We start from the raw sequence: 72,089 nt of genomic DNA, 5'->3' as shown, positions 1-72,089 counted from the left end.
CACTGTGGGATCCCTTCCCGCCTTCGTTTGGATGAAGAGGACCAGGCCACTATAAATATTAGCTTAGCCACCACCGCAGGAGGGGATCCGAGAGGGACCTCACTAGCTCACACCCACACTAGAACAAACCTTGTGAGGTTATTCTTCCCTCGTACTAGTTCATCCTCAGCCCCTCGGGAGGCTAATCCACCACAAAGCAGGAGTAGGGTCTTACACCGCAAGGTTGCCCGAACCTGGGTAAACTACTGTGTCCCTTTTCTTTATTGTTCGTCGAGCTAGGCCATGGGGGTGACGAACTGGTTGGCTGGAGAGGTTGAGTTCTTCACACATGCCCCAGAGCTCGAACCTTTCTTGGGTCTGCGAAGCCCTGAATCTGACATTTGGCGCGCCAGGTAGGGGCGTGTCGAAGGTCTGCCTCTCTATCGGCCGCGCTTCACCCCCGCCGCTCGATTTCCATGGTAGGCATCACCCCTCCCACCGGTCCGCCGGGCACGGTTCAAGGCATCGCAGGCCTCCGAGCTTTCTCCCCCGCCCTGTGACAGGTGCAGTGGCCGCCGAAGTTCAGGCCGGAGTTGCCACCACGGTACGACAGCGCGACGGACCCTAAGGAGTTCCTCCGGGTGTACACGAAGGCCATCTGGGCAGCGGGCGACGACGACAAGGTGATGCCAAACTGGCTCCCTATGGCCCTCACAGGCGTGCCTCGTTCCTGGCTGCTCAACCTGCCATAGTCTTCGGTGGCCTCCTAGGAGGAGCTGCGCAATTTGTTTGTCGCGCACTTCATGGCTCCGGCGCCCCACGCCGTCGCGGCCATCCTTGGCGGGTTGCAGGCACTCATTTCAAGTCACCACATCAAGCAGCTCTTCCGGCAGGTGGGAACCGCCCAGTTGCGGCGGGGGACTCCCCAGGTTGGGCGGCGCCCGAGGCCAACCTTGTCTTCGACTCTAGGGACCACCCCAAGACCACGGTCGACGCCGGTGCACTCCCCATGCTCTGCACCCCCACCATCTATAACGTTGCGGTTACCAGGACCCTCAAGAACGTCGGAGCTGGTCTTGACGTCCTCTCCGTCGAAGCCTTCGGTCTGCTCCATGTGCCTTACGACCGGCTCCTCCCCCCAAGCTCTTCTCGGGGGTGGCCGACGGCTCCACCTTTCCTCTGGGGTAGATCCGCCTCCCCATCACCTTTGGTACACGCAAAAACTACTGAACCGAGCTCATCGACTTCAACATCGCCTGCATCGGCCTCCCGTATAATACCATGCTCGGGTATCTCGCCCTCGCCAAGTTCATGGCAGGGACTCACCCAAGCTACAACGTCATGAAGATCCCCGGGAACAGCGGTGTCCTCACCGTGGTGTGGGACACCAAAGACGTGCACATGGCCCTCAAGCTCGCTTTCAAGGCCGCAGTGGCCGCGCGACCGAACACGGAGGGCGCTCCGGAGATCCTAGAGGTCGCACCGACAAAGAAGAAGCAGTTGTTCTCCAAAGACTGGGCAGAGACGAAGCAGGTGCCAGTCGACAATGATGGGGGACCAGGCCCCACCTTCACCATAGGCGCCGGCCTCCCCCTGGATCAGGAAGAGGCGCTGGTCAGCTTCCTCCATGCAAACAAGGACATGTTTGCATGGGAGGCAACGGACTTGGTCGGTATCCCGTGGGGAGTGATCGAATTATGTTACTATGTTCTATCTCGTTGCTTGAACTCTTTAGTACATAATAGTTTCCAGAGGTGGTGACGGTCAGGGGAGCACGAGGAGGGGAGTGGGCAAGGCTAGGGTTGGCACCTCCAAAGGCAAATGTCTGAGCGACTCAGGAGGGAGGAAGGGGAAAGGTTTTGAGAGAGTCACTATGATGCAACTGTCAAATGGGGTTTCTAGAGCATCTCTAGTTGCTTCATGACTGTGGTAGGATGCATGCTTGCAGTCACACTTGGTTTTAAATATTTTAATTGGCGCATGCATGCATGTCTGTCCTGGGAGACAGGGAGTGGATCCGGCAACAATTATCCGTCAGATTTTTTGCTCTAGGTTTGGTAGAGGGTGACTATTAGCATAGAAAGCCAGATCAACAACTGATTTTGAACGGCGGTAGTTTTAGGCTGGAACACTGTAGGTGTGGCGGTGAATCCTAATTCAAATGGATGCACTATAGAAGTAGAGATAGAGATTTAAAAGGCAAGGGTAGGGTAGTCTTGCCTGATCGATTTGACAGAGAGGCGAGGAGGATGACGGAGTAGCGGGCTTTGTGATTTGACAGCTCATTACTACTAGAAGGTGCGGCCTTGTGGTTTGACTGCTCGTTGTAGTCATTATTACCGCGATTCTATGACGGGGGTAAGTCTCCCCTTCCATTCCCCACTCTATATTTGGTGGATGACATGTCAACCCAGATGTTGGCGGTCCCACATGTCGGTGGAAGGAAGTATAATTGTTGCCGACAACCTGAGTTAGGAGCAAAGAACCGTGCGGTATACTCTAGTTTTCACTAGAGTAGTAGTACGACGGAGGAGTGCGAAACACGATAGCCCAATGCGATATGGCAAGAAAAAATGATCTAGTTTGCTTGTGATCCCACGACTGTACTCGTCGTTAGCATTGTTCTATTCGTGCCTCTTAGAGAACGTGACACATGCGGCTACACCCGAAAGACAATGTCAAAAGAACAAGACACAGTGAAAAAATAAGAAGACACAAGGGGCAAAAGAAGAAGGAAGATTACCCCCAAAAAGATGGAACCATAGACAACAGTCTGGGTCTATCGGCGTCCTCGGAACTAGGGTACCCAGACTTGCCTGCCTGCGGCCCATGGTGTGGCTCCATCAACGGCCTGGTATGGCCCATCTTTAGGACCTTCAAGACAAGACCCTCGCGAGGGGCCAAGCCTCGTGAGGTGGACGAAATCGAGACCTCCGGAGGGAGCCCCCCCCCCTCCAGGCTGGCTCCTGAGGAGCGGAGATTGCTATGCAGGCGCCCACCTCATGAGGTTAAGGTGACGCCAGCCATGACGACCAAGGCCAGGCGAGCTCCAGCGGGTGCAGAGTAGCTGGTTTCCTCTTTGGTGCTAAGTAGGCAAGCGCGGGCGCGGGGTCCCGAGGAATCAGCCAAAGGTTTCCATTCCCGTGCAACAAGACCAAGACCACCAGGATGGCAGGACGGATGCCATCACCGAGCCCACCGTGACGTCACGACCAGAAGCTTTGCAAGCAAAGACCACCTTTTGTTAGGATAGTATGTACTTCTTTCCCCCCTTCGAAATTGGCCACTGTGGGATCCCTTCCCGCCTTTGTTTGGATGAAGAGGACTAGGCCACTATAAATATTAGCTTAGACACCACCGTAGGAGGGGATCCGAGAGGGACCTCACTAGCTCACACCCACACTAGAACAAACCTTGTGAGGTTATTCTTCCCTCGTACTAGTTCATCCTTAGCCCCTCGCGAGGCTAATCCACCACAAAGCAGGAGTAGGGTCTTACACCGCAAGGTTGCCCAAACCTGGGTAAACTACTGTGTCCATTTTCTTTATTGTTCATCGAGCTAGGCCATGGGGGTGACGAACTGGTTCGCTGGAGAGGTTGAGTTCTTCACACACGCCCTAGAGCTCAAACCTTTCTTGGGTCTGCGAAGCCCTGAATCTGACATTTGGCGCGCCAGGTAGGGGCGTGTCGAAGGTCTGCCTCTCTATTGGCCGCGCTTCACCCCCGCCGCTTAGTTTCCATGGCAGGCATCACCCCTCCCGCCGGTCCGCCGGGCACGGTCGGAGGCATCGCGGGCCTCCGAGCTTTCTCCCCCGCCCTGTGATAGGTGCAGTGGCCGCCGAAGTTCAGGCCGGAGTTGCCACCACGGTACGACAGCGTGGCGGACCCTAAGGAGTTCCTCCGGGTGTACACGAAGGTCGTCTGGGCAGCGGGCGGCGACGACAAGGTGATGCCACACTGGCTCCCTATGGCCCTCACAGGCGTGCCTCGTTCCTGGCTGCTCAACCTGCCATAATCTTCGGTGGCCTCCTAGGAGGAGCTGCGCGATTTGTTTGTTGCGCGCTTCATGGCTCCGGCGCCCCATGCCGTCGCGGCCATCCTTGGCAGGTTGCAGGAACTTGTTTCAAGTTGCCATGTCAAGCAGCTCTTCCGGCAGGTGGGAACCGCCCAGTTGCGGTGGGGGACTCCCCAGGCTGGGCGGCGCCCGAGGCCAACCTCGTCTTCGACTCCAGGGACCACCCCAAGACCACGGTCGACGCCGGTTCACTCCCCATGCTCTGCACCCCCACCATCTATAACGTTGAAGTCACCAGGACCCTCATGAACGCCGGAGCTGGTCTCGACGTCCTCTCCGTGGAAGCCTTCGGTCTGCTCAATGTGCCTTACGACCGGCTCCTCCCCCCAAGCTCTTCTCTGGGGTGGCCGACGGCTCCACCTTTCCTCTGGGGTAGATCCGCCTCCCCATCACCTTTGGTACGTGCAAAAACTACTGAACCGAGCTCATCGACTTCGACATCGCCCGCATCGGCCTCCCGTATAATACCATGCTCGGGTATCTCGCCCTCGCCAAGTTCATGGCAGGGACTCACCCCGGCTACAACGTCATGAAGATCCCCGGGAACAGCGGTGTCCTCAGCATGGTGTGGGACACCAAAGACGCGCACATGGCCCTCAAGCTCGCTTTCAAGGCCGCAGTGGCCACGCGACCGAACACGGAGGGCGCTCCGGAGATCCTAGAGGCCGCACCGACAAAGAAGAAGCAGTTGTTCTCCAAAGACTGGGCAGAGACGAAGCAGGTGCCAGTCGACAATGATGGGGGACCAGGCCCCACCTTCACCATAGGCGCCGGCCTCCCCCTGGATCAGGAAGAGGCGCTGGTCAGCTTCCTCCATGCAAACAAGGACGTATTTTCATGGGAGGCAACAGACTTGGTCGGTATCCCGTGGGGAGTGATCGAGCACCACCTGATGGTGTGCCCCGACGCGTGCCTGGTGAAGCAGAAGGCACGGCGGCAAGCCCCGGAGAAGCAATCATTCATCGTCCAGGATTGGCTGGCCAATCCGGTCATTGTCCCAAAGAAGGGCGGGAAGGAGCGCATGTGCGTTGACTTCACGAGCCTCAACAAGGATTCCCCTTAGGACCCCTTCCCTCTTTCGCGCATCGACTAGATCATCGAATCCACTGCGAGTGCGACTTGTTATGCTTCCTGGACGCCTTCTCAAGCTATCACCAGATCAAGATGGCGGTGCAGGACGTCGAGAAGACGGCTTTCCTGACCCCGTGCGGGGTGTACTGTTACACTTGCATGCCATTCGGGATGCACAATGCCGGCGCAACCTTCCAACGATTGATCCACAATACCCTGGGCCGACAGCTCAGGAGGAACGCCGAGGCGTACGTTGATGACATAGTGGTCAAATCTCAGGAGGTGAGAACTCTTGTTGAAGATTTGGAAGAAACATTCGCCAACCTGCGCAAGGTAAACTTGTGGCTCAATACAGAGAAGTGCGTGTTCGGCATCCCGTCCGGAAAGCTGCTGGGTTTCCTGGTATTGCACAGAGGGATCGAGGCTAATCCAGAGAAGGTCAAGGCGATGGAAAAGATGAGCCCGTCGCAGAACCTCAAGGAGATGATGAAGCTCGCGGGCTGCATAACTTCGTCAGGGCGCTTCATCTCCAATCTAGGCGAGCGCGCCCTCCCGTTCTTCAAGCTGATGAAGAACAAGGCCCCATTCGAATGGACTCCAGAGGCTGAGGCAGCCTTCCAAGACCTCAAAAGGTACCTCACCAGCCCGCTGGTGATGGTGGCACCTCGCCCTCTTGAACCCCTGGTGCTTTACCTGGCCGCCACGCCCCACTCGACCAAGGCGGCACTCCTGGCATTCCAGGAAGAGCACGCAGATGCAGGTGTGCGGTGTAGTGCCCTGTGCCCGACCACGACACTGCAGCCTTGGGACGGCATTCCTGAGGCCCTGGCTACCCCACCTTATGGCAGGGCTCCCGAGGCTCCCTCGCCTCAAGAGGGGCAGGACACTATCGACGCCCCCTCCCTCGTCGAGCATCCCATCTACTTCGTCGGCACGGTGTTGCAGGATGCGCGTGCACACTACCCCATGTCACAGAAGCTCCTTATCATGCTGCTCGTCACCTCCAGAAAGCTACGCCACTACTTCCAGGGCCATCCTATTAGGGTTGTCCCCGCATACCCCCTGGAGAAGGTGCTCCGAAGCCCCAATGCCACAGGGAGGGTTGTTGAGTAGAACATCGAGCTACAGGCATTCCAGCTAGAGTTCAGCACCACCAAAGTCATCAAGGGTGCGGCCCTTGCAGACTTTGTGGCAGAATGGACCAACGCCCCAGACCGAGGGGTGGGCGAGGACCGTTCCCTCACGCCCGGAGATGAAGCACAAGATGGCTGGGTCATGTACTTCGACGGCGCGTTCGCACGTCAGGGTGTGATACATCTCCAACGTATCTATAATTTTTGATTGTTCCATGTTGTTATATTATCACTCTTGGATGTTGTATAATCATTTTATAGTCATTTTATATCATTTTTTGGTACTAACCTATTGACATAGTGCCAAGTGCCAATTGCTGTTTTTTGCATGTTTTTTCTGTCGCAGGAAATCAATACCAGACGGAGTCCAAACACATCAAAGCCTTTTGGAGATTTTTTTGGACCAGAAAACACCAATGGAGCAAAGAAGCGCCTGGGGGGGTGCTCCGAGGGGAGCACAACCCACCAGGGCGTGCCAGGTGGCCCAGACACGCCCTGGTAGGTGGTGCCCACCTCAGGTGCCCCCTGAACGGCCTCTTTGCTCTATAAATACCCCAATATTCTAGAAACCCTAGGGGAGTCAACGAAAATCAATTCCAGCCGCCGCAGGGTCCAAAACCACCAGATCCAATGTAGACACCATCATGGAGGGGTTCACCACTTCCATTGGTGCCTCTCCGATGATGCGTGAGTAGTTCTTTGCAGACCTTCGGGTCCGTAGGTAGTAGCTAGATGGCTTCCTCTCTCGTTGATTCTCAATACAATGGTCTCTTGGAGATACATATGATGTAACTCTTTTTGCGGTGTGTTTGTTGGGATCGTATGAACTCTGAGTTAATTATAAGATCTATCTTTTTATCAATGAAAGTTATTTGAATCTTCTTTGATATCTTATATGCATGATTGCTTATAGCATCGTATTTCTTCTCCGATATTTTGGTTTTGTTTGGCCAACTTCATCTATTTATCTTGCAAGGTGCTTTCTAGTGGGTTTGATCTTATGGTGCTTGATCCCAGTGACAGAAGGGGAACCGACACGTATGTATCGTTTCTACTAAAGATGACACATTGGGGTCTATCTCTACATAGATAGATTTTGTCTACATCATGTCATCGTTCTTATTGCATTACTACGTTTCCCCATGAACTCAATACACTAGATGAATGTTGGAAAGACTTGGTCTACTAATCTTTGACGTGATGCCTATATAATGATCATTGCCTGGATATCGTCATGATTATTTGAAGTTCTATCAATTGCCCAACAGTAATTTGTTTACCCACCGCTTGCTATTTTTCTCGAGAGACGTCACTAGTGAAACCTATGGCCCCCGGGTCTCTTCTTTAATATATTTGCCTTCACGGTCTATTTTATTTGCCTTTTATTTTCAGATCTATTAAACCAAAAATACAAAAATATCTTTCTGCAATTTATTCTTATTTATTTTATTTGGCGTTCGATCTATCAATCTACTACAATTTATTCACGTCCATTTTGCCAATTTCTAGCACCGTTACCCGAAAGGGATTGACAATCTCTTTAATACGTCGGGTTGCGAGTAGTTGTTATTTATGTGTAGGCGCCACTTACGTGTTGTTGGTTGGTTCTCCTACTAGCTCGATAACCTTGGTCTAATCACTGAGGGAAATACCTACCATCGCTATGTTGCATCATCCCTTCCACTTTGGGGAAATACCAACGTAGCTTCAAGCCGCATCAAAAGGAATTTCTGGCGCTGTTGCTGGGGAGGATCTTCAACATATACCAGGTTCCTAATCACAAATCTCATCTCCTCACAATTTACATTATTTTCCATTTGCCTCTCGTTTTCCTCTCCCCCACTCCACAAGAATTTGTCATTTTATTCGCACTCTTTTTCGTTCGCCTTTTCTCGTCAGATCTATCATTTTCCTGCAATCATGAGTGATTTCGGTATGGCACCAACAGATGATGGCCTAACTCCTAAGATTGGAAGTACGGGCAATCTAGATGCCAAAACATTTATCTAGGGGCAAGGGAATGTTATGGGAAAAGAACGTATCCAAGAATTTTTCAATTGTGTTGGGAATTTAAGCCTTGATGATGCTCCTATACTTAAGACTACTAGATCCTATGCGAATGCTATTTCAGCGCTAGTTCGGAAACTTGAAAGCAAATTTATCCGTACTCATCCTACTTTCCAAAGATTATTTTTTGAGATTCCAGTAATAAAGAACCCTAAAGCTAAAAAGTTGGCCACTCTCCTTCTTATGAACGAATTTGACTACATAATACGGGAAGCTAGGGAAATCTTTGACTTTTATGGTATGAATTGTGAAAAGCCCATGATAGATGAAATTATTTACAGTAGCGATTCTGCATTAAGACATTTTCTTGGGGATAATAAAATATTTAATGAGAATCTTAAAAAGGAGGTCCACATTCTAGATGTAATCCAACAAGTTTTCAATAATGTTAATCAACATTACTCTTGGATTGTTGCCGGAAATCAACGCGGTTATAATAATGGGCAACTTAATAGTGCTAAGGTTTCTATGGACAATATGTTTTATGTTGTTTTGGCAAAACCCCATGCTGAAACCACTTCTAAACAAATTAATAAGAAGGATGACAAAACTTAGATCTTTTCTTTATGCCTAGCTAAGGGCGTAAAACTATAGCGCTTGTTGGGAGGCAACCCAATGAATAAAATTTATTTTTGCTTTTTGCTTTTTGTTCTTGGGTGTTTTCACAATTATGCTACTGTTATGATTGTGTTTTTTGTTTTAATTAGCTTTTGTGCCAAGTAAAGCCTTTAGGATCTTCTTGGGTGATAGTTGTTTGATCTTGCTGAAAAACAGAATCTTTTGTGCTCACGAGAACAATTCTCATTTTTTACCAGAGAGTGATAAAATATCGATTCTTTTTGAAAAATATTAATATAAAAATTTTCCAGGACTTTCTAATATATCGGAGTTTTTGGAGTTACATAAATATTCTAAATATCCATATTGCTACAGACTGTTCTGTTTTTGATAGATTCTGTTTTCTTTGCGTTGTGTGCTTGTTTTGATGGCTCTATGGTTTTCTTTGATGAGTTTTTTCCATAGAAAAGTTGGAATACAGTAGATATATTGCAACAACAAAATATAAATTGGTTTGCTATAGTACTTATAGTAGTGATTTTCTTTCTTATACTAACGGATCTCACGAAGGTTTTGTTGGAGTTTTGTGTGATTGAAGTTTTCAAGTTTTGGGTTATCTTACGATGGATGAAGTAATAAGGAGTAAGAAGAGACTAAGCTTGGAGATGCCCCGGTATCCCAAGCTATTATCCAAAAGAGAGCAAGCAACTAAGCTTGGGGATGCCCCAAGTGGCATCCCCTCTTTCTTCAAACGACCATCGGTATTTTACTCGAATCTATATTTTTATTCATCACATACTATGTGTTTTGCTTGGAGCGTCTTGTATGATAAGAGTCTTTGCTTGTATTATTTTGTGTTTTAAGTCTTGATTCCTTGCTGGACACACCTATTTGAGAGAGCCAAAATTATGTCATGACTTGTTAGAATTTCTCTGTATGCTTCACTTAAATTTTTATGAGCTATGGATTTGCTCTAGTGATTCACTTATATCTTTTTGAGCACGGTGTGCTTCAGTAAAAAATTCAAGAAATTCTCTCTTGCTTCACTTAAATTAATTTGAGAGAAATGAAGTTTATGATCATGATATTCACTTATATTTATTTGAGATTATCAAAAGCAACATAAGAAAATTAGTTCCAAAGTGATAGTATCCAAGAAGGATATAATAAAAACTTTCATGAAGATCATTGGACAAAATAAACTTGATTCTTAGTAATAATTTTGATATATGATGATGTGATATGTGAGTCATCTTGATGAGTAATTTTGGTTTAGTAAGAATATTGGTGTTAAGGTTTGTGATTCCCTATGCAAGCATGAACGTCAATAATTATGCAATGAAATTATATCCTACTTGTGGTGCCTTATACGGTGTTAATTATGCTTAATGCTCACTTATGAGATTATTCATTTCTTGGTAGGTCACTTCTCAATCTTTTGCTAGCCTTCATTTTACACTAAGTATGATCAATACTTGTGCATCCAAAAACCTTCAGACAGTTTTGCCATATGAGTCCACTATACCTACCTATATGTGGTATTCTTTTGCCATTCTAAGCAAATTTGTATGTGCCATCACTAATATTCGAATTATTTCTCTTTTATGTGCTCGTACCACTAACAAGACGGTGAGGGGTGGCCAATATTTTCCATGCTAGATGTGTTATTCTCATGATGAGTGTTTATTCACTTGTCATTGCACGACAGTAAGGCAAAGGTATTAGGGATGCCCACTCCCGAAATGAAAAATGATTTTTCTTTATGTTGTCAAATAATAAATTCGTTGGAAAGTGTTGGTATGGAAGGCACCCGTGGATACGGTTATCCATGGAAAGTGAAAAGTATGGTGGAAAAATGAATAAACTTTAATTTCTATTTTGAAAGTGTTGGGAACTCTAAGTCATTTTCGTTGGTGAGAAAAGTGTGCCTCTCAAAATATTTTTATCTCTTAATTTTCACTGTGAGCTCTGGCACCTCTACAATTCCCTACTTCCATCTGCGAAGGGCCTTTCTTTTACTTTATGCAATTTTTATTTTAAATTTGATTCCCCATCTTCTCTTATAAAGCACCAACTAGGAGGCACTATGATCGTACTTGAGCATTGGGTGTAGTTAATATGCGAGTGTGTTTCATGAATGGATCAATGATTGAGCATAATGGGCTAGGGATAGCTTATTTTAGCATTGATATTTTGAAATACATGGTTGCTTGTTGGCATGCTTGAGTATTTAAATTATCATGTCAAAACTACACTATTGCTTGGAACAATATAAAATTACAAATGTCCATGCTATAAAGAAAAGAATATGATATGACATGTTAGGCAACATTCCACATCAAAAATTCTGTTTTTATCATTTACCTACTCGAGGACGAGCAGAAATTAAGCTTGGGGATGCTAATACGTCTCCAACGTATCTATAATTTTTGATTGTTACATGTTGTTATATTATCAATCTTGGATGTTTTATAATCATTTTATAGTCATTTTATATCATTTTTGGTACTAACCTATTGACATAGTGCCAAGTGCCAGTTGCTGTTTTTTGCATGTTTTTTACATCGTAGGAAATCAATACCAAACGAAATCCAAACGCAGCGAAACTTTTTGGAGATTTTTTTGGACCAAAAGACAACCAATGGGCCGAAGAAGCACCTGGGGGTGCTCCGAGTGGAGCACAACCCACCTGGGCGCGCTAGGACGCCCAGGCGCGCCCTGGTGGCTTGTGCCCACCTCGGGTGCCCCCTGAACCTCCTCTTTGCTCTATAAATACCCCAATATTCTAGAAACCTTGGGGAGTCGATGAAAATAAATTCCAGCCACCACAGAGTCCAGAACCACCAGATCCAATCTAGATAGCATCACGGAGGGGTTCACCACTTCCATTGGTGCCTCTCCGATGATGCGTGAGTAGTTCTTTGTAGACCTTCAGGTCCGTAATTAGTAGCTAGATGGCTTCCTCTCTTGTTTGATTCTCAATACAATGGTATCTTAGAGGTCCATATGATATAACTCTTTTTGCGTTGTGTTTGTTGGGATTGGATGAACTTTGAGTTTATGATCAGATCTATCTTTTTATCCTTGAAAGTTATTTGAATCTTTTTTGATCTCTTATATGGATAATTGCTTATAGCCTCGTATTTCTTCTCCAATATTTGGGTTTTGTTTGGCCAACTTGATCTATTTATCTTGCAATGCGAAGAGGTGCCTTGTAGTGGGTTCGATCTTACGGTGCTTGATCATAGTGACAGAATGTAGCGACCCGATCCCAATGGACCGTAGTCTCTATGCTTAAGTGTGATCCCTGGATCGGTATGCTGACACACACAGTACTCGAGGAATTATAACAGAGTTCAATCACACACTTATTACATCGAGGTCCTCATAAAGAGTGATTATTACAATAATATGGATGAAGGCCACCTAATAAAATAACTGCGGAAGCTTCGAAGGTAAATGAGTCCATCCAACTCCACAGCAAAACTTAGTGCAAGACAACGACCTATCGCACCTTAATCCTCGTCTGAAAAATCTGCAACATGAGACGTTGCAGCCGTGTAGGTCAGCACATGGAATATGCTGGCAAGATCACACTATAGAGCAATGATGAACAATAGCAATCACTACATGCATATTTGTCTGGTGGAGGCTCTAAGTTTAATATTTGCATAAAGCTAATTTTCCCTACAACAAAGGAATAGATTTTATTTACTACCAAGTTTATGCCATTATTGAGCAGGTATCCCCAACTCAATCCCAAAATTATCAAGTAATAATAATAATAACCCAACAAATTCATTAAGTAAAGTGATGAGATCAACCAATAGCTCAAATACCAGATACTCAAGATGTCCATAACCGGGGACACGGCTAATCATGATTAGTTTGCACACTCTGTAGAGGTTTGCGCACTTTTTCCCACAAGACTCGACCGCATCCATGATCGGAAGATCGAGACATAGCCTTTCTGAAGAGGTCCCCTTAACCGATTGATAGGCCGGTACACCTACAATTCCCCTACATCTGCTAGGCCATCATGGAAAGGTTTCCCACAACTTACTTAACTATGCTAGAGCCCATAATGGCTTGTGGATGCACACGAAAGTTTCTGAGCATGAATAATCTGATGATCCCTTTGAGCCTGGGTGGCATTCCATAGGATAATCACACGGATACCGCGGGATCTCCTAGGACAACACTGGATTCCCTAGGTGCCCCCAACCAATCCACCTAGATGTGTATTAAAGTAGCCACTTTAAGTTTCCCTTAGTTAAAATCTCTCACAACTTGCATGATTCTCACATACCAATCCCGGTCTATGAGCATGGCTAAGCAATACGAGCATAACGTATATTCTCGGGGTGATAAAAGGTATTAGGTTCCTACCTCATCAACTACATAGCAATAACTACATGTTCCCAATCCTACTCATGGAATGTTTGAGGGTGTAAGTAATGCATAAAAACTGGGTAATAAAGGGTATGATCAAAGTGTAACTTGCCTTGCTGACGATCGGAAAACCCTAGAGATTCATAGTAGCAAGCTTCGCACTCTGGAAAATCTATCGTAGACAAACAATAGCATACATAAGCACTCAAGCATGAAGATGAAAAGAAAACCAAAGAAAAAGATCTTAACAGAAAGTTTATGTCAAGAACTTTGATTTGCAAAAAGAATCAACTAAATCAGAGTTATGAAACTCAAGTTACGATAAAAAATTTCATATTCAAATCTGTTTGAAACCAAATTTTAAACTTTCAAAAACATGTTTAAGTTTGTTATCTGGATAGAGGGGATCATAATGAAGAATTTGGCATTGGTTTCATTGGATTTCGATAAATGAGCAAAAAGTCACGAGGGTTTAGAGATCAGGGGCTAATCTGTGCAGGAAATATTTACAAATGGGTCACTGGCTGAAAATAAATAGAAAAAGAAAAAATCTATCGGACGAACGTCCGCTATGAGAGACTAACGAACAAAACCGATCGTTAACAGATCTAAATGAACGACCGTTCCCTAGATACATCGAACCGAGAAAAACCGAAACGAACTGAAACAAAAACGAACCCTAAAAGAAAACCGGCAAACCGGGGATGGGTTATTACCAGACCACAAAAACCGGCGGGTCAGGTCGGTGGATCGGGCGGCGGGCGGCTCCGGTGGTGGCGAGCTCCGGCGACGGGCGGCTGGTGGCGACAGCGGTGACACGGCAACGAGGCGAGCGGCAGCGCAGCGGCGGTGGCTGGCGGCGGTGGTGGGAAGAGGAGGCGGCGGGGGCGGCGGTTTATAAAGGCAGGGGCGTCGGCTTGCGGGAGGGGGCAGCCGAGGCCATGTCGGCGCCGGACTCTGGGAGGAGTCCCGGCCGGGCATGGGGACGAAGGCGGTTGCCCAGAAGTTTTTTTAAATTTTTTTGAAAATACGAAAAATAGAAAAAACGTAATAAATTTTTTTCTTCTAAAATTCCAGAAATATTCTCATAGTCCCTCCTAATTAAATGGGCCAAAGTGAACATTTTTGTCGACCTAAATGCCTAAAAATAAACTTTTTAGTACTAATAAAAGTTATTAAACACGCAAAAAATGAAATAAAAAATATATTTTTATTCAAAATTAAATTTCCAATATTTCGTTGTTGTTTTTGAAGAAGTCATATTATCTTCTATCATTATTTATTTATTTGAAATAATTGGAAAAATAATTTTCGAATAAATCACTTTGATCCAATTTGCCAATTTTCAAAATTCAAAAATTGATTTTTCTGAAAACCTCCAACTCTCTCAATTGGTCCTTGAGTTGCTTAAGGTTTGTAGGATAAAAAATTCAAATAAGAATAAATTCAAAAATGCACAAGTGATGAATGCATATGAATGATCTAATTAGCATCCAAATTGAAAATTGGGATGTTACAAACCTACCCCCCTTAAGATGAATATCGCCCTCGAGATTCGGGTTGGCTAGCAAAAAGGTGTGGGTGGTCCTTCCGGAGGTCTTCTTCTCGTTCCCAGGTGGCTTCCTCCTCGGTATGGTGACTCCACTGAACCTTGCAAAACTTGATAACCTTGCTGCGAGTGACTCAGTTGGTGAACTCGAGAATCTTGATGGGTTTCTCCTCATAAGTCAAGTCACTCTCCAACTGAATTACCTCTAGGGGCACTGCATCTCTCAAAGGAATATCGGCCATTTCTGCATGGTACTTCTTCAACTAGGAAACGTGAAACACATCATGAACTCCTGACAAACCTTCGGGTAATTCCAACTTGTAGGCAACTTCACCCATACGTTCCAAGACTATGCATGGTCCCACAAATCATGGCGCCAACTTTGCTTTGACTCCAAACTGTTTAACTCCTCGAAGTGGCGACAAATGTAGACATGCTCTGTCTCCAACTTCATAGGTTACCTCCTTGCGTTTAGTATCGGCATAACTCTTCTACCTGGACCGGGCTATCTTGAATCTATGACGAATCAACTTGACCTTCTCCTCAGACTCTCTGATTAAATCTGGTCCGAACAATTGTTGGTCTCCAACTTCATCCCACATCAATGGTGTCCTGCATCTCCTTCCATACAAAGCTTCAAAAGGGGTCATTTTCAAACTAGCTTGGTAGCTGTTGTTATACGAGAACTCGGCGTAAGGAAAATTATCATCCCAAATCGATCCATAATTTAGTGAACAAGCTCTCAACATGTCCTCCAGAATCTGATTGACTCTCTCGGTCTGCCCATATGTCTGCGGATGAAAGGCAGTGCTGAACTCTAGCCTATTACCCAAAGTTTGGTGTAACTGACGCCAAAACTTCAAGGTAAACTATGTTCCTCTATCTGATATATGGTCCTTGGAGCTCCATGCAGACATACGATCCTAGTCATATATATCTTGCCCAACTTAGAGCACGTATAAGTGGTTTTCACGGGGATAAAAGTGAGCCACCTTGGTCAAGCGATCAACTACAACCTAGATGGAGTCATATCCTAAACGAGTCCTCAGTAATCCGGTGATGAAATCCGTGCCAAGCTTATCCCACTTCCATTCGGGTATCGGCAAGGGCTGAAGTAATTCTGCTGGTTTCTGATGCTCTGCCTAACTCTCTGACATATGTCACATACTGCTACATACTCGGCAATATCCTTCTTCATGCCTGTCCACTGGAAACGTTCCTTCATACCCCGATACATCTTGGTGTTGCCTGGGTGAATTGAGTAAGGTGAATCATGAGCCTCCTGAAGAATTAACTTCCTGATCTCTGGTTCATTGGGCACATAGATGTGATCTTCAAACCATAAAGTTCCGTGTTCATCCTCACGAAAACCTTTGGCCTTTCCTTTACTCATCTTTTCTTCTATCTCTGCAATTTCCTTATCAATCTTCTGGGATTCTTGGATTTTTCCCAACAAATAGGACTGAACTTCCAACGCTGCAACAAAACCTCTCGGAACTATCTCCAAGCGAAGTTCTCACAGATCATCAGCTAACTCCCGAGGTAATCATCCAGTTATAAGAGTATTGACATAACTCTTGCGGCTCAAATCATCTGCCACAACATTGTCCTTTCCTGGGTGGTAATGCAGTTTCATGTCATAATCCTTTATGAGCTCCAACCATCTCCTCTGCCTGAGGTTCAACTCCTTCCGTGTGAAGATATACTTCAAACTCTTATGATCCGTGTAAACATCACAACGATTTCCGATAATAAAATGTCTCCAGGTCTTAAGCGTGTGCACTATAGCTGCTAACTCCAAATCATGCATGGCATAATTCAACTCATGAGGTCGAAGCTGACATGAGGCATACGAAACAGCTCTTCCTTCTTGCATATGAACGCCTCCAAGTCCTTGTCGAGATGCGTCGCAATATACATGGAAATCCTTGCGTATATTCGGAAGAATTAGCACTGGGGCTGTAACCAAACGTTTCTTCAACTCCTGAAAACTGGCCTCACAATCCTCTGTCCATTGGAAGTTGGTGTCCTTCTTCAATAACTCCGTCATGGGCTTCGCAATCTTGGAAAAATTCTCAATGAATCTCCGATAATATCATGCGAGTCCAAGGAAACTGCGTATCTCTCCCACTGAGGTGGGTGCCATCCATTTGGTGACGGATTGAACCTTGGAGGGGTCTACTGTTATACCTTCTCCTGATATAACATGTCCAAGGAATCTAACTTCCTTCAACCAAAACTCACATTTGCTGAACTTGGCATATAGCTGATGTTCCCTGAGCTTCTCGAGAACCAAGCGCAAATGTTCCTTGTGTTCTTCTTCATTCTTCGATCGAGTACACCAATATATCATCAATGAACACCACAACAAACTTGTCCAAGAACTCCATGAACACCTTATTCATCATGCTCATAAAGTAGGCAGTGGCATTAGTCAAACCAAAAGACATTACCGTGTACTCATATAACCCATACCTTGTGGTAAAGATGCCTTAGGTATATCCTGTTCTCGGATCTTCAGCTGGTGATATCCTGATCGAAGATTGAACTTGGAGAAAACTTTAGCTCCCTGCAGCTGGTCAAATAAATCATTGATCATCGGTAGAGGATATTTATTCTTGATAGTCACCTCATTCAATGCTCGATAATCAACTACCATTCTTAAGGATCCATCCTTCTTCTCAACTAGAAGCACTAGGGCTCCCCACGGTGATGAACTTGGTCGAATATAACCTTTATACAATAACTCCTTAATCTGCTTCTTAATTTCCCCCGGATCATTTGCGGGCATCTGATATGGTCTCTTGGATATTGGTCCGGTGCCTGGCAATAACTCAATCAAAAATTCTATATCTCGGTCTGGTGGCATGCCTGGTAATTCCTCTGGGAATACATCGGGGTAATCCTTCACAACTAGCACTTCCTCCAGAACAACTCCCAAGAGTGAATTTACTTGAGTCCTGCTTCGCGCATGCCTAGACACATACTTGATCCGTTTCCCCTATGGGGTGGTGAGAAGAATTGACTTACTAGCACAATCGATGTTTCCCCCATACTTGGATAGCCAATCCATTTCTAGTATGACATCCAATCCTTGTGATTCCAGAATAATGAGTTCTATGGGAAAAACATGCCTACCTATGGTCAACGGCAGCTGAAAACATCCCTGGCTAGCCATATACTCCGCTCCTGGCGAGCTGACTAACATTGGTGTCTTATGGGCTATGGTTGGGAACTTAAACTTGTCCACAAATGCCCTTTATATGTATGAATGCGATGCACCAGTGTCAGAAATAACAAAGCTATAAACGACTTAATCAAAAACTTACCAATAACTGTGTCAGACTGCTCGTCAACTTCCTCCACGTTGACATGATTCACCTATCCCTTGGTGAAAGGGTTTGGCTTCTTTCCTGAGCTTCCCTTTGCATTCTTCGCCTCAGGATAGTCATTGGCGTAGTGTCAGGTCTTCCCACACTTGTAACAAGTAATGTGACTCAGATCCTTCTTGGCGGGGGTTGCTGGGTTGGGACGGCTCTGACTGTTGTTACCTCCACTCCCATTACCATTCTTAGGGCCACTGTGGTTGTGTGAATTTCCACCATTTGAGAATGTCCTCCATGGGTATGAGTGTGTCCTCCCGAGTACGGGGAATAGCGGGGCTTCTGCTGAGCTCCAGAGTTGTACTTTCCTTGTCCATACTTCCGCTTGCGGTTCTCTATCTGCTGCTGCTTGCCTTCAATCATGAGGGCCCTGTCTACCAGCTCCCGATAGTTGGTGAATGTTGCCACCATCAATTGCATACTCACTCATCATTCACTCCTTCAAGAAACTTCTCCTGCTTCGCGGCATCTGAGGCTACATCGTCTGGGGCGTAGCGTGATAACTTGCTGAACTAATCCACATACTGCGTCACAGTATGATTTCCCTGGTGTAAGTTGCGGAACTCACGCTTCTTCATACTCATGGCTCCAGCTGAGACATGTGTGGTGCGGAAGGCTTGCTGAACCTGATCCCATGTAACATTGGCCACGGGAAAGGTGGTGGTGTAGTTCTCCCACCATGAGGTTGCGGGTCCATCAAGACGATGTGCGGCAAAGCGCGCCTTCTTCGCATCCGTGCATCCAGAACTTGTTAGCTCTCTTCCAATCTTGCGGAGCTAATCATCAGCAACAATCGGATCGGTGCTACTAGAGAACACTGGCGGATTCAACCTTAGGAAACGGGCTAGGTTGTCAACCTGGGGTGGCGGCGGTGGGTTGTTGCTATTGCTGTTGTTGCCTTGGTTCTGGACGAGCAACTGCATCAAGGCATTCTGCTATTGGATCAACTGGGTTAGCTCCGGCAGGAAAACGAATCTAGGGTCATGTCTCGGAGGCATCTGATAGGTTAGAGGGGTGAGAATAGAATAGAATAGAATAGGGTCTAAAGAGATATTTCACTACCCATATGCACATGAGACAAACATAATCAATTCACACCACTCAATTTCAAACAAGATTCATACAATTAATCTAAGATACTATTACAAGATCTCGCGAACAATTCCTAACTACTTGGAAGAATTCTAATAGAAATATGGTGGTCAACTAGAAATTTTGATCGGTGGAAGACTCCATAATATCAGCTCCAACTTCGTCTTCAAAATCATCACTGTCCTCGTCATCTCTGTCTTCTTCAGCATCACTGTCGGTGTCGGTGTCATCGAGTATGATGTAGTCTTCAGAACGAATGTCCACTTCATGTTCCGGTTTCACTACAGATATTCCTATCTTCTTCCTCAGGTCTTCATTCTACTCCAGTAGCACAGTAATTTCCTCTTCATATCAATCGTGTGTTGCCTTGAGTTCCTCTTCTAGCTCCATATTCCGGTTCATCACCTTCTTGGTATCTATCATGTTAGCGTGCATCTGATTTTCATATCGACGAATGTGCTGGTTCAACTCCTGTATGTAGGCTGCATTAGATCCATCCTTCCTGGTGCGAATCATCTCCCATTGCTCATCACGGCGTCCACATATCTGATAGACGGTGTCCTTAAGATCCTTGTTGTAAACCTCACCTATGTGTCCAATGGTGATGTGGGAGGCCATGTTCTTTCCTAATCTCTAGGTTGGTGCATGAAAAGAAAACTCGATGGGCTCGGTAATTGGTGCAAAAGTCCTCCCAAGGACATGAACTTGAATCATCCAGCGCTCCTCTTCTGGTAAAGTTGTGGTGAAGGTTCCGGTGAAGCTTGGTATGCCAATGTTGAGATAGTTAGTGACTTCCTTCAAGTGTCATCCGAAAGGGGTGTCGTCATCCGGCTGAGTGAACTTGCTGGGGTTCGACATATATAGAGAAGAAATAGAGAAGAATTAGGAATGAGTAGAGGAGTATCTTGTGTCTTTTCCTAGTGGTCGCGTCCTACAGTCAGCGTGTGCTCTGATACCACCTTGTAGCGACCCGATCCCAATGGATCATAGTCTCTATGCTTAAGTGTCATCCCTGGATCGGTATGCTGACACACACAGTACTCGAGGAATTATAACAGAGTTCAATCACACACTTAGTACATCGAGGTCCTCATAAAGAGTGATTATTACAATAATATGGCTGAAGGCCCTTTAATAAAATAATTGCGGAAGCTTCGAAGGTAAATGAGTCCATCCAACTCCACGACAAAACTGAGTGCAAGACAACGACCTATCGCACCTTAATCCTCGTCTGAAAATTCTGCAACATGACACGTTACATCCTTGTAGGTCAGCACATGGAATATGTTGACAATATCACACTATAGAGCAATGATGAACAATAGCAATCACTACATGCATATTTGGCTGGTGGAGGCTCTAAGTTTAATATTTGCATAAAGCTAATTTTTCCCTGCAACAAAGGAATAGATTTTATTTACTACCAAGTTTATGCCATTATTGAGAAGGTATCCTCAACTCAATCCCAAAATTATCAAGTAATAATAATAATAATAACCCAACAAATTCATTAAGTAAAGTGATAATAATAATAATAATAATAATAATAATAACTCAAATACCACATACTCAAGATGTCCATAACTGGGGACACAGCTAATCATGATTAGTTTGTAAACTCGGCAGAGGTTTGCACACTTTTCCACCACAAGACTCGGCCACATCCATGATCAGAAGATCGAGACATAGCCTTTCTGAAGAGGTCCCCTTAACCGATAGACAGGCCGGTACACCTACAGTTCCCCTATATCTGCTAGCCCATCATGGAAACGTTTCCCACAACTTACCTAACTATGCCAGAGCCCATAATGGCTTGTGGCTGCGCACGCAAGTTTCTGAGAATGAATAATCTTATGATCCCTTTGAGCCTGGGTGGCATTCTATAGGATAATCACACGCATACCCCTTGATCTCCTAGGACAACACTCGATTCCCCAGGTGCCCAAAACCAATCCACCCAGATGTGTATTAAAGTAGCCACCTTAAGTTTCCCATAGTTGGAATCTCTCACAACTTGCATGATTCTCACATACCAATCCCCGTTTACGAGCATGGCCAAGGAATATGAACATAACGTATATTCCCGGGGTGATAAAAGGTATTAGGTTCCTACCTCATCAACTACATAGCAATAACCACATGTTCCCAATCCTACTCATGCAATGTTTGAGGGTGTAAGTAATGCATAAAAACTGGGTAATAAAGGGTATGATCAAAGTGTAACTTGCCTTGCTGACGACCGGAAAACCCTAGAGATTCGTAGTAGCAAGCTTCGCACTCCGAAAAATCTATCATAGACAAACAATAGCATACATAAGCACTCAAGCATGAAGATGCAAATAAAACCAAAGAAAAAGATCCTAACAGCAAGTTTAGGTCAAGAACTTCGATTTGCAAAAAGAATCAACTAAATCGGAGTTTCGTAACTCAAGTTACGATCAAAAGAAGTTCAAATTCAAATATGTTTGAAACCAAATTTTAAACTTTCAAAAACATGTTTAAGTTGGTTATATGGTTAGAGTGGATCATAACAAAGAATTTTCTGTTGGTTTCATTGGACTTGGATAAACAAGCAAAAAGTTACGAGGGTTTAAAGATCAGGGGCTAATTTGCAAAGAAATATTTTCGGATGGGTTCCTGGCCGACAATAAACAGAAAAAGGAAAAAATCTATCGGACGAACGTCTGCTACGAGAGACAAATGAACAAAACTGATCGTTAATAGATCTAAACAAACGAATGTTCGCTAGATAGATCGAACCGAAAAACCCGAAATGAACCGAAACAAAAACCGAACCCGAAACGAAAACCGGCAAACCGGGGATAGGTTATTAATGGACCGGAAAAACTGGCGTGTCGGGTCGGCGGATCGGGTGGCGCGCGGCTCCGGTGGCAGCGGGCTCCGGCAACGGGCGGCTGGCGGTGACGCGACGGCGGCGGCAGTGAGGTGAGCGGCAGCACGGCTCGGTGTGGTGGCGGCGGCTGTGAGAGGAGGCTGTGGCTGGTGGCGGTGGTGGGGTGAGGAGGCAGCGGGGGCGACGGTTTATAAAGGCAGGGGCATCAGCTTGCGAGAGGGGGTGGCCGAGGCCATGTCGGCGCCGGACTCCGGGAGGAGTCACGGTTGGGCACGGGGATGAATGTGGTTGCCGGCTGGGCTTTGGCCAAGTTCGGTGGCCCAGAAGTTTCTTTACTCATTCTGTAACGCATGGTCCCGTGGCTAACTCCTTAATCACATTGAGCTCATTATGATGATGCATTACCGAGTGGGCCCAGAGATACCTCTCAATCATACGGAGTGACAAATCCCAGTCTCGATTCGTGCCAACCCAACACACACTTTTGGAGATACCTGTAGTGCACCTTTATAGCCACCCAGTTACGTTGTGATGTTTGATACACCCAAAGCACTCCTACGGTATCTGGGAGTTGCACGATCTCATGGTCTAAGGAAATGATACTTGACATTAGAAAAGCTCTATCGAACGAACTACACGATCTTGTGTTATGCTTAGGATTGGGTCTTGTCCATAAAATCATTCTCTTAATGATGTGATCCCATCATCAACGACATGCAATGTCCATGGTCAGGAAACCACAACCATCTATTGATCAACAAGCTAGTCAACTAGAGGCTCACTAGGGACATGTTGTGGTCTATGTATTCACACATGTATTACGGTTTTCGGTTAATACAATTATAGCATGAACAATAGACAATTATCATGAACAAGGAAATATAATAATAACCATTTTATTATTGCCTCTAGAGTCAGTAATTTAGTTACATTGTGATGAATCCAATAGTCTCCCACTTGCACTAGAGTCAATAATTTAGTTACATTGTGATGAATCGAACACCCATAGAGTTTTGGAGTTGATCATATTTTGCTCGTGGAAGAGGTTTAGTCAACGGTTCTGCAGCATTCAGATCCGTATGTACTTCGCAAATCTCTATGTTACTTCCACGCTACACTTGGAGCTATTCCAAATGGTTGCTCCACTATACGTATCCGGTTTGCTACTCAGAGTCATCCGGATAGGTGTTAAAGCTTGCATCGACGTAACCCTTTACATCGAACTTTTTATCACCTCCATAATCGAGAAAATTTCCTTATTCCTAAGGAAAATTTTGACCACTGTCCAATGATCCACTCTTGGATCACTCTTGTACCCCCTTGCCAGACACGTGGAAAGGCACATATTAGGTGCGATACATAGCATGGCATATTGTATAGAGCGTATGGCTAAGGCATAGAGGACGACCTTCATCCTTTCTCTTTCTTCTGTCATGGTCGAGCTTTCAAGTCTTAACTTCACACCTTATAACTTAGGCAAGAACTCCTTCTTTTACCGATCCATCTTGAACTCCTTCAAGATCATGTCAAGGTATGTGCTCTGTGAAAGTCTTATAAGGGGTCTTGATCTATCTCTATAGATCTTGATACCCAATATGTAAGCATTCTTATTCAGGTCTTCCTTTGAAAGACTCCATTCAAACAACCCTTTATGCTTTCCAGAAATTCTACATCATTTCCGATGAACAATATGTCATCCACATATACTTATCAGAAATGTTGTAGTGCTCCCACTCCCTTTCTTGCAAATACAAGTTTCTTGCAAACTTTGTATAAACGCAAAAGCTTTGACCACCTCATCAAAGCTTATGTTCCAACTCCGAGATGCTTGCTCTAGTCCATAGAAGGATCGCTGGAGTTTGCTTACCTTTTAGCATCCTTAGGGTCGACAAAACCTTTTGGTTGTATCACATACAGCCTTTCCTCATGGAAACCTTCAAGGAAACTTTGTTTTGACATCCATCTGACAGATTTCGTAAATGAAAATGCAGCAACTGCTAACATAATTCTAATAGACTTAAGCATCACTATGATTGAGAAAGTCTCATCGCAGTCAACTCCTTGAACTTGTAGGAAACTTCTTTGAGACAAGTCAAGCTTCATAAATGGTGACATTACCATCAGCGTCTGTCTTCTTCTTAAAGATCCATTTATTCTCAATGGCTTGACCGATCATCGGGCAAGTCCACCAAAGTCCATACTTTGTTCTCATACATGGATCGTATCTCGGATTTCATGGCTCCTAGCCATTTGTTGGATTCCGGGCCCACCATCGCTTCTCCATAGCTCATAGGTCCATCATTGTCCAACAACATGAACTTTAAGACGGGATTACCACTCAGAAGTTGTACACACCCTTGTTGACCTATGAGGTTTGATAGTAACTTGATCTGAAGCTTCATGATCATCATCATTAGCTTTGTCTTCAACTGAGGTAGGTTCCATAGAAACATCTTTCTGTGCTGCGCTACTCTCTATTTGAAGTAAAGTTTCAACAACCTCATCAAGTTCTATCTTCCTCCCACTCAATTCTTTTGAGAGAAACTCTTTCTCGAGAAAGGACCTGTTCATAGCGACAAACACTTTGCCCTCAGATCTGAGGTGGAAGGTATACCGTCTTCTTTGGGTATTCTATGAAGACACAATTGTCCGCTTTGGGTTCGAGCTTTTTTGGCTGAAGCCTTTCGACATAAGCATCGCAGCCCCAAACCTTAAGAAATGACAACTTGGGTTTCTTGCCAAACCATTGTTCATACGGTGTCGTCTCCACGGATTTTAGATGGTGCCCTATTTAAAGTGAATGTAGTTATCTCTAATGCGTAACCCCAAAACGATAGTGGTAGATTGGCAAGGCTGTCATAGAACGCACCATATCCAATAAGGTTCGATTACGATGTTTGGACACACCATTACGCTATGGTGTTCTAGGTGGCGTCAACTTTGAAACTATTCCACCTTGTCTTAAGTGATTGCCAAACTCATAACTCAGATACTTCCCACTTGATTAGATCATAGGAACTTGACCTTCTTGTTATGATGATTCTCAACTTCACTCTGAAATTGCTTGAACTTTTCAAACGTTTCAGACTTATGCTTCATTAAGTAAACATGCCCATATCTACTCAACTCATCGGTGAAGGTGAGAAAATAACAATATCCACTGCATGCGTGAACACTCATCGGACCGCACACATCAGCATGTATGATTTCCAACAAGTCACTTGCCCATTCCATTGTTCCAAAGAACGGGGTTTTAGTCATCTTGCCAATGAGGCATGGTTCCCATGTGTCAAGTGATTCAAAATCAAGTGACTTCAAAAGTCCATCGGCATGGAGGTTCTTCATGCGCTTTACACCAATATGACCTAAGCGGCAGTGCCACAAGAAAGTGGTACTATCATTATCAACTCTACATCTTTTGGCATCAATGTTATGAACATGTGTATCAGTATGACCGAGATTCAATAAACCATTCACATTGGGTGCATGATCATAGACGGTGTTATTCATGTAAACAGAATAACCATTATTCTCTGACTTATATGAATAAACGTATTGCAATAAACATCATCTAATCATGTTCACGCTCAACACAAACACCAATGCACACAATATTTATCCAGGTTCAACACTAATCCTGAAGGTAGAGGGAGCGTGCGATGGTGATCACATCAACCTTTGAAACACTTCCAACACACATCTTCACCTCGCCCTTAGCTAGTCTCCGTTTATACGTAGCTTTTGTTTTGAGCTACCAATATTAGCAACTGAATCGGTATCTCATATCCAGGTGCTACTAGGAGTACTATTAAGGCACACATCAATAACACATATATCAAATATACTTTTGTTGAAGTTGCCAGCCTTCTTATCTACCAAGTATTTGAGGTAGTTCCGCTACCAGTGATCGTTCCCCTAATAGAAGCACTTCATCTCGGGTTTGGGTTCTTGGGTTTCTTCAATGGAGCAGCAACTGGCTTGCCGTTCATGAAGTTTCCCTTCTTACCCTTGCCCTTGTTTGAAACCAGTGGTCTTGTTAACCATCAACACTTGATGCTCCTTCTTGATTTCTACCTTTACGGCCTTGATTAAAAGAGGGAGCTAAAGCGCGAGCTATTAATCTACAACATAATTTGTAAAGACAATTTAGACTATTTTCCTGATAATGAAGTTCATCTAATCAAATTATTTAATGAACTCCCACTCAGATAGACATCCCTCTAGTCATCTAAGTGAAACATGATCCGAATCGACAAGGTCGTGTCTGATCATCACATGAGACAGACTAGTCATCAATGGTGAACATCTCCATGTTGATCGCATCTACTATATGACTCATGTTCGACCTTTCGGTATCTCGTGTTCTGAGACCATGTCTGTACATGCTAGGCTCGTCAAGTCAACCTAAGTGTTTCGCATGTGTAAATCTGGCTTACACCCGTTGTATGCGAACGTTAGAATATATCACCCCCGATCATCATGTGGTGCTTCGAAACAACGAATCTTCGCAACGGTGCACAGTTAGGGGGAACACATCTCTTGAAATTTTAGTGAGGGATCATCTTATTTATGCTACCGTCATTTTAAGGAAATAAGATGTAAACATGACAAATATCACATGCAAATCATAAAGTGACACGATATGGCCAATATCATCTTGCGCCTTTGATCTCCATCTTCGAGGCGCAGCAGGATCACCTTCATCACCGGCATGATACCATGATCTCCATCATCGTGTCTTCATGAAGATGTCTCGCCAACTATTACTTCTACTACTATGGCTAACGGTTAGCAATGAAGTAAAGTAATTACATGGCGTTTACATTGACTGGCAGGTCATACTATAAATTAAGACAACTCCTATGGCTCCTGCCGGTTGTCATACTCATCGGCATGCAAGTCGTGATTCCTATTAAAAGAACATGATCAATCTCATACATCACATATATCATTCATCACATCCTTTTGGCCATATCACATCACATAGCATACCCTGCAAAAACAAGTTAGACGTCCTCTAATTGTTGTTGCATGTTTTACGTGGCCGCTATGGATTTCTAGCAAGAACGTTTCTTACCTTCGCAAAAGCCAGAACGGTGAAATGCCAATTGCTATTTACCCTTCATAAGGACCCTCTTCATCGAATCTGATCCGACTAAAGTGGGACAGACAGACACCCGCTAGCACCTTATGCATCAAGTGCATGTCAGTCGGTGGAACCTGTCTCACGTAAGCCTACGTGTAAGGTCGGTCTGGGCCGCTTCATCCCACAATGCCTCTGAATCAAGATAAGACTAGTAACGGTAAGCAAATTAACTAAATCATCGCCCACAACTACTTTCTGGTCTACTCGTGCATATAATCTACGCATAGACCTAGCTCATGAAGCCACTGTTGGGGAACGTAGTAATAATTCAAACATTTCCTATGTGACACCAAGATCAATCCTGGAGATGCTTGCAACGATAGAGAGGGAGTGCATCATCATACCCTTGAAGATTGCTAAGCGGAAGCGTTACAAGAACGCGGTTGATGGAGTCGTACTCGCGGCGATTCAAATTGTGGAAGATCCGATCCAAGTGTCGAACGGACAGCGCCTCCGCGTTCAACACACATACAGCCCGGGGACGTCGCCTCCTTCTTTATCTAGCAAGGGGAGAGGAGAAGTTGAGGGAGAGCTCCAGCAGCACGACGGTATGGTGGCGGTGGAGCTCGTGGTTCTCCGGCAGAGCTTTGCTAAGCACTACGGAGAAGGGGGAGTTGGAGGAGGGGAGGGCTGCGCTAGGGGAAGGGTGCGGCTGCCCTCTCTCTCTCCCTCTCTCTATATAGGGGGAAGGGGGAGGAGGAGGCGCCCAGGGTTTCCCTAGGGGAGGGGCGGCGGCCACAGGGGAAACCCTAGATGAGTTTTGGCGCCCCCACCCCTAGGAAACTTGCCCCCAAAGCCGGGAGGGGCGACTGCCCTAGGGGAGGCGCCCCCACCTCTCCAGGTTACGTGAGATGGGGTGGGAGGGATGCACAGCCCCTTAGTGGGCTGGTGTGCTCCTCCCCTTGGCCCATAAGGCCCCCCAATGCCTGTCGGGGCCTCCGAAACTCCTTTCGGTCACACTGGTCATCACCCGGTACTCCCAGAAGAATTCCAGACTCCAATACCCTTCGTCCAATATATCGATCTTCACCTCCGGGCCATTCCGGAGTTCCTTGCCACGTCCGAGATCTCATCCGGGACTCCGACCAACCTTTGGTAACCACATACTATTCCCATTACAACTCTAGCGTCACTGAACCTTAAGTGTGTAGACCCTACGGGTTCGGGAACCATGTAGACATGACCGAGACACCTCTTCGGCCAATAACCAATAGCGGGATCTGGATACCCATATTGGCTCCCACATTTTCCATGATGATCTCATCGGATGAACCATGATGTCGGGGATTCAATCAATCCCGTATAGAATTCCCTTTGTCAATCGGTATGTTACTTGCCCGAGATTCGATCCTCGGTATCCCCATACCTCCTTCCATCTCTTTACCGGCAAGTCTCTTTACTCGTACTGTAACGCATGATCCCATGGCTAACTCCTTAGTCACATTGAGCTCATTATGCTGATGCATTACCGAGTGGGCCCAGAGATACCTCTCTGTCATACGGAGCGACAAATCCCAGTCTCGATTCGTGCCAACCCAACAGACACTTTCGGAGATACCTGTAGTGCACCTTTATAGCCACCCAGTTATGTTGTGATGTTTGATACACCCAAAGTACTCCTATGGTATCCGGGAGTTGCACAATCTCATGGTCTAAGGAAATGATACTTGACACAAGAAAAGCTCTAGCGAACGAACTACACGATCTTGTCCTATGCTTAGGATTGGGTCTTGTCCATCACATAATTCTCCTATCCCGTTATCAACGACATGCAATGTCCATGGTTAGGAAACAACAACCATCTATTGATCAACGAGCTACTCAACTAGAGGCTCACTAGGGACATGCTGTGGTCTATGTATTCACACATGTATTACGGTTTCCGATTAATACAATTATAGCATGAACAATAGACAATTATCATGAACAAGGAAATATAATAATAACCATTTTATTATTCCCTCTAGGGAAAATTTCCAACACCTGCTCCGGGGCGCCTTGCCAGAGAAGGAGGAAGATGCAGAACGTGTGGCCCGCCAGGCCAACGCGTACTGCATCTAGGACGGCAAGCTCTACCTAAGGCGCCCAAACGACGTATCCCTTTGATCCATCTCCAAGGAACAAGGGTGCGAGCTGCTGGCAGACATCCACAGCGGAGACTGCGGGCATCATTCCTCGTCACGTACCCTCGTAGCGGGTTCTACTGGCCCATGGTGCTCAACAGCGCCACTGAGCTGGTGAGATCTTGCGATGCATGTCAGTTCCGTGCCAATCAGATCCACCATCCCGCTCAGGACCTCCAGACCATCTCGCTCTCATGGCCGTTCGTGGTTTGGGGGTTGGATATCTTGGGCCCCTTTCCTCGGGCAGCCGGGGTCTACCAATACCTGTACGTCGCCATCGACAGGTTCACCAAATAGGCGGAGGTGGAGCCCATGCACACCATCCCGGCTGGCTCGGCCGTCAAATTCATCAAGGGCCTCGTGAGCCGCTTTGGGGTCCCCAATCGTCTCATCACTGACAATGGCTCTTAGTTCACGAGCAACCTTTTCAAAACATATTGTGCTAACCTTGGAACGCAGATGCTACGCTTCGGTGGCACACCCACAGAGCAATGGCTAGGCCGAACGCGCCAACGCGGAGGTCCTGAGGGGCCTCAAGGTGAGAAGCTTCAAGAAGAAACTCGAGACATGTGGCAGGGGCTGGCCCGATGAGCTCCAGTCCATGCTCTGGTCCATCCGCACCACCGCGACAAAGCCCACGGGCGAGACCCCGTTCTTCCTCGTCTACGGGGCTGAGGCGGTCCTCCCTTATGAGGTCAAACATCGCTCCCCACGGGTCTTGGCATTTGACGAGGCATGCCAGGATGCCTCATGGGGGATGGACCTCGTGCTGGGGGAGGAACACCGCCGTCAAGCCTCACTCTATGCAGCGAGGTACCAGCAGGCGCTGCGGTGGTATCACTGTCGTAGCGTCCGCTCCAGGACCCTCGAGGTGGGTGATCTCATCCTGAGGCGGGTGCTCTCCAGGGAGGGGCTTCACAAGATCTCGCCCACGTGGAAGGGCCCGTTCAGGATTGGATGTGTCTCCAGGACTAGCGCCGCACGCTTGGAGACGCAGGATGGGGTCCCCATCTAGAATTCCCGGAACATCCAGCATCTCCAGAAGTTCTATCCGTGATCAAGGCCTCCACTCGTGACACTCTCACGTAATAATGAGTTGGGGCTGTACATGCTCCGGAGTCTCCTAAGTGCCGCCCCTGGGCCTCACGAGGGCTCCCACCCACGTCCTAGTGGAGGCCCCATGCTCCGCGCTGGTGGGAAGACAAGAAGACTAGTGTAGGTGCCGGAAGCGGCTGTTCTTTTGCTTGCTTTTTGTAGCTGGTTTGCAACTTCTTGAATGAAATTTGAACTTTTCTCATCTTCATTGAGAGGTTTGCGAATTTTTTCTCCTTGCATCATTCACTCTTCCAGGTCTTGCCTTAGGGGGAGTGGCAGTTGCCCGTTGCTCTTCCTCGTGCATCTCGCACGCGGGGCTGGGCATGGTGTGTGCGCTCGGGCCTGCCCGCGAACACACCTCGCCAAAGCCTCAGTGTGCTGGCCTTTGGCATCTTTATCCTCGCACGACGCTCTCAAACGAGCTCACGGGAACACATGCCCTATTGAGTCCATGGCTCCGGGCATCACGACGCAACGTGCCAACGGGGACTAGCCCACGCTCAGGGCTCGCGCGAGGCATGGCACCTTCGGAGGGTCGTGATGCCATCATAACTAAAGTGGACGGTGCACCTCCCATGCAAGTCGCGCGCGTGGGCGAACGGCTGCCACCCACGGTTTAGGAATGTGTTGCCGGCGGCAGTGACCTCGACCTCCACCCATGAGCCCTTACTGCAGCAGCCGTCTGCCTGCAGCCAGAGGTCGTCGGGTCCCCCGACCGACATCGCGTCCATGAAGAAGCGCGGAAGCTGGAACCAGATGTCCACGGGCCTCTCCGACCACACCATGAACTTTGGAAACGTGACGTCCGAATAGGAGCACGGACGCGACGGCTGAACGGCTGCCACATGCCTTCCCCCATCATCGGGGCCGCCCCGGCCGCGACATCCGGAGGCGGCGTCAGCCTTCGAAGGGGTGCGTCCGCGCCCTCGAGGAGACATCGCTGGTGTCGTGGCGTGCTTACGGGGGCACCTGCGACTTCTCTTGGGCGGCGGTGAGCCTGGCCCTTCCTTGGGGGCCTTCCCTTTTTTCGCGGCGGAAAACCTCCTCACTAGCGCCATGGACGCTCTGGCAAGACGGTGGGGCGAAGAGGAAGGAGGAGCGAGTGGCGAGAAGATGAAGATGATTAGGGTGCTCCGCCCCCTCTCACATTTATAGCCGAGGGAGGCCAATCGCCGGCCTCTCGCAATTCCAAGCAATGAAGGTTTTTTTGCATGCATCAGGAAGTTGTCAAGTCGAGCGGTTGCTGAGGCTGCATGGGGAAGTGGAGATGCCAATGTCCCATCAGGCACCACGCGTCGGCTCCGTTCGCGTGTGATTGGGGCCTACAGCGCTTTGCCTCAAAGCCAATCCCAAGCGCGCCTTGGGCCTGGGGGCTACTGTCGGCGTCCTAGGAACCAGGGTACCTAGACTTGCCTGCGTGCGGCCCATGGCGTGGCTCCGTCGATGGCCTAGTACGACCCATCTTCGGGACCCTCGCAAAGGGCCAAGCCTTGCAAGGCGGACGACGTCGAGACCTCCGGAGGGAGCGCCCCCCCTAGGCTGGCTCCGAAGGAGCGGAGATTTCTATGCAGGCACCCACCTCATGAGGCTGAGTTGATGCCAGCCATGACGACCAAGCCCAAGCGGGCGCTAGTGGGTGCAAAGAAGCAGGTTTCCTCTTTGGTGCTAAGGAGGCAAGCGCAGGCGCGGGGTCCCAAGGAATCAGCCAAATGTTTCCACTCCCGTGCAACAAGACCAAGATAACGAAGATGGCACGATGGATGTCATCACCGAGCCCACCACATCGTCACGACCAGAAGCACTACAAGAAAATACACTTCCATGATGATACATGTTTGTCACAGTAGGTCACGTTTTTTGTCATGCATGTGCATCCATGACGATTTTATGACAGAATCAATATAGTCATACATGTGCTGTCGTAGAAGTGTTCCATGACATTACCAAAATTATCGTCACAGAAGTGTCCACTTCCATGACGATAAATCGCGCGTCATAGAAGTGCTTTCGTCAAGGGTCGCCGTGGCATCCACCGTAACGGGTTGCCGTTAAGCTATCGGGTTCTGGTTTGGATCCGATAACCCGTTAATCGCCCGAACCAATGGGGATTTTCCACGTGTAAAATTCTGAATGGCCAGAGGAACCACGTGTCGGCTCGCCGTTGGGACAAATGTCATCCACTCATGGCACAGAAGGCGCCTATCATACGTCGACACGTGTCACGGCCCAATAGAGGCCCATTCCAGTGAGAAGGCCGGCCCGTTTGACTTCGAAAGGTAGTGGGCCGGCCGACGAAAAGCCTTTTAGCGGCCTGTTCGCATATAACCGATTTACAGCCCGCTAAGTCACGACCCGTTACGGCTTATCCGAATTAGGGCACAGTAGCGTCATCTGGGCCGTCCAATATGATTTCAGCCTGCTGTTACTTCTGGCTCTTGTATTTCCCATGATGTCTCTCAGTCCATATGAGGCCCTTCGCAACTCTTAGCCCATTAATGGCCCATGGTGAAACTGGCCCGTAATGAACAGTGTATCGCTTTATATCCATTAGCGGCCCATTAGTCCGTCAGCCATTTCCAGCTCGTGTTAACTTTTGGCCTTCTAAGGGCCCATTTATTCTTGGGCCACTACTACAGGATGCTACTAACGCGACACTACGATTAGAGACCCTTCAACGAAACTATGTGCGACGCAATAATCACAAACGGTGGTGTAAAAAACTGTCAAAAAGGTGCAAAATGTTCGCGATGATGTATGCATCAAACACGGTTCAGATTTTAGTTGCGTGTGCGATGCAGGGCATATGGTTCAGTTCAGCTAACTGTTTGTGATGAGGAGGAACAAAAGAAATGGGCAGCCAGATGAAGGCGTGTGCGATAAACAACATACGGTTCACTCGGATGAACTGTTTGTGATTAGGCAACACAAAAGAAACGGTCAGCCAGATCAAGGTGTGTGCGATATACGGCATGACGTTCATTTGGCCTTGTCGTCACTGTGTGACCTCTGTGGCAACCGTTCGCTCCCACTAGCCTCTTCTTGTACCGTGGCAACCGTCCACTACCTCTTCGCCTTTCCCTCTTGAATTTGAACTGTTGTCGCATGCTCTTTCTCCCTCCATTTGCCTTCACCCTTCCTTCTGCCATTGTTCGATCGTCTTCTCCATGGAGGGAACAGGCCAGAAACGACCCCATTATTCTTTCCCCAATCTGAAAGATGACGTGGTGGAGGAACTCATTGATCGGTGCGACGTCATCACCTCGGCTAGCACGGCAGGTTCATTCAAGTCCATTCTTGAATCAACAAATAACATCATTGCAAAGAACCCAAGGGTTCAGGAGCAGTTTGATCTCCCCTATCTTCTTTGCCATGACGCTGGTCGCCGGTGTGGGGACGACGGAAGCATCGCCTTGTGCAAGTTGATGCCGCTTGATAATGTTACGTGTGATGTTAAGATGCCATCGCTCGAGGGTAAGGCTTGGGCAGGCGCAAATGGAGATTGGGTTGTTTATATTGGGTATAATGCGAGTGGGAACTTGTGAATGTGTACACTCGTCATCGGGTTCCACTTCCAAAAATCACAGCCTGCCCTGAGGTTGAGCACACAGATGATCTACGTATGTTCAAATATGATCATGGTGACTGTCGTCTACAGAAGACAACAATTTGTCGAGTTCCCAACCGCTTATGGGATTACAAGAACTATGAAGTTGTTGCTATCTTTGACAAGCTTGTTGCCATCCTTACTTCCACGCCTCGATGGATATTGCTCAAAAATCAATTTTTCTACACGGATGAGTACTGTGATGCAAGTCAATACGAGGGTCTTGTGTTTGCTGCCACCACTCATGGCACTGTTTTTGCATGGAATCCTTATGGTTTCGGTACGTTTTTCTTCCACTGTAATCTCTACTCCTAATGTCGTCTCAGTTGGTAGTCTTTGTTCCGGGTTTATTTTCATCCCACCATTTTCGTCCGGTTTTTTTCGTTGTTTTTTTTTTTCGTCTCCAACTTCCACCACCATCGCCCCATGCTTCTTTTTTCTCAATCGATTTTTCCCCTCGACTCAAAAACCTATCGATCAACTTCTCTCTCTCTCTCTCTCTCTCTTGATCTCTCCAATCTCCTATCACTTGGCCATGTCTCTTCTAGGGTTCCCATTTCCGCCGCCTCCCGCCTTCCTCCTCCGCCGCCGCACCTTGCCCTGGCTGCCTCGTGACCCAAACCCGCCACCCCTCTGCCTCTCCCTCTTCCTCTCCCTCGTACTCTCGTCGCCTTCTCCACCTGGACATGGACGCACCCGCCCCATTGCGCACGTCTGTGCGTATTTCCCTGCAACGTCCCCATGTCGGGATCCGCCGCCGGCAGTCACTCGAGCGGGTTGGGGGCATGGACGCAGCAGCCGCCCCATTCCCCGCGTCAGTGCATCCTCGCGTAACCCTAGAGCATCTTCAACGTGAGATCCGCCGCTGCCCGCCGTCTTCACTGCTCGCACGAGCTGAGCCGGCGAGCCCTCGGTTGTCTGCTCCCTCGATCCCGCCGCTCTCCGTGGTGCCATCTGCTGTGAAGGCCGCTGTCCACCATCGAAGGTCGTCGGTCAGTTTGTAAGGGACATAGTATAGCTCCTTGTTTACTTTGTTGGTCTGACCTTGAGGTAGTGTATCTGATGTCTTGAATCTTGATCTGAAAAGAAAAAAACAGTTTTTACAGAAGTAGCATTTCCAATTTAGTTATATTTTGTTTCATATGTATTCCAAATTCTCGCCCTTGTGTTATCTTCAGGGGGGTTCGTGTTAGTCATCTGAGCAAAGAAATCTGTTGCCCTTGTGCTATGTCATGTATATTGTTAGACCTCTATCGTATATGTGGCATATAACTACACTATTGGCCTTCTTGATATTTTAAGTATTTCCCTGCTAAGAAGGTTGAGCAAGGAAATTTCTTCCCTGTTAACAGTACAGTGGAGCTTCTTCATTTGTATTTATTCAACCTCTATTCCCATTCAGGTTGTTTTCTTAAGCTACCTAAAGGAGCTCTCTATTGACATCAATTTAGGAGGGCCAGCAGTATCCTTGATTGAGTACAGGTGTGTGCCTCGGCCTCCAGTCTGAATGAACAACCCTTGTATTGTCTGGTAGTGACCTATATGTGTTTATGGTTCATAAGGGAATAAGAAAGGCCGGTAAGATCGTCTTCTGTTGGTGAAGGTCTGTGTTATAGATTGTTACAACCATTCTTTAGCTCGAGTTTTTTTAATTGGAGAAGCCAAAAGATGGATTTCACAGGTCGACAAAAAAGGTTGATGTACATTTATAAACCGCCTAGCATGGATAAGTACACCCAATAAACATTGCAATGCATCCATAGGCTGTTCCGTGATTTTGTAATCTGTGACTCTTGAAAACTTGCTTTTATGTCCTGACTCAATATTTGTTTTGACCATTGGCCTTCCTAGCAGGATGCTTGCAGTTCCAATACCATCATGACTAATTTGTGCAGTCCTCATTTTTTAATTCTGAGCCTTTTGTGCTTCTTAGTTGTGATATAGTTTGACTAGGAAAGGCAACAACAAAACTACGTCCTGGAAATGTCATTCTGCTTGGTCTTATGAGTTTACTGAATTGAAAAACTCTTGTTTCAATGTTTTTAATGCTCACACCATTATGTCAAGCAAAATTATGGGGTACATGTCTTTGCTAATACCTCCAAATTATTCTCTACAGTGAAGAATCAAGCTTATCTATTTTAGATCAGTGTTTTTTGTATTCACTAAATAATGCCAGGGGTGAAGCCTAAACTAAGCAGTGTGCGTGAGGAAGGCAAGCGTGCTGGCGAGCGTGGGGGCGACCATGATGTCGCTCGGAGAAAGGGTGCACATGGGATTACTACCCATTGGGTCTGCAAATATGAGAGGTAAATGTTGTCACTGTAGTGCAAGGCGCGTTCTAAGTTTCATCTTCGCACATGATTATGGGCTTATGGCATCTGATCAGCTTTCTCTGGACATGCGTAATTGCAACATCGTCCTGATCTTTCCAAAAATAGATTGTCTATGATTATGAGAGTCACCACAAGAACAGACGAAAGTGGCGAGACTCGTTACGAAACAATGCAAATTCTTTACCCCTAGGACAGTGACAGTGCTAACATTCATGTATGTATGTTAGGAGTTACAATATGACATTTTGTTTATGTATGTTAACATTCAAATATGTTTGATGAGATCAATAATGTATATACGAGATGTGATAAAACTGAACATATGTTGTACTCGGCATATTTGATTAAATATATTAACTAACGAACCCATACTTTATTTATCATCAAGTGGCAAGGCATGGGTATTTAGCTCTAGTTGTGTGTGGGCTGCTCGAGCTGCGCGCCAATGTGGAGGCCCTGCACCGCCGCCGATGGGCTGATTTTGTTGCACGTCGTGGTGGGGACGCCCGTGTGTGCGCTGCTTGTGCTGGGCGCTGATGTGGTCGCCCCAGATCAGATGGGACGCCGTTGGAGCTGCCGCGGGATATGGTGGTGGTCCGTCGATGGAGCTGGGAGCAGACGCGGAGGCAATGGGCTCGACTCTTTGTGTGCAACTCATGATGACTTGGAGCACTGTCATGGGAAGTTTTTATTCATCTTTACCTATATTTATTGGATTAGGTTCCATTGGTAGGTGAGATTCTTATCCTAAATGCTTTATTCTATTTTTGCCAAGACACTTCTCCTTAATATGTTTAATATTCATAATAAATTTCTAATGCATTTCTAATTAGGATTTTTTTCTAATGGTGATTAAATCTGTCATAGCGTCAACAGGTTAAAGACGATGTACCCTTTTCCCGTTTGGATACCAACCATTGCATTCAGCAGTCAGATCTGTTGCTTATTTATTTGTAGAATCAAGTGGGTTAAAAGCATCTACTTTTAACTATTAACGACACTTCAATAAAACACTCTTTTCTTATTTGTGTGAGTACTATTTGTTTCACCTTTTGCACCTCATCATCATAGCATCTGGTTTCAAAAATGAATGACTACTTGCGAAGGTATTGTTTTTAGTTTCTACTTTTTGGTTCAACTTCTTTGATTTTCAATAGTTGGTCCATTAATCATCTAAAATTTTCAGTAAGATGTTTCTACATCATATTCTTGAATGTTCCTGATTTCACATCCATGGTATCTGCTTTGCCTTAGTACCTGTTCAAGCTTCACTCATGATTTGTTTCTTTCTCCCTATCAGTCTTACCATTTTGTTTTGCTTGCTTTACCTTGTAGCTTCTTCCAGTAGTTGTTTTTTTCCTTTATGTCAGAGCTGCTCTGTCACACTTTTTATGCTTTTACGATGTCCTAATAAAAGTTTTGTGTGGGCAGATAATTTTTTGCTTACTACAAACCGTAAGAAACTGAAGCTTACTGATTTGGGGCTTGCACGAGAGGAAACTATAACTGAAATGATGACGACTGAAACTGGGACATACCGATATGGACATAGAGGTTATAAATCACTCTTTTCCACACTAGATAGTCAATATTAAAAAAATTAGGAACTAAAGCCGAAATAAAATGGTTCCTGGATGTAGTTTCTCGAGTTGATTCTTCAAATTATACATCAATTTTGTATGCCCTCGTGATAAATTCCCCCCTGAAGTTTCTAGAGCGCACTGATTTTAGGACCTTCTATACAAAGAGAAATCTGATGCTCTAGAATTTGTGTATGAAGATTTCTTTAATAACAATCGCGAATATAATTATATTCTTCAATTAAGTAATAATAATGTAATATTGCATCCTATCATTTACAATCAGATAGACAGGTGACCTTAAGTATAAGGTTTCAAGCTATTTAACGCTCAATACTTGTTATATAATTCTCCGTGGTAACATCAACTGAGTTGGGCATCATAATTGGCACTGAACATCCAAAGTTAAGTTAGTGCTCACCATTTCACGATTATATTTTTGGTACTGATATTTTCATATTTCCAGTTCGTTGAAGATAGAGATCTGGCATTGTATTGAAGCTCAACTCTGCACGAAAGTGTACAACTTCACTGTTATGTTCTGGCACTTGAATTTGCTATGCTTTTCATGCCAGGAATTTCATGCTAGGAATACTTACACGTTCATTCTTAAATCATCTTGTTATATGGCATTGTAGATCTGATGGAAAAGAACTTCCGTGATATAGGCCAGGGCGGAGGACGTTATCAATGGAAAACATGGCTCCACATGAAGGTTCACTTGCCAATAGTCTTCAAGAAGATGCGAAGGTCATGGTTTTGTGTTGATGACCCTTGAAAAAATACCTTCTCATTTTCTTGTTTGAAGGAACGCTAGGAGGAATTGAGGATGCGAAAAATGTACAGAGGAAAGGGAGACTAGGAGAGGTGCACGGTGAGGCATTGATGAATCCTAAAAAGAGAAACTTTTGTCACGGTGTTCTCATATCCAAACTTGAATCAAGTATGCTTTTTGAATGGCTTGCACTAAAGCAGATTATAATTCTTATACTTGTGTTTTAAATTGACTACATGTTGTTGTCTCCTCTTGTATACATGTTTCGTAACTACCATTTTGTGATGGGTTGTTAAGCTACCATTCAAGGGAATGCATGTTGACAAATGTATTGATGCTTCCTTGAGTCTACTAATAATATATTTGTAATGTATTTTTCACTGAAAAAAGCACCACTAATAGCACGCTGTAGAATTTTCTAGCTAAATAAATCAATGTACACTGCCTCGCTAATAGAATGCCATAGTGCGATATAGCATGCTAATAGTGTATTTTAAGGCCGCTCCTATTTTGTTATAGCGCGCTACTTTTTTCATTGATTTTTTAGAGTTTATCTCTACTCCTAATGTCTTAGTTGGTAGTCTTCGTTCCACGGTTAATTTTCGTCCCACCTATCGTGGTTTTTTTCGTCCTCCCTCCCACCTTCCAGCGATTCCCCCCTGAACTGCTGCGCTTCAGATCCACCTGCCACCTCACCGGAGACGAACACCGTCGCGGATGCGAGCAGAACGGGACCAGACCGAGCATCCGCGCCTGTTTCAGTAAGCTAGTTGCGCCCGTCCTCGTTGGTCGTGCCGCACACAGCTCGTCGGAGCCCCTAGCCGCGCCGATGCGGTGGTCGGTGGGCGGAGTCGCATGGTCGACGGTCGCGGTGATGCGCTAGGGGGAGGGGAGATGGCCGAGATGTTGGAGTGAGTGGAGAAGATAGGTGAATGAGCCACAAGACCGGCCACGGCATGGAACTGATGCGGTGGTCGGCGGGCGGAGTCGCGCGGTTGCGGGGTCGGCGACTCGCACGGCGATGCGGTGGGGAGAGGGCGAGAGGTGGCGGGTGAGTGGAGAGGACCGGTGAGTGAGCCCCAAGATCTACAGCGACATGTGACAGATCGACGGTCGGCGGGCGGAGTCGCGCGGGCCGGCTCGTCGAGGCACGCGGCGATGCGGCGGGGGAGGGTAAAGTGCGAGAGGAATTGAGTGAGTGGAGGGGATAGTGGTGAGTGAGTGGGGTTAGGGTTGGGATACGGCGGGGGGAGGGGAAAAGGCGAGGGGTGGCCAGTGAGCCTAGAGGCCAGCGTGCCAGATGGGCCGTCGAGCCGGCCCGTGAGGCAACTTTGTCATGCCTGGGCCGGGGAGGCCAGCACGCGTGCCTGTCCGAGAAGTGTCGTGCCTGGCACTACCGATATGGAAATAGAGGTTATAAATCACTCTTTTCCACACTAGATAGTCAATATTGAAAAAATTAGGAACTAAAGCTGAAATAAAATGGTTCATAGTTGTAGTTTCCCGAGTTGATGCTTCAAATTATACTTCAGTTTGTATGCCCTCGTGATAAATTTCCGCCTGAAGATTCTAGAGCTCACTGATTTTAGGACCTTCTATACAAAGAGAAATCTTATGCTCTAGAATTTGTGTATGAAGCTTGCTTTAATAACAATCACAGATATAATTATATTCTTCAATTAAGTAATGATAATGTAATATTACATCCTGTCATTTACAATAAGATAGACAAGTAACCTTAAGTATAGGGTTTCAAGCTATTTAACGCTCAATGCTTGTTATATGATTCTCCATGGTAACATCAACTGAGTTGGGCATCATAATTGGCATTGAACATCCAAAGTTAAGTTCGTGCTCACCATTTCACGATTGTATTTTTGGTACTGCTATTTTCATATTACCAGTTCGCTGAAGATAGAGCTCTAGCATTTTGTTGAAGCTCAACTCAGCATGAAAGTGTACAACTTCACTGTTATGTTCTGGCACTTGAATTTGCTATGCTTTTCATGCCAGGAATTTCCTGCTAGGAATACTTACACATTCATTCTTAAATCATCTTGTTATATGGCATTGTAGATCTGATGGAAAAGAACTTCTATGATATAGGCCAGGGTGGAGGACCTTGTCAATGGAAAACATGGCTTTGCATGAAGGTTCACTCGCCAATAGTCTTCAAGAAGATGGGAAGGTCATGGTTCTGTGTTGATGCCCCTTGAAAAAAATATCTTCTCGTTTTCTTGTTTGAAGGAACGCTAGGAGGAATTGAGGATGCGAAAAATGTACGGAGGAAAGGGAGACTAGGAGAGGTGCACGGTGAGGCATTGACGAATCCTAAAAAGAGAAACTTTTGTCATGGTGTTCTCATATCCAAACTTGAATCAAGTATGCTTTTTGAATGGCTTGCACTAAAGCAGAGTATAATTCTTATACTTGTGTTTTAAATTGACTACATGTTGTCGTCTCCTCTTGTATACATCTTCCGTATCTACCATTTTGTGATGCCTTGTTAAGCTACCATTCAAGGGAATGCTTGTTGAAATATGTATTGATGCTTCCTTGAGTCTACTACTAATATATTTGTAATGTATTTTTCACTGAAGAAAGCACCGCTAATAGCATGCTATAGAATTGTTAGCTAAATAAATCAATGTACACTGCCTCGCTAATAGAATGCCATAGTGCGATATAGCATGCTAATAGCGTATTTTAAGGCGGCTCCTATTTTTTAATAGCGCGCTACTTTTTTCATTGATTTTTATAGAGTTTATCTCTACTCCTAATGTCTTAGTTGGTAGTCTCCGTCCCACGGTTAATTTTCGTCCCACCTACCATGGTTTTTTTCGTCCTCCCTCCCACCTTCCAGCGATTCCCCCCTGAACTGCCGCGCTTCAGATCCACCTGCCACCTCGCCGGAGGCGAACACTGCCGTGGATGCGAGGAGAACGGGACCAGACCGAGCACCTGCGCCTGTTTCTGTAAGCTAGCTGTGCCCGTCCTCGTTGGTCGCGCCGCACACAGCTCGTCGGAGCCCCTAGCCGTGCCGATGCGGTGGTCGGTGGGCGGAGTCGCAGGGCCGACGCTCGCGGCGATGCGGCGGGGGTAGGGGAGATGGCCGAGATGTTGGAGTGAGTGGAGAAGATAGGTGAATGATCCACAAGACCGGCCGCGGCATGGGACTGATGCGGTGGTCGGCGGGAGGAGCCACGCGGTTGCGGGCTCGGCGACTCACGCGGCGATGCGGTGGGGAGAGGGCGAGAGGTGGCGGTTGAGTGGAGAGGACCGGTGAGTGAGCCCCAAGTTCTACCGCGGCATGTGACAGATCGGCGGGCGGTGGGCGGAGTCGCGCGGGCCGGCTTGTCGAGGCACGCGGCGATGCGGCGGGGGAGGGTAAAGTGCGAGAGGAATTGAGTGAGTGAAGGGGAGAGTGGTGAGTGAGTGGGGTTAGGGTTGGGATACGGCGGGGGGAGCGGAAAAGGCGAGGGGTGGCCAATGAGCCCAGAGGCCAGCGTGCCAAATGGGCCATAGAGCCGGCCCGTGAGGCAACTTTGTCGTGCCTGGGCCGGGGAGGCCAGCACGCGTGCCTGGCCGGGAAGTGTCATGCCTGGCCCTACCGATATGGAAATAGAGGTTATAAATCACTCTTTTCCACACTAGATAGTCAATATTAAAAAAATTAGGAACTAAAGCCGAAATAAAATGGTTCCTGGTTGTAGTATCCCGAGTTGATTCTTCAAATTATACTTCAATTTGTATGCCCTCGTGATAAATTTCTGCCTGAAGTTTCTAGAGCTCACTGATTTTAGGACCTTCTATACAAAGAGAAATCTGATGCTCTAGAATTTGTGTATGAAGATTGCTTTAATAACAATCACAGATATAATTATATTCTTCAATTAAGTAATGATACTGTAATATTACATCTTGTCATTTACAATAAGATAGACAAGTGACCTTAAGAATAGGGTTTCAAGCTATTTAACGCTCAATGCTTGTTATATAATTCTCCATGGTAACATCAACTGAGTTGGGCATCATAATTGGCACTGAGCATCCAAAGTTAAGTTCGTGCTCACCATTTCAAGATTATATTTTTGGTACTGATATTTTCATATTACCAGTTCGCTGAAGATAGAGCTCTAGCATTGTATTGGAGATCAACTCCGCATGAAAGTGTACAACTTCACTGTTTTGTTCTGGCACTCGAATTTGCTATGCTTTTCATGCCAGGAATTTCATGCTAGGAATACTTACATGTTCATTCTTAAATTGTCTTGTTATATGGCATTGTAGATCTGATGGAAAAGAACTTATGTGATACAGGCCAGGGCGGAGGACGTTGTCAATGGAAAACATGGCTCCGCATGAAGGTTCACTCGCCAATAGTCTTCAAGAAGATGCGAAGGTCATGGTTTTGTGTTGATTACCCTTGACAAAAATATCTTCTCATTTTCTTGTTTGAAGGAACGCTAGGAGGAACGGAGGAAAGGGAGACTAGGAGAGATGCACGGTGAGGCATTGACGAATCCTAAAAAGAGAAACTTTTGTCATGGTGTTCTCATATCCAAACTTGAATCAAGTATGCTTTCTGAATGGCTTGCACTAAAGTAGAGTATAATTCTTATACTTTTGTTTTAAATTGACTACATGTTGTCGTCTCCTCTTGTATACATGTTCAGTAACTACCATTTTGTGATGGGTTGTTAAGCTACCATTCAAGGGAATGCATGTTGACAAATGTATTGATGCTTCCTTTAGTCTACTAATAATATATTTGTAATGTATTTTTCACTCAAAAAAACACTGCTAATAGCACGCCGTAGAATTTTCTAGCTAAATAAATCAATGTACACTGCCTCGCTAATAGAATGCCATAGTGCGATATAGCATGCTAATAGCGTATTTTAATGCCGCTCCTATTTTGTTATAGCGTGCTACTTTTTTCATTGATTTTTATAGAGTTTATCTCTACTCCTAATGTCTTAGTTGGTAGTCTTCGTTCCACGGTTAATTTTTGTCCCACCTATCGTGGTTTTTTTTCGTCCTCCCTCCCACTTTCCAGTGATTCCCCCCTGAACTACCGCGCTTTGGATCCACCTGCCACCTCGCCGGAGACGAACACCGCCGCGGATGCGAGGAGAACGAGACCAGATCGAGCACCCGCGCCCGTTTTCAGTAAGCTAGTTGCGCCCGTCCTCGTTGGTCGCGCCGCACACAGCTCGTCGGAGCCCATAGCCGCGCCGATGCGGTGGTCGGTGGGCGGAGTCGCACGGTCGACGCTCGTGGCGATGCGGCGGGGGGAGGGGAGATGGACGAGATGTTGGAGTGAGTGGAGAAGATAGGTGAATGAGCCACAAGAACGGCCGCCGCATGGAACTGATGCGGTGGTTGGCGGGTGGAGTCGCGCGGTTGCGGGCTCGGCGACTTGCGCGACGATGCGGTGGGGAAAGGGCGAGAGGTGGCGGGTAAGTGGAGAGGACCGGTGAGTGAGCCCCAAGATCTGCCACGACATGTGATAGATCGGCCGTCGGCGGGCGGAGTCTCGCGGGCCGGCTCGTCGAGGCACGCAGCGATGCGGCGGGGGAGGGTAAAGTGCGAGAGGAATTGAGTGAGTGGAGTGGAGAGTGGTGAGTGAGTGGGGTTAGGGTTGGGATACGGCGGGGGGAGCGGAAAAGGCGAGGGGTGGCCAGTGAGCCCAGAGGCCAGCGTGCCATATGGGCCGTCGAGCCCGCCCGTGAGGCAACTTTGTCGTGCCTGGGCGGGGAGGCCAGCACGCATGCCTGGCCAGGAAGTGTCGTGCCTGGCCCTGCCGATATGGGAACAAAGGTTATAAATCACTCTTTTCCACACTAGATAATCAATATTAAAAAAATTAGGAACTAAAGACGAAATAAAATGGTTCCTGGTTGTAGTTTCCCGAGTTGATTCTTCAAATTATACTTCAATTTGTATGCCCTCGTGATAAATTTCCGCCTGAAGTTTCCAGAGCTCACTGATTTAAGGACCTTGTATATAAAAAGAAATCTGATGCTCTAGATTTTCCGTATGAAGATTTCTTTAATAACAATTGCAAATATAATTATATTCTTTAATTAAGTAATGATAATGTAATATTACATCCTTCCATTTAAAATAAGATAGACAAGTGACCTTAAGTATAGGGTTTCAAGCTATTTAACGCTCAATGCTTGTCATATAATTCTCGGTGGTAACATCAACTGAGTTGGGCATCATAATTGGCATTGAACATCCAAAGAGAAGTTCGTGCTCACCATTTCACGAGTATATTTTTGGTACTGATATTTTCATACTACCAGTTCGCTGAAGATAGAGCTCTGGCATTATATTGAAGCTCAACTCCGCATGAAAGTGTACAACTTCACTGTTATGTTCTGGCACTCGAATTTGCTATTCTTTTCATGCTAGGAATACGTACACATTCATTCTTAAATCATCTTGTTATATGGCATTGTAGATCTGATGGAAAAGAACCTCTGTGATATAGGCCAGGGTAGAGGAGGTTGTCAATGGAAAACATGGCTCCGCATGAAGGTTCACTCGCCAATAGTCTTAAAGAAGATGTGAAGGTCATGGTTCTGTGTTGATGCCCCTTGAAAAAAATATCTTCTCATTTTCTTGTTTGATGGAACGTTAGGAGGAATTGAGGATGCGAAAAATGTACGGAGGAAAGGGAGACTAGGAGAGGTGCACGGTGAGGCATTGACGAATCCTAAAAAGAGAAACTTTTGTCACGGTGTTCTCATATCCATATTTGAATCAAGTATGCTTTTTGAATGGCTTGCACTAAAGCAGAGTATAATTCTTATACTTGTGTTTTAAATTGACTACATGTTGTCGTCTCCTCTTGTATACATCTTCCGTATCTACGATTTTGTGATGGGTTGTTAAGCTACCATTCAAGGGAATGCATGTTGACAAATGTATTGATGCTTCCTTGAGTCTACCACTAATATATTTGTAATGTATTTTTCACTGAAGAAAGCACCGCTAATAGCATGCTATAGAATTGTTAGCTAAATAAATCATTGTACACTGCCTCGCTAATAGAATGCCATAGTGCGATATAGCATGCTAATAGCGTATTTTAAGGCCGCTCCTATTTTTTAATAGCGTGCTACTTTTTTCATTGATTTTTATAGAGTTTATCTCTACTCCTAATGTCTTAGTTGGTAGTCTCCGTCCCATGGTTAATTTTCGTCCCACCTACCATGGTTTTTTTCGTCCTCCCTCCCACCTTCCAGCGATTCCCCCCTGAACTACCGCGCTTCGGATCCACCTGCCACCTCGCCAGAGACGAACACCACCGTGGATGCGAGGAGAACGGGGCCAGACCGAGCACCTGCGCCCGTTTCTGTAAGCTAGCTGTGCCCGTCCTCGTTGGTCGAGCCGCACACAGCTCGTCGGAGTCCCTAGCCGCGCCGATGCGGTAGTCAGTGGGCGGAGTCGCAGGGCCGACGCTCGCGGCGATGCGGCGGGGGTAGGGGAGATGGTCGAGATGTTGGAGTGAGTGGAGAAGATAGGTGAATGAGCCATAAGACCGGCCGCGGCATGGGACTGATGCGGTGGTCGGCGGGAGGAGTCACGCGGTTGCGGGCTCGGCGACTCACACGGCGATGCGGTGGGGAGAGGGCGAGAGGTGGCGGGTGAGTGGAGAGGACCGGTGAGTGAGCCCCAAGATCTGCCGTGGCATGTGACAGATCGGCGGTCGGCGGGCGGAGTCGCGCGGGCCGGCTCGTCGAGGCACGTGGCGATGCGGCGGGGGAGGGTAAAGTGCGAGAGGAATTGAGTGAGTGAAGGGGAGAGTGGTGAGTGAGTGTGGTTAGGGTTGGGATACGATGGGGGGAGCGGAAAAGGCGAGGGGTGGCCAGGGAGCCCAGAGGCCAGCGTGCCAGATGGGTCGTAGAGCCGGCCCGTGAGGCAACTTTGTCGTGCCTGGGCCGGGGAGGCCAGCACGCGTGCCTGGCCGGGAAGTGTCATGCCTGGCCCTACCGATATGGAAACAGAGGTTATAAATCACTCTTTTCCACACTAGATAGTGAATATTAAAAAAATTAGGAACTAAAGCCGAAATAAAATGGTTCCTGGTTGTAGTTTCCCGAGTTGATTCTTCAAATTATACTTCAATTTGTATGCCCTCCTGATAAATTTCTGCCTGAAGTTTCTAGAGCTCACTGATTTTAGGACCTTCTATACAAAGAGAAATCTGATGCTCTAGAATTTGTGTATGAAGATTGCTTTAATAACAATCACATATATAATTATATTCTTCAATTAAGTGATGATAATGTAATATTACATCTTGTCATTTACAATAAGATAGACAAGTGACCTTAAGAATAGGGTTTCAAGCTATTTAACGCTCAATGCTTGTTATATAATTCTCCATGGTAACATCAACTGAGTTGGGCATCATAATTGGCACTGAGCATCCAAAGTTAAGTTCGTGCTCACCATTTCATGATTATATTTTTGGTACTGATATTTTCATATTACCAGTTCACTGAAGATAGAGCTCTAGCATTGTATTGGAGATCAACTCCGCATGAAAGTGTACAACTTCACTGTTTTGTTCTGGCACTCGAATTTGCTATGCTTTTCATGCCAGGAATTTCATGCTAGGAATACTTACACGTTCATTCTTAAATTGTCTTGTTATATGGCATTGTAGATCTGATGGAAAAGAACTTATGTGATATAGGCCAGGGCGGAGGACGTTGTCAATGGAAAACATGGCTCCGCATGAAGGTTCACTCGCCAATAGTCTTCAAGAAGATGCGAAGGTCATGGTTTTGTGTTGATTACCCTTGACAAAAATATCTTCTCATTTTCTTGTTTGAAGGAATGCTAGGAGGAACAGAGGAAAGGGAGACTAGGAGAGATACACGGTGAGGCATTGACGAATCCTAAAAAGAGAAACTTTTGTCATGGTGTTCTCATATCCAAACTTGAATCAAGTATGCTTTTTGAATGGCTTGCACTAAAGTAGAGTATAATTCTTATACTTGTGTTTTAAATTGACTACATGTTGTCGTCTCCTCTTGTATACATGTTCCGTAACTACCATTTTGTGATGGGTTGTTAAGCTACCATTCAAGGGAATGCATGTTGACAAATGTATTGATGCTTCCTTTAGTCTACTAATAATATATTTGTAATGTATTTTTCACTAAAAAAAACACTGCTAATAGCACGCCGTAGAATTTTCTAGCTAAATAAATCAATGTACACTGCCTCGCTAATAGAATGCCATAGTGCGATATAGCATGCTAATAGCGTATTTTAATGCCGCTCCTATTTTGTTATAGCGTGCTACTTTTTTCATTGATTTTTATAGAGTTTATCTATACTCCTAATGTCTTAGTTGGTAGTCTTCGTTCCACGGTTAATTTTCGTCCCACCTATCGTGGTTTTTTTTCGTCCTCCCTCGCACTTTCCAGTGATTCTCCCCTGAACTACCGCGCTTCGGATCCACCTGCCACCTCGCCGGAGACGAACACCACCGCGGATGCAAGGAGAACGGGACCAGATCGAGCACCCGCGCCCGTTTTCAGTAAGCTAGTTGCGCCCGTCCTCGTTGGTCGCGCCGCACACAGCTCGTCGGAGCCCCTAGCCACGCCGATGCGGTGGTCGGTGGGCGGAGTCGCACGGTCGACGCTCGTGGCGATGCGGCGGGGGGAGGGGAGATGGACGAGATGTTGGAGTGAGTGGAGAAGATAGGTGAATGAGCCACAAGAACGGCCGCCGCATGGAACTGATGCGGTGGGCGGCGGGTGGAGTCGCGCGGTTGCGGGCTCGGCGACTTGCGCGACGATGCAGTGGGGAAAGGGCGAGAGGTGGCGGGTAAGTGGAGAGGACCGGTGAGTGAGCCCCAAGATCTGCCACGACATGTGACAGATCGGCCGTCGGCGGGCGGAGTCTCGCGGGCCGGCTCGTCGAGGCACGCAGCGATGCGGCGGGGGAGGGTAAAGTGCGAGAGGAATTGAGTGAGTGGAGTGGAGAGTGGTGAGTGAGTGGGGTTAGGGTTGGGATACGGCGGGGGGAGCGGAAAAGGCGAGGGGTGGCCAGCGAGCCCAGAGGCCAGCGTGCCATATGGGCCGTCGAGCCCGCCTGTGAGGCAACTTTGTCGTGCCTGGGCGGGGAGGCCAGCACGCATGCCTGGCCAGGAAGTGTCGTGCCTGGCCCTGCCGATATGGGAACAAAGGTTATAAATCACTCTTTTCCACACTAGATAATCAATATTAAAAAAATTAGGAACTAAAGACGAAATAAAATGGTTCCTGGTTGTAGTTTCCCGAGTTGATTCTTCAAATTATACTTCAATTTGTATGCCCTCGTGATAAATTTCCGCCTGAAGTTTCCAGAGCTCACTGATTTAAGGACCTTGTATATAAAAAGAAATCTGATGCTCTAGATTTTCCGTATGAAGATTTCTTTAATAACAATCGCAAATATAATTATATTCTTTATTTAAGTAATGATAATGTAATATTACATCCTTCCATTTAAAATAAGATAGACAAGTGACCTTAAGTATAGGGTTTCAAGCTATTTAACGCTCAATGCTTGTCATATAATTCTCGGTGGTAACATCAACTGAGTTGGGCATCATAATTGGCATTGAACATCCAAAGAGAAGTTCGTGCTCACCATTTCACGAGTATATTTTTGGTACTGATATTTTCATACTACCAGTTCGCTGAAGATAGAGCTCTGGCATTATATTGAAGCTCAACTCCGCATGAAAGTGTACAACTTCACTGTTATGTTCTGGCACTCGAATTTGCTATTCTTTTCATGCTAGGAATACGTACACATTCATTCTTAAATCATCTTGTTATATGGCATTGTAGATCTGATGGAAAAGAACCTCTGTGATATAGGCCAGGGTAGAGGAGGTTGTCAATGGAAAACATGGCTCCGCATGAAGGTTCACTCGCCAATAGTCTTAAAGAAGATGTGAAGGTCATGGTTCTGTGTTGATGCCCCTTGAAAAAAATATCTTCTCATTTTCTTGTTTGATGGAACGTTAGGAGGAATTGAGGATGCGAAAAATGTACGGAGGAAAGGGAGACTAGGAGAGGTGCACGGTGAGGCATTGACGAATCCTAAAAAGAGAAACTTTTGTCACGGTGTTCTCATATCCATATTTGAATCAAGTATGCTTTTTGAATGGCTTGCACTAAAGCAGAGTATAATTCTTATACTTGTGTTTTAAATTGACTACATGTTGTCGTCTCCTCTTGTATACATCTTCCGTATCTACGATTTTGTGATGGGTTGTTAAGCTACCATTCAAGGGAATGCATGTTGACAAATGTATTGATGCTTCCTTGAGTCTACTACTAATATATTTGTAATGTATTTTTCACTGAAGAAAGCACCGCTAATAGCATGCTATAGAATTGTTAGCTAAATAAATCATTGTACACTGCCTCGCTAATAGAATGCCATAGTGCGATATAGCATGCTAATAGCGTATTTTAAGGCCGCTCCTATTTTTTAATAGCGCGCTACTTTTTTCATTGATTTTTATAGAGTTTATCTCTACTCCTAATGTCTTAGTTGGTAGTCTCCGTCCCACGGTTAATTTTCGTCCCACCTACCATGGTTTTTTTCGTCCTCCCTCCCACCTTCCAGCGATTCCCCCCTGAACTACCGCGCTTCGGATCCACCTGCCACCTCGCCAGAGACGAACACCACCGTGGATGCGAGGAGAACGGGGCCAGACCGAGCACCTGCGCCCGTTTCTGTAAGCTAGCTGTGCCCGTCCTCGTTGGTCGAGCCGCACACAGCTCGTCGGAGCCCCTAGCCGCGCCGATGCGGTGGTCCGTGGGCGGAGTCGCAGGGCCGACGCTCGCGGCGATGCGGCGGGGGTAGGGGAGATGGCCGAGATGTTGGAGTGAGTGGAGAAGATAGGTGAATGAGCCATAAGACCGGCCGCGGCATGGGACTGATGCGGTGGTCGGCGGGAGGAGTCACGCGGTTGCGGGCTCGGCGACTCACACGACGATGCGGTGGGGAGAGGGCGAGAGGTGGCGGGTGAGTGGAGAGGACCGGTGAGTGAGCCCCAAGATCTGCCGCGGCATGTGACAGATCGGCGGTCGGCGGGCGGAGTCGCGCGGGCCGTCTCGTCTTCACTCGGCGATGCGGCGGGGGAGGGTAAAGTGCGAGAGGAATTGAGTGAGTGAAGGGGAGAGTGGTGAGTGAGTGTGGTTAGGGTTGGGATACGGCGGGGGGAGCGGAAAAGGCGAGGGGTGGCCAGTGAGCCCAGAGGCCAGCGTGCCAGATGGGTCGTAGAGCCGGCCCGTGAGGCAACTTTGTCGTGCCTGGGCCGGGGAGGCCAGCACGCGTGCCTGGCCGGGAAGTGTCATGCCTGGCCCTACCGATATGGAAACAGAGGTTATAAATCACTCTTTTCCACACTAGATAGTGAATATTAAAAAAATTAGGAACTAAAGCCGAAATAAAATGGTTCCTGGTTGTAGTTTCCCGAGTTGATTCTTCAAATTATACTTCAATTTGTATGCCCTCCTGATAAATTTCTGCCTGAAGTTTCTAGAGCTCACTGATTTTAGGACCTTCTATACAAAGAGAAATCTGATGCTCTAGAATTTGTGTATGAAGATTGCTTTAATAACAATCACATATATAATTATATTCTTCAATTAAGTGATGATAATGTAATATTACATCTTGTCATTTACAATAAGATAGACAAGTGACCTTAAGAATAGGGTTTCAAGCTATTTAACGCTCAATGCTTGTTATATAATTCTCCATGGTAACATCAACTGAGTTGGGCATCATAATTGGCACTGAGCATCCAAAGTTAAGTTCGTGCTCACCATTTCATGATTATATTTTTGGTACTGATATTTTCATATTACCAGTTCACTGAAGATAGAGCTCTAGCATTGTATTGGAGATCAACTCCGCATGAAAGTGTACAACTTCACTGTTTTGTTCTGGCACTCGAATTTGCTATGCTTTTCATGCCAGGAATTTCATGCTAGGAATACTTACACGTTCATTCTTAAATTGTCTTGTTATATGGCATTGTAGATCTGATGGAAAAGAACTTATGTGATATAGGCCAGGGCGGAGGACGTTGTCAATGGAAAACATGGCTCCGCATGAAGGTTCACTCGCCAATAGTCTTCAAGAAGATGCGAAGGTCATGGTTTTGTGTTGATTACCCTTGACAAAAATATCTTCTCATTTTCTTGTTTGAAGGAATGCTAGGAGGAACAGAGGAAAGGGAGACTAGGAGAGATACACGGTGAGGCATTGACGAATCCTAAAAAGAGAAACTTTTGTCATGGTGTTCTCATATCCAAACTTGAATCAAGTATGCTTTTTGAATGGCTTGCACTAAAGTAGAGTATAATTCTTATACTTGTGTTTTAAATTGACTACATGTTGTCGTCTCCTCTTGTATACATGTTCCGTAACTACCATTTTGTGATGGGTTGTTAAGCTACCATTCAAGGGAATGCATGTTGACAAATGTATTGATGCTTCCTTTAGTCTACTAATAATATATTTGTAATGTATTTTTCACTGAAAAAAACACTGCTAATAGCACGCCGTAGAATTTTCTAGCTAAATAAATCAATGTACACTGCCTCGCTAATAGAATGCCATAGTGCGATATAGCATGCTAATAGCGTATTTTAATGCCGCTCCTATTTTGCTATAGCGTGCTACTTTTTTCATTGATTTTTATAGAGTTTATCTATACTCCTAATGTCTTAGTTGGTAGTCTTCGTTCCACGGTTAATTTTCGTCCCACCTATCGTGGTTTTTTTTCGTCCTCCCTCGCACTTTCCAGTGATTCCCCCCTGAACTACCACGCTTCGGATCCACCTGCCACCTCGCCGGAGACGAACACCGCCGCGGATGCAAGTAGAACGGGACCAGATCGGGCACCCGCGCCCGTTTTCAGTAAGCTAGTTGCGCCCGTCCTCGTTGGTCGCGCCGCACACAGCTCGTCGGAGCCCCTAGCCACGCCGATGCGGTGGTCGGTGGGCGGAGTCGCACGGTCGACGCTCGTGGCGATGCGGCGGGGGGAGGGGAGATGGACGAGATGTTGGAGTGAGTGGAGAAGATAGGTGAATGAGCCACAAGAACGGCCGCCGCATGGAACTGATGCGGTGGGCGGCGGGTGGAGTCACGCGGTTGCGGGCTCGGCGACTTGCGCGACGATGCGGTGGGGAAAGGGCGAGAGGTGGCGGGTAAGTGGAGAGGACCGGTGAGTGAGCCCCAAGATCTGCCACGACATGTGACAGATCGGCCGTCGGCGGGCGGAGTCTCGCGGGCCGGCTCGTCGAGGCACGCAGCGATGCGGCGGGGGAGGGTAAAGTGCGAGAGGAATTGAGTGAGTGGAGTGGAGAGTGGTGAGTGAGTGGGGTTAGGGTTGGGATACCGCGGGGGGAGCGGAAAAGGCGAGGGGTGGCCAGTGAGCCCAGAGGCCAGCGTGCCATATGGGCCGTCGAGCCCGCCCGTGAGGCAACTTTGTCGTGCCTGGGCGGGGAGGCCAGCACGCATGCCTGGCCAGGAAGTGTCGTGCCTGGCCCTGCCGATATGGGAACAAAGGTTATAAATCACTCTTTTCCACACTAGATAATCAATATTAAAAAAATTAGGAACTAAAGACGAAATAAAATGGTTCCTGGTTGTAGTTTCCCGAGTTGATTCTTCAAATTATACTTCAATTTGTATGCCCTCGTGATAAATTTCCGCCTGAAGTTTCCAGAGATCACTGATTTAAGGACCTTGTATATAAAAAGAAATCTGATGCTCTAGATTTTCCGTATGAAGATTTCTTTAATAACAATCGCAAATATAATTATATTCTTTAATTAAGTAATGATAATGTAATATTACATCCTTCCATTTAAAATAAGATAGACAAGTGACCTTAAGTATAGGGTTTCAAGCTATTTAACGCTCAATGCTTGTCATATAATTCTCGGTGGTAACATCAACTGAGTTGGGCATCATAATTGGCATTGAACATCCAAAGAGAAGTTCGTGCTCACCATTTCACGAGTATATTTTTGGTACTGATATTTTCATACTACCAGTTCGCTGAAGATAGAGCTCTGGCATTATATTGAAGCTCAACTCCGCATGAAAGTGTACAACTTCACTGTTATGTTCTGGCACTCGAATTTTCTATTCTTTTCATGCTAGGAATACGTACACATTCATTCTTAAATCATCTTGTTATATGGCATTGTAGATCTGATGGAAAATAACCTCTGTGATATAGGCCAGGGTAGAGGAGGTTGTCAATGGAAAACATGGCTCCGCATGAAGGTTCACTCGCCAATAGTCTTCAAGAAGATGTGAAGGTCATGATTCTGTGTTGATGCCCCTTGAAAAAAATATCTTCTCATTTTCTTGTTTGATGGAACGTTAGGAGGAATTGAGGATGCGAAAAATGTACGGAGGAAAGGGAGACTAGGAGAGGTGCACGGTGAGGCATTGACGAATCCTAAAAAGAGAAACTTTTGTCACGGTGTTCTCATATCCATATTTGAATCAAGTATGCTTTTTGAATGGCTTGCACTAAAGCAGAGTATAATTCTTATACTTGTGTTTTAAATTGACTACATGTTGTCGTCTCCTCTTGTATACATCTTCCATATCTACGATTTTGTGATGGGTTGTTAAGCTACCATTCAAGGGAATGCATGTTGACAAATGTATTGATGCTTCCTTGAGTCTACTACTAATATATTTGTAATGTATTTTTCACTGAAGAAAGCACCGCTAATAGCATGCTATAGAATTGTTAGCTAAATAAATCAATGTACACTGCCTCGCTAATAGAATGCCATAGTGCGATATAGCATGCCAATAGCGTATTTTAAGGCCGCTCCTATTTTTTTAATAGCGCGCTACTTTTTTCATTGATTTTTATAGAGTTTATCTCTACTCCTAATGTCTTAGTTGGTAGTCTCCGTCCCACGGTTAATTTTCGTCGCACCTACCATGGTTTTTTTCGTCCTCCCTCCCACCTTCCAGCGATTCCCCCCTGAACTGCCGCGCTTCGGATCCACCTGCCACCTCGCCAGAGACGAACACCACCGTGGATGCGAGGAGAACGGGGCCAGACCGAGCACCTGCGCCCGTTTCTGTAAGCTAGCTGTGCCCGTCCTCGTTGGTCGAGCCGCACACAGCTCGTCGGAGCCCCTAGCCGCGCCGATGCGGTGGTCCGTGGGCGGAGTCGCAGGGCCGACGCTCGCGGCGATGCGGCGGGGGTAGGGGAGATGGCCGAGATGTTGGAGTGAGTGGAGAAGATAGGTGAATGAGCCATAAGACCGGCCGCGGCATGGGACTGATGCGGTGGTCGGCGGGAGGAGTCACGCGGTTGCGGGCTCGGCGACTCACACGGCGATGCGGTGGGGAGAGGGCGAGAGGTGGCGGGTGAGTGGAGAGGACCGGTGAGTGAGCCCCAAGATCTGCCGCGGCATGTGACAGATCGGCGGTCGGCGGGCGGAGTCGCGCGGGCCGTCTCGTCGAGGCACGCGGCGATGCGGCGGGGGAGGGTAAAGTGCGAGAGGAATTGAGTGAGTGAAGGGGAGAGTGGTGAGTGAGTGTGGTTAGGGTTGGGATACGGCGGGGGGAGCGGAAAAGGCGAGGGGTGGCCAGCGAGCCCAGAGGCCAGCGTGCCAGATGGGTCGTAGAGCCGGCCCGTGAGGCAACTTTGTCGTGCCTGGGCCGGGGAGGCCAGCACGCGTGCCTGGCCGGGAAGTGTCATGCCTGGCCCTACCGATATGGAAACAGAGGTTATAAATCACTCTTTTCCACACTAGATAGTGAATATTAAAAAAATTAGGAACTAAAGCCGAAATAAAATGGTTCCTGGTTGTAGTTTCCCGAGTTGATTCTTCAAATTATACTTCAATTTGTATGCCCTCGTGATAAATTTCTGCCTGAAGTTTCTAGAGCTCACTGATTTTAGGACCTTCTATACAAAGAGAAATCTGATGCTCTAGAATTTGTGTATGAAGATTGCTTTAATAACAATCACATATATAATTATATTCTTCAATTAAGTGATGATAATGTAATATTACATCTTGTCATTTACAATAAGATAGACAAGTGACCTTAAGAATAGGGTTTCAAGCTATTTAACGCTCAATGCTTGTTATATAATTCTCCATGGTAACATCAACTGAGTTGGGCATCATAATTGGCACTGAGCATCCAAAGTTAAGTTCGTGCTCACCATTTCATGATTATATTTTTGGTACCGATATTTTCATATTACCAGTTCACTGAAGATAGAGCTCTAGCATTGTATTGGAGATCAACTCCGCATGAAAGTGTACAACTTCACTGTTTTGTTATGGCACTCGAATTTGCTATGCTTTTCATGCCAGGAATTTCATGCTACGAATACTTACACGTTCATTCTTAAATTGTCTTGTTATATGGCATTGTAGATCTGATGGAAAAGAACTTATATGATATAGGCCAGGGCGGAGGACGTTGTCAATGGAAAACATGGCTCCGCATGAAGGTTCACTCGCCAATAGTCTTCAAGAAGATGCGAAGGTCATGGTTTTGTGTTGATTACCCTTGACAAAAATATCTTCTCATTTTCTTGTTTGAAGGAATGCTAGGAGGAACGGAGGAAAGGGAGACTAGGAGAGATACACGGTGAGGCATTGACGAATCCTAAAAAGAGAAACTTTTGTCATGGTGTTCTCATATCCAAACTTGAATCAAGTATGCTTTTTGAATGGCTTGCACTAAAGTAGAGTATAATTCTTATACTTGTGTTTTAAATTGACTACATGTTGTCGTCTCCTCTTGTATACATGTTCCGTAACTACCATTTTGTGATGGGTTGTTAAGCTACCATTCAAGGGAATGCATGTTGACAAATGTATTGATGCTTCCTTTAGTCTACTAATAATATATTTGTAATGTATTTTTCACTGAAAAAAACACTGCTAATAGCACGCCGTAGAATTTTCTAGCTAAATAAATCAATGTACACTGCCTCGCTAATAGAATGCCATAGTGCGATATAGCATGCTAATAGCGTATTTTAATGCCGCTCCTATTTTGTTATAGCGTGCTACTTTTTTCATTGATTTTTATAGAGTTTATCTATACTCCTAATGTCTTAGTTGGTAGTCTTCGTTCCACGGTTAATTTTCGTCCCACCTATCGTTGTTTTTTTTCGTCCTCCCTCGCACTTTCCAGTGATTCCCCCCTGAACTACCGCGCTTCGGATCCACCTGCCACCTCGCCGGAGACGAACACCGCCGCGGATGCAAGGAGAACGGGACCAGATCGAGCACCCGCGCCCGTTTTCAGTAAGCTAGTTGCGCCCGTCCTCGTTGGTCGCGCCGCACACAGCTCGTCGGAGTCCCTAGCCGCGCCGATGCGGTGGTCGGTGGGCGGAGTCGCACGTTCGACGCTCGTGGCGATGCGGCGGGGGGAGGGGAGATGGACGAGATGCTGGAGTGAGTGGAGAAGATAGGTGAATGAGCAACAAGAACGGCCGTGGCATGGAACTGATGCGGTGGGCGGCGGGTGGAGTCACGCGGTTCCGGGCTCGGCGACTTGCGCGACGATGCGGTGGGGAGAGGGCGAGAGGTGGCGGGTAAGTGGAGAGGACCGGTGAGTGAGCCCCAAGATCTGCCACGACATGTGACAGATCGGCCGTCGGCGGGCGGAGTCTCGCGGGCCGGCTCGTCGAGGCACGCAGCGATGCGGCGGGGGAGGGTAAAGTGCGAGAGGAATTGAGTGAGTGGAGTGGAGAGTGGTGAGTGAGTGGGGTTAGGGTTGGGATACGGCGGGGGGAGCGGAAAAGGCGAGGGGTGGCCAGTGAGCCCAGAGGCCAGCGTGCCATATGGGCCGTCGAGCCCGCCCGTGAGGCAACTTTGTCGTGCCTGGGCCGGGGAGGCCAGCATGCGTGCCTGGCCGGGAAGTGTCGTGCCTGGCCCTACCGATATGGGAACAAAGGTTATAAATCACTCTTTTCCACACTAGATAATCAATATTAAAAAAATTAGGAATTAAAGTCGAAATAAAATGGTTCCTGGTTGTAGTTTCCCGAGTTGATTCTTCAAATTATACTTCAATTTGTATGCCCTTGTGATAAATTTCCGCCTGAAGTTTCTAGAGCTCACTGTTTTAAGGACCATCTATACAAAAAGAATTCTGATGCTCTAGAATTTCTGTATGAAGATTGCTTTAATAACAATCGCAAATATAATTATATTCTTTAATTAAGTAATGATAATGTAATATTACATCCTGCCATTTAAAATAAGATAGAAAAGTGACCTTAAGTATAGGGTTTCAAGCTATTCAACGCTCAATGCTTGTTATATAATTCTCGGTGGTGACATCAACTGAGTTGGGCATCATAATTGGCACTGAACATCCAAAGATAAGTTTGTGCTCACCATTTCACGAGTATATTTTTGGTACTGATATTTTCATATTACCAGTTCGGTGAAGATAGAGCTCTGGCATTATATTGAAGCTCAACTTCGCATGAAAGTGTACAACTTCACTGTTATGTTCTGGCACTCGAATTTGCTATTCTTTTCATTCTAGGAATACTTACACATGTTCATTCTTAAATCATCTTGTTATATGGCATTGTAGATCTGATGGAAAATAACCTCTGTGATATAGGCCAGGGTAGAGGAGGTTGTCAATGGAAAACATGGCTCCGCATGAAGGTTCACTCGCCAATAGTCTTCAGGAAGATGTGAAGGTCATAGTTCTGTGTGGATGCCCCTTGAAAAAAATATCTTCTCATTTTCTTGTTTGATGGAACGTTAGGAGGAATTGAGGATGCGAAAAATGTACGGAGGAAAGGGAGACTAGGAGAGGTGCACGGTGAGGCATTGACGAATCCTAAAAAGAGAAACTTTTGTCACGGTGTTCTCATATCCAAACTTGAATCAAGTATGCTTTTTGAATGGCTTGCACTAAAGCAGAGTATAATTCTTATACTTGTGTTTTAAATTGACTACATGTTGTCGTCTCCTCTTGTATACATCTTCCGTATCTACGATTTTGTGATGGGTTGTTAAGCTACCATTCAAGGGAATGCATGTTGACAAATGTATTGATGCTTCCTTGAGTCTACTACTAATATATTTGTAATGTATTTTTCACTGAAAAAAGCACCGCTAATAGCACGCTACAGAATTGTTAGCTAAATAAATCAATGTACACTGCCTTGCTAATAGAATGCCATAGTGCGATATAGCATGCTAATAGCGTATTTTAAGGCTGCTCCTATTTTTTTATAGCGCGCTACTTTTTTCATTGATTTTTATAGAGTTTATCTCTACTCCTAATGTCTTAGTTGGTAGTCTTCATTCCACGGTTAATTTTCGTCCCACCTACCATGGTTTTTTTCGTCCTCCCTCCCACCTTCCAGCGATTCCCCCCTGAACTGCCGCGCTTCGGATCCACCTGCCACCTCGCCGGAGGCGAACACCGCCGCGGATGCGAGGGGAACGGGACCAGAACGAGCACCCGCGCCCATTTCAGTAAGCTCGCTGCGCTCGTCCTCGTTGGTCGCGCCGCACACAGCTCATTGGAGCCCCTAGCCGCGCCGATGCGGTGGTCGGTGGGCGGAGTCGCACGGTCGACGCGCGCGGTGATGCGGCGGGGGAGGGGAGATTGCCGAGATGTTGGAGTGAGTGGAGAAGTGAGGTGAATGATCCACAAGACCAGCCGCGGCATGGGACTAATGCGGTGGTCGGCGGGCAGAGTCGCACGGTTGCGGGCTTGGCGACTCGAGCGGCGATGCGGTGGGGGAGGGGAGAGGGCGAGAGGTGGAGGGTGAGTGGATAGGACCGGTGAGTGAGCCCCAAGATCTGCCGCAGCATGTGACAGATTGGCGGTCGGTGGGCGGAGTCACGCGGGCCGGCTCGTCGAGGCACACGGCGATGCGGCGGGGGAGGGTAAAGTGCGAGAGGAAGTGAGTGAGTGGAGGGGAGATTGGTGAGTGAGTAGGATTAGGCTTGGGATTCGGCGGGGGGGGGGGGGGGGGGGGGGAGACGAGGGGTGCCCAGTGAGCCAGAGGCCAGCGTGTCAGGTGGGCCGTCGAGCCGCCCCATGAGGTAACTTTGTCGTGCCTGGGCCGGGGAGGCCAGAACGCGTGCCTGGCCGGGAAGTGTCGTGCCTGGCCCGTGTAATCCTGGCAGGGTCGGGCCGTGTTGGGCCGGCCAATTTGTCCAGGTATACTATAATCCCTCTAAAAAATATACTATGGATAAGGTAATTTATTTTATAGTTATTTTTTAGGGGGCTAAGTTTGGGTGCTGGTTGGGCCGTGGTGGATAGCTAATTTGGGACTTGTGTGAAAATATTGCTCAATGATAGAAATGCTAAACTCGCATGTGTAGGAATTTATGACAAAAAATAGATATTAAAAGTATACATACCTCACAGAAACAATAAAAGTGTGTGTGTATATATTAAATATGGTTCATAACAATAAATATATTTTATAGTTACCTTTCATATACTAAGGGTATCACAATAAAATTGAGAGAAAAAACAAATATTCTTGGTTGAAGAAGGTTTGTTTGCATGTTTTTTTCTTTTGTTGGACAATTTTCCATGGCCTATATTAATAATTTAAATAACTTTCATATGACTATTTACATATATATGAACATTACAGTTTGTTGTTTCCCCAAATTTTGTGTTAGTACAATTATTTAATCAACATATTTTCCTAATAATGACAACTATGTTTTTTATAGAGAAAATAGTTGTGTTAGTTTCACTTTTATTTTTCCAGATATTATATATGATTATATTATGCAGTAGAAAATATCGTTTATATTTGATCATATATATTTCATCGTAGATACAAAGTGATGGGTTCCGACATATCCACTGATGTAACGATGACAGACCGCACTGAAACACCACGAGAAGAGGTGCATATAGCTAACCTTCATGTGTATGTATATTGTACATGAAAATACGAAAGATATAATTTTGTATATTATTGTTTTTTCAGAATATTGGAGACATGGGTATGTGTAACACCCCAGATGTAAAACTTCCATAATTGGAGATGTACCCGACCTTGTCATGTTTAATACCAAGTGGTTTCATCTTGTGGGTTTCATTCTGGGATTGTTTTGTTTCCCATTGCTTTGTCTTGTCTTTGTTTGTCATTTTTCTTTTGCCATCCATTGTTGCATCATGGCCTCATCTTGTGTTTGCATTGTGCTTGGTGTCTTTTTGCATATCCCCATCATCATGTGCATATTCATCTTGTAGCATGTTCCATTGTGGCATGTTCCTTGGGATCCAAGCTTCATCACCCCCGCCCTCATCTCCACCTCTCCTTCTCGTTTCCTTCACTTTTGCAAGTGCACCTCTACCCTCCTCCTTTAATGTTCACGTTTTCCCCAAAATTCTAGCACCATGTCCTAAACCCCTCTGCCAAGTTTCACCTCTTCTGGAATTGTTTTGGTTAGGTTCAAAAATGACTCAAGTTCGAATTATATTCAAACTTGCTTTATTTTTCTTCTTTAAAAAAAAGCCCAAACCAATTTTATCAAATAGGGCAGTAATCCATTATCATGAGGATATTTTTATATTCCTCATACACCTCTCCTTCCACCCTGGGCTTTTCTCTTTGTTTTCTGCTTGAAGATAATTAAAGAAAAAAACCAAGAGTAGCAGACCAGAGGGCAGCCCAACAGTAGCAGACCTCCCACAGCCACCTGGGCCTCCTCCCCCCCGGACCGGCCCACCAGCAGCGTGAGCAGAGCCCGAGCGCCCCTGTTCATCTCCTTCCTTTCGTACGGCAGGTCATCCACCGATGCCACGTCGGCCAGCCCTGATTTGATGGTCGGAGCTGATCCAGTTCACCCTATAAGCCTCAGCCCCGCGCCCTAGGGTTTCCCTCTTCCCCTCTCGCCGCCATCTCAAGGCCTCTGCTTCCTCTGGTTCTTCCTCTTATGCAAGAATAGAGCATGCAAGAGAAAACCCCGCCGGCGTCCGTTGTCGTGCTCGTAGCCGGAGGGCGTCAAGCTCGTCTCCGACATGTCCATCTTCTTCCTCGACGTCCACTACGTTCGCTCAGGCGTCTTCCCCGCAGTAGGTCACCTCCATTGCGTCGCCAAGTTCATCGTAGTCTTCTCCCCTGCTTCCTGCTACTTCATGGACAGCGCCGGTCGGCGCCTTCCCTCGCCGCCTCCGTTCGTCCCTGAGCGCGATCGACTACACCATCCTACCCGCCGTGAGCCCTTCACCCTCCCGGCCTTTACCTAGCGCTCGTTTTCGACCTCTAGGTCCTAATCCACGCGGGCAGGAGTTCGATCTCCATGAGCGCCATGGTAGCAGCTTCGCTAGCTCCTCTGCTCGGCCCCTTGCTGCATGCCCGCGCACGCCCCACCGTAGCCTCCCTAGAAGATTTCCGCACCCCCTCCGGTCCTCTAAAACCACAGCAGTTGTTGCTGTTGGCTTCCGTCGCCGGCGAGTCCCCGTCCATGCGCATGCTTCAGTTTCGTCCTGGTCGTGAGATGCACATGCTATTTGTTCGGCCGGTCTTGCTTCATATCACAAGGAGGCCCTAGCTCAGTGGCTAGAGCAGCAACTATTCTACCGAGTGGTTTGGGGATCAAATCCCAGGCGCCCCTATTTCTTTTTCATCTTGTTTTTTGTTATTTTCAGTCAGGTTCACTCGTCTGTTGGTTCAGTTACAGTTTGTCTACAAATAATATCAAGGGAACTTTTGTTGCTACTGGTTATATTAGCCAGTTTGCACCCGGGCGACCAGGGATCAAATCCCGAGGGCTGCTGCCCTTTTTACACCAATTTTTGCCTCCCCAAGTTCAAGCCCTTGTCCTTCTTCATCTAACGCTGACGTCCCTTTGTTAACCCAAACACACACTCATCCTAGTGGTTGTCTCAGCGTGCATCTTTCCAGGGGATCTGGGGTTCGAGTCCCTGGAGCCTCTTGTTTCTATTATTCATTTTTGCTCCCTTACACTCAGCCACTTCAGGCCAGATCCGTTTGGGGCCTTGCACAGTGTATTGCATTTGGTCCGCAATGTTTTTTTTTCATTCTTTGTTTTTGTCTTATATCTAGTGCATGCATATTTTTAGAAATGCCATTAAAAATTGCATTGCTCATATCTAAATATCCGTGCATCCAAATGAAACATGTCATATATGTAAAATGCTTAGAATTTCATGTACTTTCATGATATGTCACTTTCAACCATGTTAAAATGTTTAAAATTGATGTTTGGTTAAATTTTCTTAAATAGCATGCTAAAATGATTTATTTCATAACTAATTAACCGTAGCTTCAAATTTAATAAACTTTATATGCAAACGGGGTGGAAAATGCATAGTTTAATATGGTGCACTCATCTTGCATGTTTAAATTCTCTAAAATATGCTTTAAGGTAGAACAGTACCAAACCAAAAATTATGCACATGAGGAGTTTCCGGACTTGTTGTTTGTTGTTCCGGCCTCGTTTAAACTTGCCTAGATAGGTAGTTTTCATTTGCTCACCTCTTTTCATGTTAATCAACATTAAATATTGTTGGGTACATAAACGAGCTTCAAATTTGTTTTTCATTTAATGTTAATCAACATTAAATGATTTATTTCATAACTAATTAATCGTAGCTTCAAATTTAATAAAGTTTATATGCAAACGGGGTGGAAAAATGCATAGTTTAACATGGTGCACTCATCTTGCATGTTTAAATTCTCTAAAATATGCTTTAAGGCAGAACAGTACCAAACCAAAAATTATGCACATGAGGAGTTTCCGGACTTGTTGTTTGTTGTTCCAGCCTCGTTTAAACTTGCCTAGATAGGTAGTTTTCATTTGCTCACCTCTTTTCATGTTAATCAATATTAAATATTGTTGGGTACATAAACGAGATCAAACTAAATAACTTGTTGTGGTGTTTCGTCAATATGCAACTCGTTGCATATTGAGCTCCACTTAACTTGTAGTTTTGCTTGTGCACTTTGTCATGCCATGCCTCTTTAAACCGGACATGCATCATAATTGTTTGTGCATCATGCCATGTTTATGTGGTGGTTGTTTACTATGTTGTTTTCTTCTTTCCGGTGTTGCTTCTTCGGGTTAGTTCCGATAACGTCTCCGGTGTTGCTTCGTCCGTTTGTCTTCTTCATGGACTCTTCTTCTTCCTTGTGGGATCTCAGGCAAGATGACCATACCCACGAAATCACTTCTATCTTTGCTTGCTAGTTGCTTGCTCTATTGCTATGCCGCGATACCTACCACTTGCTTTATCATGCCTCCCATATTGCCATGTCAAGCCTCTAACCCACCTTTCCTAGCAAAACCGTTGTTTGGCTATGTTACCGCTTTGCTCAGCCCCTCTTATAGCGTTGCTAGTTGCAGGTGAAGATGAAGTTTGTCCCATTTTGGAACATGGATATGTTGGGATATCACAATATCTCTTATTTAATTAATGCATCTATATACTTGGTAAAGGGTGGAAGGCTCGGCCTTATGCCTGGTGTTTTGTTCCACTTTTGCCGCCCTAGTTTCCGTCATACTGGTGTTATGTTCCTTGATTTTGCGTTCCTTTCACGGTTGGGTTATAATGGGAACCCCTTGACAGTTCGCTTTGAATAAAACTCCTCCAGCAAGGCCCAACCTTGGTTTTACCATTTTCCACCTAAGCCTTTTTTCCCTTGGGTTCTGCAGACTCAAGGGTCATCTTTATTTTAAACCCCCGGGCCAGTGCTCCTCTGAGTGTTGGTCCAACCTGTCAGCCGCCGGTGGCCACCAGGGGCAACTCTGGGTTGGCCTACCGAAAGTTTGGACAATCCGGTGTGCCCTGAGAAGGAGATATGTGCAGCTCCTATCGGGATTTGTCGGCACATTCGGGCGGCTTTGCTGGTCTTGTTTTACCATTGTCGAAATGTCCTGTAACTTGGATTCCGAGTCTTATCGGGTCTTCTCGGGACAAGGAATATCCTTTGTTGACCGTGACAGCTTGTGATGGGCTAAGTTGGGACACCCCTGCAGGGATTTGAACTTTCGAAAGTCATGCCCGCGGTTATGGGCAGATGGGAATTTGTTAATGTCCGGTTGTAGAAAACTTGACACTTAATCTAATTAAAATGAATCAACCACGTGCGTAGCCGTGGTGGTCTCTTTTCAGCGGAGTCCGGGAAGAGAACACGGTCTCGTATTATGCTTGAACGTAAGTAGTTTCAGGATCACTTCTTGATCACTTTTAGGTTCTCGACCGTGCTTTTCTTCTCTTCTCGCTCTCTTTTGCGTAAGTTAGCCACCATATATGCTAATTCTTGCTGCAGCTCCACATCACTACCCTTTCCTACCTTTAAGCTTAAATAGTCTTGATCTCGTGGGTGTGAGATTGCTGTGTCCTCGTGACTCACGGATACTTCCAAACAGTTGCAGGTACCGATGATACCAGTGCAGTTGACGCAACCGAGCTCAAGTGGGAGCTCGATGAAGATCGTGTTCATTGTGTTGTTTCGTTTCTAGTCGATCAGTAGTGGAGCCCACTTGGGGTAATCGGGGATCTAGCATTAGGGGTTGTCTTTCTTTATTTGGTTCCGTAGTCGGACCTTGATTGTATTCTGGATGATGTAATGCTATAATTATGTATTGTGTGAAGTGGCGATTGTAAGCCAACTCTTTATCCCTCTCTTATTCAGTACATGGGATGTGTGAAGATTACCCCTCTTGCGACATGCCTACTATGCGGTTATGCCTCTAAGTCGTGCTCCGACACGTGGGAGATATAGCCGCATCATGGGTGTTACAAGTTGGTAATCAGAGCCATCCCCGACTTAGGAGCCCCCTGCTTGATCGAATCGCTGACGTTGTTGAGTCTAGAACAAAATGTTTTGAGTCTTAGGATTATATATATCAGAGAGTAGGATTCTTTTTACTCCTTAGTCCCTTCGTCGCTCTGGTAAGGCCTCCTCACGTAGAAGTTTTGACTCTTCTCTCCTCAAATTTCATGAAAAAAAATTAGGATCACGTGGGTATCTTGGAATCATTCCGATGGTTTTGTGACGAGAACATTGTTCTTGGTGCCTCCTGACATTTAGGGGTTGTGGCAGTGTCCCAGGGAGTTGAGCTCTGAGGTGTTGTCGTCACAATTTTATCGTTGCAGTTCTGGAATACCTGAGTTTGCTGACATTGAAAATCTCTTTTATGCAGTTGTTGGTGAGATAACCTCGACGCCACCCAGTACTGGGGCGGGAGTTCGGGATTATTGCCATAACTCATAAAACGGATGCTTTTCGAAGGTTGAGGTAAATGATTTCCGAAGGATTCTTAGTTATGTGTTGAAGGATGGATACAACTGGATGTAGGATTTGCTAGTTTTGGGTGAGATATTATGCTTCCCCTGTATCCCCAACACCTGATTGCATAACCAGAAAGTTTCGGGAGTTTATAAGTGGGAATTCGAGTAGCGCCTAGGATATTTTTCCGACAGATGCATGATATGAGATTGGGGTTCGACGTCTAGTGGTCCGCCTATCCACGGTTGGTTTTACAGTGGCCTCGTTGTGTCTTAAAGAGTCCTCGGCTATGCTGACTCGGGGATGCTTCGTATGTCATGTGCACTGCCTTGTACATGATGGTGCTGTACGATCGAGCCCGTGTTGGCCCCACCATAAAAACTTCGGACGAAATCTCTATCATATGTTTGTTCCGGCTTATTCTACAAGCCAATCCTTTTTTTTATTTTGAGTTGTGGTATTCGAGTTGCTTCAATGTCAAGTGTTGATTCCATACCTCCCCTAAGTGGTGTTCTCATATTTCTATGTGAATACTAATCCTTCTTGTTAATCAAGATTGTCATGTCAATCCTTTTCAACCGGTGTGTTTCTCTTCAAGTGGATCCGATCATTTCAACATCCGTAAGATCACCTCTCGGTTTTTTCCAATGTTGTTCGTTTCATCTGTCCCCAAATTGCCTTTGTTTTTCCCACCCACCCACCCCTTTTTCTTCAAGGACTCGGATTTCTTAACCAAGTATCCATCTTATGGATGTGAAGTCTCTTCTTTCTTTTCTTTCAATGGTCTTATCCGGTGATTCTCACGAAGATACTAACGGAGCTTCAAGTTTGTCATTCTTCGTTCTTTTCTTCTCCGATGGATTCAATTCAAGCTTTGTCGATCATATCCTTTCCTCTTTTCAAATGTCTTCTCTTGCCGGTGCACCTCATAATCATTCCCCGCTTGCTATTAAATTGTTCTGGAGTGCTAAAGATATCTCAGGAGATTCACGCTTCCATTGCTAATTTGCTTAAGCTATCTCGAGGTTGTTATCTTATTCAAGCCATTTAATTAAACTGGCGCAATCTCTCTTTGAAATCATTTCAATGGTGTTTCTTTTGAGTGGGGCCCTAACCCACAGGTATTTTCCCAGGATCTTACTCGTCTCTTTTTTTTCCCGGAGGTACCCTCAAATTCATTTCAAAGTTTTACGTAAGAATGAATTATCATCAGTAAAATGTCTTTCTCCAAGATCTTTCAAATTTCTTTTCATCGTCGGTTCAACCTTTCTAATTTTCGACCCAGAGTATCTCAACAATTCCTGGTGTTGTTTCTCATCGTCATTCTCAACAGTTGAAGACCGAAGAAGAGTTTCTCTTCAACCTTACCCGTTTCTCTCAGAGATGCATGATTCTAGCTTGATGCCATCCTCTCATAATTGTTTTCGATTGTCAGAATTCTTTTCACCATTCTGGAGCAATTCAAGATTCTTTTCAGTTTGATTCTCTGAAGGCCATCATTTCGGGTTTATTCATTCTCAGCTTTCAACTCTCGTTCTCGAAATCTTACCGGTGCATCATTCAAGTGTTCTCTAGTCAGCTCGCGATCTCTTTGTTCCCTTGTATCAAATTCTCTCAAGTATCTTCATTCGTTTTCCAATTCTTCCCGGTGAATTGGGCCTTTGCTACAACCATTTCCAATTCTTACGGTGGTTCATTCAAGAATTCTCTTCCGTTGTTATTGTATCAATTCATTCGTTCTTTCCAAATCCTACCGGTGGTACGTTGAAGACCTTCTCAAGTTGGCGCTATATCTATCCTTTATCCTTCAAGAAGAATAAATGACATGCCAATTCCGCTGCTTTTTATCAATTTAAGTTGATGAACGGTAAGCATGGCATAATTCTTATCATCGAGGTGATTCAATTCCTTATTCCGGAGGTTCATCAAAAATCTTGGTTTTATTTGTTCATCTTTCTTTTCTGGAGTTCCAAGTTTTCTTGGTTATATCACCGCGAAGCTCCATCTAATCATTGCAAGGCTTCTCCCGAAGTTCTTTTCAACTTTCCTTTCGTTTGATCATCCTTTTATTACCGGAGTTCTTCATGGAGGCTCTACATGATGGTTCATCAAGGATTTAATTCCTTCTCGAAGTGTTCATCGAGATTCTTTTCAGAGGAGCTCAAGTATTCTTCATCTTGCATTCCGAAGTGCAATTCGTTCTACCTTATCTTTTGAGGTGGTGTTATGTCACTCTTGACAATTTTCCTTCATGTTTCATGATTCACAAGTTTTCAAGAGTGACATATCTAAATACATGATTTTCTCTTTGCTCAAGACATCTTTTCAATCCATCAATCTCTTCATTGGAGTTATCTTGAGTTATATTTCACCTAAAGCCTTCCCTAAGGAATGTTGCTACTGTGGTGCTTATCAATAATCCAAGTTTCTTCTTATTCTCGCGATGAAAGAAGTTATCATCTCTTCGTTGCTCTCAAGCAAGCAATTGATTCCGTTAGTGGCAGAAGTTCACCTCAAATTGTGAGAAGTTTTTCCATAAGCCCACTACAAGCCTTTTCATTTCGTTGTTGGTTTTTCCAACAACTCCGTTATAACCTTCTTGGAAGGGTGCCCTCCAAGCTCAATCGTGGCAGAAGTTGTCATCTTCTCCTCCATTCTTTTATTTCAATGATCTATCTTCTATTATTTCTTCCGGAGGCATTGCGATGTTGCTCTTTTCACTCGTCATCTCGAATTGTGAGGATCGCGTTCTTTTCATGCTTACCCATTTAACTGGAGTGTTGTGTCCTCTGCTCAAGTTCTTCGCATCTTATCAACTCTTGCATCTCTTTTCAACCGGAGAGCTGTCCGAATTTGCTCTTCCTTGTACCTTGTTTATCTCGTTCTACTAGAGTGGTTTCAATTACTTCTTGTCCTTTGTGCTCGACTTTCATAGATTTGCAACCTCCAAGGTTCAGATGGTGTTCCTTGTTCCTCTTTTCCAACGGAGTGTTTTTCAACTTCGTTCATCTCCGTTGTATTCTTTTCTCAAAATTGTTAACCTCTCAAGGTTCGTGGTTTCACTCGTTTGTCGAAGAAGCAACTTAGTTTTACCTCTTCTCTTCCTCTTTCGTTTCCCTCCGGTGCCATCCTAGATCTCGGGACGAGATCCTCTTGTAGTGGTGGAGTGTTGTAACACCCCAGATGTAAAACTTCCATAATTGGAGATGTACCCGACCTTTTCATGTTCAATACCAAGTGGTTTCATCTTGTGGGTTTCATTCTGGGATTGTTTTGTTTACCATTGCTTTGTCTTGTCTTTGTTTGTCATTTTTCTTTTGCCATCCATTGTTGCATCATGGCCTCATCTTGTGTTTGCATTTTGCTTGGTGTCTTTTTGCATATCCCCATCATCATGTGCATATTCATCTTGTAGCATGTTGCATTGTGGCATGTTCCTTGGGATCCAAGCTTCATCATCCCCCCCCTCATCTCCACCTCTCCTTCTCTTTTCCTTCACTTTTGCAAGTGCACCTCTACCCTCCTCCTTTAATGTTCAAGTTTTCCCCAAAATTCTAGCACCATGTCCTAAACCCCTCTGCCAAGTTTCACCTCTTCTGGAATTGTTTTGGTTAGGTTCAAAAATGACTCAAGTTTGAATTATACTCAAACTTGCTTTATTTTTATTCTTTTAAAAAAAGCCCAAACCAATTTTATCAAATAGGGCAGTAATCCATTATCATGAGGATATTTTTATATTCCTCATACACCTCTCCTTCCATCCTGGGCTTTTCTCTTTGTTTTGTGCTTGAAGATAATTAAAGAAAAAAAACCAAGAGCAGCAGACCAGAGGGCAGCCCAACAGCAGCAGACCTCCCACAGCCACCTGGGCCTCCTCCCTCCTGGACCGGCCCACCAGCAACGTGAGCAGAGCCCGAGCGCCCCTGTTCATCTCCTTCCTCTCGTATGGCAGGGCATCCACCGACGCCACGTCGGCCAGCCCTGATTTGATGGTCGGAGCTGATCCGGTTCACCCTATAAGCCTCAGCCCCGTGCACTAGGGTTTCCCTCCTCCCCCTCTCGCCACCATCTCAAGGCCTCTGCTTCCTCTGGTTCTTCTTCTTCTGCAAGAACAGAGCACCCAAGAGAAAACCCCGTCGGCGTCCGTCGTCGTGCTCGCAGCCGGAGGGCGTCAAGCTCGTCTCCGACAAGTCCATCTTCTTCCTCGATGTCCGCTACGTCCGTTCAGGCGTCTTCCCCGCACTAGGTCACCTCCACTACGTCGCCAAGTTCATCGCTGTCTTCTCCCCTACTTCCTGCTACTTCATGGACAGCGCCGGTCGGCGCCTTCCCTCGCCGCCTCCGTTCATCCCCGAGCGCGATCGACTACACCATCCTACCCACCGTGAGCCCTTCACCCTCCTGGCCTTTACCTAGCGCTCGTTTTCGTCCTCTAGGTCCTGATCCACGCGGGCAGGAGTTCGATATCCATGAGCGCCATGGTAGCAGCTTCGTTAGCTCCTCTGCTCGGCCCCTTGCTGCATGCCCGCGCACGCCCCACCGTAGCCTCCCTAGAAGATTTCCGCACCCCCCCGGTCCTCTGAAACCACAGCAGCTGTTGCTGTTGGCTCCCGTCGCCGGCGAGTCCCTGTCCATGCGCACGCTTCAGTTTCGTCCGGGTCGCGAGATGCACATGCTATTTGTTCGGCCGATCTCGCTTCACATCACAAGGAGGCCGCTAGGTCAGTGGCTAGAGCAGCAACTATTGTACTGAGGGGTGTGGGGATCAAATCCTAGGCGCCTCTGTTTCTTTTTCATCTTGTTTTCTGTTATTTTCAGTCAGGTTCGCTCGTCTGTTGGTTCAGCTACAGTTTGTCTGCAAATTATATCAAGGGAACTTTTGTTGCTACTAGTTAGACTAGCCAGTTTGCACCTGGGAGACCAGGGATCAAATCCCGAGGGCCCCTGCCCTTTTTACACCAATTTATGTCTCCCCAAGTTCAAGCTCTTTTCCTTCTTCATCTAACGCTGACGTCCCTCTATTAACACAAACACACACTCATCCTAGTGGTCCTCTCAGCGTGCATCTTTCTAGCGAATCTGGGGTTCGAGTCCCTGTAGTCTCTTGTTTCTTTTATTCATTTTTGCTCCCTTACACTCAGCCACTTCGGGCCAGATCCGTTTGGGGCCTTGCACAGTGTATTGCATTCGGTCCGCAACGTTTTTTTTAATTCTATGTTTTTGTCTTATATCTAGTGCATGCATATTTTCAGAAATGCCATTAAAAATTGCATTGCTCATATCTAAATATCCGTGTATCCAAATGAAACATGTCATATATGTAAAATGTTTAGAATTTCATGTACTTTCATGATATGTCACTTTCAACCATGTTAAAATGTTTAAAAGTGATGTTTGCTTAAATTTCCTTAAATAGCATGCTAAAATGATTTATTTCCTAACTAATTAAATGTAGCTTCAAATTTAATAAACTTTATATGCAAATGGGGTGGAAAAATGCATAGTTTAACATGGTGCACTCACGTTGCATGCTTAAATTCTCTAAAATATGCTTTAGGGCAGAACAGTACCAAACCAAAAATTATAAACATGAGGAGTTTCCAGACTTGTTGTTTGTTGTTCCGGCCTCGTTTAAACTTGCCTAGATAGGTAGTTTTCATTTGCTCACCTCTTGTCATGTTAATCAACATTTAATATTGTTAGGTACATAAACGAGATCGAACTAAATAACTTGTTGTGGTGTTTCGTCAATATGCAACTCGTTGCATATTGAGCTCCACTTAACTTGTAGTGTTGCTTGTGCACTTTGCCATGCCATGCCTCTTTAAACCGGACATGCATCATAATTGTTTGTGCATCATGCCATGTTTATGTGGTGGTTGTTTACTATGTTTTTTTTTTCTGGTGTTGCTTCTTCGGGCTAGTTCCGATAACGTCGCGTTTGTGAGGATTCGT

The 72,089-nt window shown here is 45.9% G+C and overlaps 1 protein-coding gene and 1 long non-coding RNA gene across 2 annotated transcripts; both read left to right on the top strand.

Annotated features, from left to right (window-relative positions):
• Window positions 1-30,023: 30,023 nt before the first annotated feature.
• On the top strand, window positions 30,024-30,437 carry LOC147985109 (uncharacterized). The gene has a single exon (XM_087541413.1). The coding sequence runs from the start codon at window positions 30,024-30,026 to the stop codon at window positions 30,435-30,437; it is 414 nt and encodes a 137-aa protein (XP_087397539.1).
• A 4,007-nt stretch (window positions 30,438-34,444) lies between these two features.
• On the top strand, window positions 34,445-39,147 carry LOC125537215 (uncharacterized). Its single transcript, XR_015616455.1, has 2 exons — window positions 34,445-36,430; window positions 36,846-39,147. It is a non-coding gene; the product is annotated as an uncharacterized LOC125537215 (long non-coding RNA).
• Window positions 39,148-72,089: the final 32,942 nt, after the last annotated feature.

The sequence above is a fragment of the Triticum urartu genome, chromosome 2A (assembly GCF_056163025.1).
Source record: "Triticum urartu cultivar PI428250 chromosome 2A, HENAU_Tu73, whole genome shotgun sequence".
Taxonomy (NCBI): Eukaryota; Viridiplantae; Streptophyta; class Magnoliopsida; order Poales; family Poaceae; genus Triticum; species Triticum urartu.
The sequence above is the reverse complement of the archived record's forward strand: the minus strand, read 5'-3'. Positions and strand labels throughout refer to the sequence as shown.

Coding starts and splice junctions, on each gene's coding strand:
- LOC147985109 (XM_087541413.1), top strand. CDS start 30,024: ATGCTCTGGTCCATCCGCACCACCGCGACAAAGCCCACGGGCGAGACC.